A 71,186-nucleotide genomic window follows, 5' to 3' on the forward strand; every position below is an offset into this window, starting at 1 on the left:
CTCACGCTGCTCACTTACTGCGTTGGTAAGGGTGGAGGGTGGGGTTTCTCTGAATGGATCCCAAGACCAGGGGCTGATCACTAACTGGACTCTGGGTTGAAATGCCTGGGACTCGCTCTCTGATTTGGGAAGAACATTTCTCAGACAAGAGAGGCAGGTTGTGATTGGTTGGTTTCTGTTGCTCTCTCCAGGTTGGAGTTCCCAGAGTGCGCTGACTCAGACAAGCTCCACTATGGCAGTGAAACCAGGGGAGACGGCCGAGCTGCACTGCACGCTGCAAGGAGTGGATTTCATTAGTAAAAACCACCCATCCCGGTATCAGCAGAGACCGGGGAAGGCCCCTCGGTTACTGATCTATGACTCTAGGAGCAGAGCCTTCGGGATTCCCGAGCGTTTCTCTGGTGAGACATATGGTAACAGGGCGTCGTTAACCATCACTGGAGCCCAGGCCGAGGATGAGGCTGATTATTACTGTGCTGTGTGGACTGAGGGTGCTCCTCACAGTGACACAGTCAGATGGGGAACTGAGACGAAAACTCCCCTGTTGAACGAAGCCTTCCTTTTCGCTGCATAGCAGCTGCAGGCCAGGGTTTACTGTGCATGTCTCCCTCTGATCTGGGGGGATGACTTCCTGTAGCGCTAACGAGGCAGTGACAGCCGGAGGTATATGGGTTATGAGACAGCCTCCCCCATTTTCCCATCCCTGCACTGGCTTCCCTCATCTACCCCCATTCCTTTTCAGTTCCAGTCCCCTATTCCGTCCCTTCTCAGTTCCTGCCCCCTTCTCTAGTCCCCCTTCAACTCCTTCTCAGATACCCGTAGAGACACCCTTTGTGAGTCATCTGCCCTCAGCAGCTGCCGTTGCCTCTCTGAGGTGCCATGCGCAATAATGGTCTCTGGTGGCCACGAGAGAACTCCTGGCCACAGCCCAGCCAGACGTGTGAGATTCCGATCGACGGGCGGGCGTGGCAGGGCTGTCAAAGGCTGACAGACAAGTGAGGTGTGTGACACTTGGCAGCCCTGTCTTTCGCACTGGTGAGCAAATTCACAAAGGGCTTCCGTGGAGCTCTTCCTGATTTACACTGCAATGAGATCAGAGCCTGGCCAATCTGCCCTAACACTTCCCCAGCTAACGGGAAAGGGCTTCTTAGCTCTGCCTTACTGCTGAGAGACCTGCAAATGGTCATTGGAGAGAAAGACCCTGCACTGTTCTATGAACATTCAAACCTGTACTGGGCAACCCAGCCCAACCCATCCCTTCAAGGATTTAACCCAGGAGTTGAACTGTGAATTTCATCAGCACTGCAGATTCGAACCAACCCTCAGAGCTAAGCGTCTGGAGCTCATGGCCTGTGGAATGAAATTTGGTGTGACTGCAGAAGGACGCCGTCCCAGAACAGATCCCGACTAGAGCCCAGCATTGAGAACACCCTGGATCAGCACCAGGGAACGGGGGTTCGCTCAAGCGTGTGTGACGCAGGCCACGGCCATGAGCGTGCACTGAGGACCTACGTGAGCACAGCGGAAGGAGGAGCTACAGACAGGGTAGCTGAGGATTAGGAGGGCTCAGTTTTATTAATGTGGCTGTACAGAGGGGTGACTCGTAACTCCAGCCCTCCGTGCCGGTAACAGTCGGTCGCTGCCCCTGACGTAGCAGAAATGGGCTACCCTGTGGAGATGCACAGAGAAGCTGTGAGCTTGGCAGGAGCTCTGCTCTTGGGACCGTCGCCTAGAGCCTGTGGAGGTCACTGAAAAGACTCCCCTTGATTTCTGTGCGCGTTGGATCAGGTCTTTGGAGCAGAGGGTACCAGCAGCAGGAACAACAGTCTCAGCAGGGAAAGACACCAGTCATCAGAGTTATAAGGTTCTTGGGTCCCAAGGCCCCCCTCCATCCCCCACCGTCCATGCTCAAATCGTGACATGGACCATGAGCGATCCCTCCCGAGATGGCTCCTTCCCTGAGCTGCTCAGAGCTGTGCCCAGGGTGCGATTGGAACAGAGAGCGCAGGGCATCAGTCCCCTCCGCTGTGCAGACGCAGGGCCTGGCAGCACCCTGCTCTCCGAACATGCCCCCGGCCCACCTTAAGAGTCTCCAGCTCTTAATATCTCATTTCAACCTCCCCTGCTGCAGATTAAGCCGTTCACTCCTTGTCCTACCGTGAATGGACACGGAGAACAATTAATCACCATCCTCTTTTTCACACTCCTTAACATATTTGAAGGCTGTTATCAGGGTTCCCACCATAGTCATCTTTTTTCATGCCCATTTTATTTACCTTGCCTCACTGGTATGTTTCTCCAGCTTTAACATTTGTGTTGCTCTTCTCCGGTTTGTTTACATCTTTCTTAAAGTGAGGTGCCCAACACTGGATACAAGTGCCAAATGGAGCCAAACAATTCTCTCCTGTGTCTTCAATACAAGACTCCTGTTAATTCACCCCAGAACGATATTTGCCTTTTTTATAATTGCGTCATGTTGGCACATATTCAATTTGTGATGGACTAAAACCACCAGGTCCTTGTCAGCAGTAATCCTGCCGAGCCAGTTATTTCCCAGAGACAGTGGGCACAGCAGACCTGTGAAGAGAAAGAGGGATCAACTGTGATGGAGAATCCCCTGGGATAAATGTGTCTGTGACTGGCTGCATGCAGGGCTAGAGGAGAGGAATCCACATGGGCCGTCTGCAGATATTTTCATTAGTTGCACCTGCTGAATGAAAGTCTTTCCACTCTGAGAACTTAGGTGGCCAAGTCCTGAAGCTCTGGGAGAATAGTTGGAAGTCATGGCTACAGGAATGGCCAGATTCAACTTTTCCTCCAGCCAATGACGGGAAGTTTAATAAACTCCTTTTCCTTAGAACTGTAGGATGAGTTATTCCAGTAGCAGCCCCTCTCTCATCCTCACAGAGGCTTCCATGCACTCTAGGGCTGCCAGCTAATAAGCTTAGAACAGCTCCATCCATTACTCACTGCTTCTCTGTTGGGTAACAAGCCTCTGAGGGACACCCCAGAAGAAGGCTATTTGCATGGGCTGAACCATGTGTTAAAAGAGAGCCGGTCTCAGGGATACCTGCTGCCCATTCAGTCAAGTGGACCATGGTGACTTTCATTGGCAATCTCATGAGTTCCCTCTGGCAACACCACTTCATGGTGTTTACATGGGTGCCAGCAATGGGGAAGGATGGCACGTATTGTTAGTCTCTTTTAACACAGTTTAGCCGCTGGACGGTAGGGGAGGAACCAGCACCTGTGACCAGCCAGTTCTCTGCAGGACATGAGCAAGTGCTCCACAGAGCACAGGGTAGGACTCTGACTTAGAACCGCACAATCCCACATTCATTAGTGGGGAAGCCAGGATCCGACAGCCGGGGAAACATGACGGAACAATGGGCTAGACAGGAATCAGTATTACCGAGTACCTAGTGTTCCTAGAGCACTGTAGAGCTTCAGAGCACTTTGCAAACAGTGACTGATGAATTCTCACCACACCCCTAGGACACGGGTGGGTTTTATTGCCCTCATTCTGCAGCAGGAAGAAAAAAGGCAGAGGGGCTAAGTGACTTATCCAGTGTCCTAGAATGAGCCAATGCCAGAGATGGAAATAGAACTTGGGGCCTGTTCATTCACTCAGTGTTGTGAATCCCTGTGGCTTCCCCCAGCCCTGCGCTGATGGGTCAGTACGGCTGTGACCGTGGCAATTTTCAGCAATATCCTGGACGAAACTTATTGAATCAAGTTTAAGTATTTTAACAGCCCATTGTATTAAAAATGCAAATGTCTATGGACCATTGCGGGATGGTTTGGAACTTGGTTCGGAGGAAGACAGGCTTAACGCATTATCTGGGAAGTACTGTGACCTTCAGACGACCAAGCTGGACAATGTAGCAGGCAGGACTAATCTTCTGGGACAAGACATGTGAAGTGGAATTCCTAGGAAGTCATGGGGAGGAGGGGATTGCAACCCCCCCCTTTAGGGACACAGCCTCTGAATCTTGAACCTTTCGTCTGCTGATCACCTGTTCTGTTAGGACATTTCAGAGACATATAGTGGGTTCTTTGGGGACCAGCTGACAAAGAAAGGACTCGTAAATAAATAGCCTGACTTTAAGTGGACTCAGGACCTTTGTTCTGATCTAGGAAGTGGACAGGACTTCCAGCCCAGGGAGGGCCCTGGTCCTTAAGGAAGGGTAGGAAGGAGTGGCACGGCCCAGAGCTCTCATGGAGGTTGGGCTGGCAGGGAGCTCCTGTAAGCTGACTAGCAGGCGTGTAGGTTCTTTTATTGTTTTTCATGTTTTCTCTGGAATGCTTTTTCCTTAAGAATTAACTGGGTTTGCTTAGGAAGAACCGTGTGGTAAATTAGAAGTATGGGCAATTGCAATGTAATTAGTCTCTGAGGAGAAAGCAAGCAGGCCTGGAGAGGCAGACTGTCTTTTGCTGGGAATAGCACAGTGAAGGCAGGGAACTGTTCAGTCTGGAAATATCTTGGTCAGGAGGGGGAGAGAGGTGGGTCTCCGCTCAAGAAAGTTGATGACTAGGGAGCCAAAAGCCTGAGAGTGGGTGACTAGGGCCTCTGGATGCTGTTGTTTTACACATCATCATAATCCGACATATTGTCTTTCACCTCTGGGGAAGAGAGTTGAAATCCTGACCCAGGTCACCAGTGAAAATAAGTTTGGTGGTTCCACTGGTGTCCCCAGTTACGCCCAGTACAAATGACTGGAGATCTTGACGTGAGAGGCTCACGACAGGAAGAACTGAGCTGTTGCAGATATTCAGGTGGCTGGTGAAACTGGCCAAAGGCCTGTGGCTAGAATGACAGAGGCCTCAGGTCAGGATTGGAATGGAAGACACTGGTACGTTGCTCCGTTCTAGTGCATCTGCTCCGTTCTAGTGCATCTGGAGTGACCAGAGAGCACAGAGTTATCAGTGAGGCACAGAGCGGGGCTGCTCTGCCTCTCCTTTGGATTGTCTCTGCCCCTTTTTGACAGAACTGAAAAGACAGGAGCCATTAAGCGAGCAGCAGATTTGTATGAAGGGGCCGTTCTCCAGCTCTGGCACTTTAAGAGAGAATCGGAGGGTCCCAGCCAGGCACCTGTTTGCCTCAGCTAGCCAAGTTCATCTGGATCCCCCACCATGGCTTGGGCCCCTCTGCTCCTCACGCTGCTCACTTACTGCATTGGTAAGAGGTTGGGGGGTTATTTGCTGGATGAAACAAACTAAGAAATTATTATCTGTAGTGCTAAGAATCTGTGATGTGCTCCGTGCTAGGGGGAGTTCTGATCAGCTTGTTTCTCATGTTTCAGGTTTCAGTTCCCAGCAGCTCCAGTCGCTGAAGGCGTCTGAGTTAGTGTCTCCTGGAGGGACCGTGATGCTCTCCTGCAGCCTGAGTAGTGGGGCCCTCACTGATAATAATTACCTGCTCTGGGTTCAACAGAGACTGGGGAATGTTCCTTGGCTGATCATGCACAGCACGAGTACCAGGCCCTCGGGGATCCCAGCGCAATGCCTGTTGCTGTTATCAGTTGGTTCTTGCCCCCCGTCCACGTGCCTGCAAAACCCTCAGCCCTAAAATGAATCACCAAATAATGAAAATCCTAGTGATCTGCCTGTGTGACCCCCGAGATCCCATCCAGCCATTAAAAGGTACAAGCTCGAACCCCTTATGCTTCCCCTCCAGCCCCTCCTGTGACCTGGTGTGCCTGGGGCAGACCTCACTGAAAATACCAAGGTGAGGGCAGGCTGTAAAAGGGAGAGCAGATACTCCCAAAAGTGGTGGTTAACACTGAAGTTAGACTCACCAATCAGTCACAAACTGTGTTCCAGATCAATATGAGTTTGGATCCTACCCAAAATACTATGCTGCCTGCCAATCCTTTAGTGTCTAAACTAAAGGTTTATTATAAAGAAAAAAGAACAAGAAGAGAGTTGCTGAATGGTAAAGCAAACACATACATACAGAGACTTCAAAGTCCATCTATCAGATTCTTAGCAATACAGGTGAGTTTGCTGGCTTGAAATTCCCTCTGGAACTCATCCACAGCTTGGATGAGTCATTCAGTCCTTTGTTGAGAGCTTCGGTTTGTAGAAAAGTTACTGCAGAGGTAAGAAGCTAGAATGAAGACAAAATGGAGATGGGGCAGCTGCCTTTTCTATTCTTTTGCCATGTGGCTGGTACTTCCTGTGTCCCCAAACACAAGCTTTACAGCACATGGCATGGCATGCCCCTACATGTCTTGCTGACTCATAAGGTATATCCCCTGGCTCCTTTCAATGGGTTCATGGTGCAGCTGATAATACTTGATGGGGCATTGAACAGGCTAGGCAGTGCTGATCATAGAATCATAGAATATCAGGGTTGGAAGGGACCTCAGGAGGTCATCTAGTCCAACCCCCTGCTCAAAGCAGGACCAATCCCCAATTAAATCATCCCAGCCAGGGCTTTGTCAAACTGTTTGATGTCAAACTGTCTGGGGGCGTCACCCAGCAAGACAACACAAGTTTGGAAATACAGACATACCCGATGTATCTAGAACTCACAATACAAAGGTGATACAAACCTAAAAACCAGATTATCATACTTGGCAAATTATAACATTTTTGCAGATACCTTACACGGCATAGCTGGTCAGCTTCATTGCAGTTTTATAATTTTGGTATCAATACCATCACAGAGCATTCTGCATATTCCATACAGCGTCACAGCCCCCTCCCCAGAAGACTGGGGGAAAGCCCACAGCTGGGGCGTTGCTGTGTTGCTGGGAGACAATTCCCCTGTCAGAGGGGCTCCTCTGTTAGTAAATGTGAAGGGTCAAAGACTCCCTCTTGGGGAATGGAATGTGATAGACAGGAATTACTGTCTCATTGTTTCCTTGTGCTCCCCCATCAATCCATCTGTCTGTCAGTCTGTCTGTCTGTCTCTTCACCTGGTGTCTCTCATCTTCTGCGTAGACTGTGAGCTCTCTGGGGCAGGGACTGTCTTATTGTTCTGGGTTTGTACAGCGCCTGGCACAATGTGGTCCTGGTCCATAGCAGAGGTTCCCAGGTGCTACCCAAGGCAGGTCATAACCAATAATGTTAACGGGGGGAAGGGCCTCCCTCTTACAGCAGGTTCCTAAGGCGCTCTTCTCCACGGCCACTGACAGCCTGGGGAGTGCAGCCCCTGTGCTCCGGGGCTGAGCCTGTAACGTCCCCCTGGGAGGTATCTCGGGCAAAGGCAAAGTATTTGCCCAGGTCCCAGATCTGTCGCTTGGCCGGAAGAGGTCACTAGAGCTGCAGAAATCCCCTTGTGTCTGGTCGCTGTGGTGGTTAGTTCGCCACGGTCGGCTCCCCTCTCGCCGGATAGCAGGGTGGAGCGTGCAGTGGCTCTGGGTTGACTCTGGACACGGCTGGCTGACGTTCCTGCTAAGCCTCAGTTCCCTGGCTGGGGCAGGGAGGGTGAAAGCACAAGTGTGTGATAATGTTACAGTGGAGTTAGAGTAACCCAGCCTCATCCCAGCTGACTGGCACAATTAGAACAAGCAGACGGACAGAGAGAAAAGGGAAAAGGAAAGAGAAGAAATAAGGATCAGGAGCAACTAGTTGGAACTCCATTTCTGGGGGCAGCTTCAGCTTCTTCACTCTCTATCCCTTTCTCTCCTCTCCGCTTTCCTGTCCCCCTAGACAACAGCCCTCAGGGGTGAGCACTGGCTGGCAGAGTCCTGGTCCCCCCTGGGGTCCTTTAGAGCATAAGAACGGCCATACAGAGTCAGACCTGTGGTCCATCAAGCCCAGTGTCTTGTGTTCTGACAGTGGTCAATGCCAGGTGCTTTAGAGGGAATGAACAGAACAGGGAATCATCAAGTGTTCCATATCCTGTCACCCATTCCCAGCTTCTGGCAAACAGCAGCTAGGGACACTTCAGAGCATGGTTTTGCATCCTTGCCCATCGTCGCTAATAGCCATTGGTGGACCTATCCTCCGTGAACTTATCTAGTTCTTTTTTGAACTCAGTAATACTTTTGCCCTGCACAACATCCTCTGACAAGGAGTTCCACAGGTTGACTGTGCGTTGTGTGAAGAAATACTTCCTTTTGTTTGTTTTAAACTTACTGCCTATTAATATAATTGGGTGACCCCTAGTTCTTGTGTTGTGAGAAGGAGTAAATAACACGTCCTTATTTATTTGCTCCACACCATTCCTGATTTTATAGACCTCTATTATATCCCCCCAGTCGTCTCTTTTCCAAGCTGAAAAGTTCCAGTCTTATTAATCTCTCCTCATATGGAAGCCGTTCCACACCCCTCTACATTTTTGTTGCCCTTTTCTGTACCTTTTCCAATTCCAATATATCTTTTGTGAGCTGGGAGGACCAGATCTGCAGGCACTATTCTAGATATGGGCATACCATGGATTTCTTCCTTTAGTCCCAAGGCCAGGCAGGGTAAGGGATGAAACTCATGGTACATGGTGTAGATGGTGCCCTGCAGGTGAGGAGAGCCCTGCAGCTGTGACATGGGAACTCTCAGAACAGACCAGAGTGAGAGCAGGGCCAGTTACATGACACGGAGCCGGGAAGGTACAAAGGGACGTGATGGGGAGAGTGTCCAGATCTGCAAAGCCCTGCCAGGGAGAGACACTCCGCTGTCTTGTTCTCCGGAGCTGCTCCTCTGGCTCTGTAGGGATCTCACACAACAGCCAGGTCTGTCACAGCCCTGAACAATTATTTAGGGCTCAGATCCCCTCTGTAAATATATTTGAAGGCTATTGCTGTGTCACTGGTCTGTCTGTCTAAGCTTTTATCCTGTGCTTATCCTGATGGGACCAGAGCATGTGTGTGTGTTGCTGGGGGCGGGTTGTGAGCCTGGCCGATGCTGCACTCCCTGTTTGCCAGTCTAGGACTGTTACACTATTCAGACAGCCCCGTTTCTGTCTTCCCCCCAGTGACTGATCCCCCAGGATCCCCTCTGAGCTCTCTGTGCTTGGGGCTGGCTTTGTGACCCTGGCTGGCCCAGTGCCACTTGGAACTTGGCTTTTACTCTTTGAGGGGCTAATTCGTCCTTCTCCCCACACCCGCCGTGGGTGCACAAACTTCGAGACCGCAGAGCTGGAAAGGTCGTGCTGCACGGAGGCGGGAGGATGCAGGGAGCCTGCCCAGATTCATGCCCCACAGCCCCGTGTACCCTGCAGGGCTCCTCCAGCCCCACGTGCAGGGGAGTTTCAGCCAAAGCCTGTGGATCTGTGGCCATGTGGATCCAAACGCCCAGCAGGGGAGGTGCAGCAGCCCCACAGGGGGCTGTGGAGCTATTCTGCTGCTCTTCATTGGCATGTGGGGGCGGGCCGGGTTCCCTGCCTCTGCGGCACACGGGCTGTTTGCTCAGGCAGTGCCCAGGGACCAGGCATTTCCCAAAACGGGAGTGAGGGAGCGACTGGGCTGCAGGGGCCAGAGGGGAGACACTCTCAGGCAGGAGCCTTCTGTACTGGATGCTGAGCGATGGACACTTTACACCCCCAATGGCTTTTCTGCCAGCTATATTTACTCCTGCGCTGCAACCCGTACCCTGCCCATTGCGGTGCCGAGTACGGGTGCCCCAGGGAGTCTGTGTGTTCTGCCCCTCTCAGGCAGGGAGAGGAGCACGTGCAGACCCCCTGAAAGCTGAACTGCAGGAAGAAATCCTCAGCAACAGCAGAACTGGGGCATGCGTCTGATTAAACAAATGTGAAGTCCCTGCTTCACTGGGAAAGTTGGATGCCTTCCAGCCATGATTGAATTATGATAATTGGTTGGATCTTCTCTTTGGATAACTTTAAAGCAGAAAGTACTTGACTGAAGCAAGCCCCACAGCCTGAAATGGGTAACAAACAGCAGTCAAGCCCGGCTATTTTAATGAATCACTAAATATCCATATACAACGTTTTAAACAAGGATAGAGGCTTCTTATATTTCTGGGAAAGCAACCGTGGCCAATACCCCTGAACTGCGCTCCACAGGGCCGTAGCCAGCAATCTCCCTAGTACTGCCCATGCCTTACTCTGCTCGTGTGTGTTCCGGGGGTCTGGATTCAAATCCTTATTGCCTCTGGACTTGCAATAAGGAATCTAGGAGCTCTGCCATCGTCCGTTAGTTCTTCCTGGCTGGAAAAATGTTAGTAATTCAGCTGTGTTTCTTGCTCTTTCTGAGATTTGCTGTCTTCGTGCTGCCTTCTTCCTCTGACCTTTCTTGAGCCTCATCTTCATTTTTAAAAACGTATCTTCTCTAGAACATGCTCTGTGTGCAATGAGCAGGGGGCTGATTTGCATGAAGGGGCCGTTCTCCAGCTCTGGGGATTTAAGAGAGAATCAGAGGGTCCCAGCCACAGACCCATTTGCCTCAGGAAGCCGAGCTCGTCTGGATTCCCACCATGGCCTGGGCCCCTCTGCTCCTCACGCTGCTCACTTACTGCTCAGGTCAGCTGGGCAGGTTTATGTTCAGTGTGATTGTTATAGAGGAGGTGACTTTTCAGTGAATAAAGGAACTGAATTAATAATAATGTGTTTGTAATGTTGATTTCAGGGGTCAGTTCACAGGCTGTGGTGAATCAGGAGCCCTCAGTGTTCATTACTGAATCAGGAGCCCTCGATGTCGGTGGCCCCAGGAGGGGCTGTCACTCTGTCCTGCAGCCTGAGCACTGGAGCCGTCACCACCAGCAACTATCCCTCCTGGTACCAGCAGAAACCTGGCTCTGCTCCTCAGATGCTTATATATGAAACTAATAAGAGACCCTCCGGGATCCCTACCCAGTTCTCTGAGTCCATTTCCAGTAATGACGCTGCTCTGACCATCACCGGTGTCCAGGTAGAGGATGATGCTGACTATTACTGTGCTGTGTATACGGGTAGCAGCAGTGCACGATACACAGTGAGACAGCAAGATGGGGAACTGAGATAAAAACTTCCCCTTTTCTTCCCTTCTCTCTGCACTGGCTCCGCTGGGAACGGTGCAGGCTGCAGTCTGGCTTCTGCCGAGAAAAAGTCCGACTGCTGATTAGTTTCCAATTATAATTCCAGCCCATCTCTCCCGGGTGGTGTGGCTCTTTCCTGCCTCCTTCTGCCTCTCTTTGCACAGGGAACAGCTCTGCCCTGTCCTCTGATCGCTCTCTGCAGTCTGCAGATCAGCTCAGGCAAATCTCTGTATCCAGCAGAACGGGGCCTGTGGTTTAAAACCCTGGGCCCGTCTTTCCTCAACTGCACGAGTTGATGGTCTTCACCTACAAACCCTGACACTGACTCATGATACATTGGGGGCCAAGTCCAGAAGTGATGCAGAGGGGGGCGGGTATGAGCTAGACTCCCTTCAACACACACAGATGATTGAAATATAGGGCAGGTGCCTGTGTCATTGGAACAGGTACAATGCGGGATCTGTAGCCAAAGCAATATGGCTGTATCATTTATTTTCTGAGGGAAGATACTTTTGTTCCTTCCTCAGGCCTTACCTCTCCACATTACGGCAATGGACTAATTGAGCTAGCTCCATGTTTTGAACCTTGTGTGAGAACAGGCCAGAGTCTGGTGTCAGTTGAACTGGTGTAAACGCAAAAGAATTCCATTAAGGGCAATGAAGTTTACTCTGCGTCTACATTGGTGGTGTACATGAGATCAGAATTTGGCCCATTGGCTTTGGGGAAGGGCAATGCACTGGCCAGTGTATGTACGGACTGCAAATTCCATATAACTTTGGCTAACTGCTCCAAGGCCACACCCTGATCCCTTATAACCATAGTCCGGCTGCAGGCTGTGAAGTGGAAAACACATTTCCCTTCCACACTCACATCAGCAAACAGCCTCTGGCCGTGTCTGGGCTTCATTGACCATTTGGTCCCAGAGCTTCCAAGCACTGACCCTTCCTTCCCCGCACAGTGAAGTGGGAATGGACTACAGCTGCAGCTTGACTCTCTAGACCCCAAACAAAATCCAGGGCTACAAGTGGACTCTGTGCATTGCAGAAAATCACTTCTCGCAGCTGTGTAGGGTTCTCCTTTGTACGGTGATGGATGAATGAGCAGCCAGTGGTCTATACTCAGCAGTGCTGAGTGTCAGTTACTAAGACACTTATCCTTTATGGCCCTTCTCCCATCTCAGAGTGGGAGTCGGGCAGATCAGGGCAACAGCAGCAGCCAGTGAGCAGGGGGCTGATTTGCATGAAGGGGCCGTTCTCCAGCTCTGGGGGTTTAAGAGAGAATCAGATGGTTCCAGCCAGAGACCCGTTTGCCTCAGGAAGCCGAGCTCGTCTGTATTCCGCACCATGGCCTGGGCCCCTCTGCTCCTTGCCCTGCTCACTTACTGCTCTGGTATGGAGGAGTCTTTCAAAATTACTCATAATTTTCTGCATATTTAATTTCCTCTTACTCCTGTTGCAGTGCTGAAGCTCCTCTGACTCTGTCTTCTCTTTGTGATTGATTCTGTTCCAGGTTCTGATGCCCAGTTTGTGCTGACTCAGCCGCCCTCAGCATCCGCGTCTCTTGGGCAAACGGTTACGATCTCCTGTGCCAGGAGCAGCGGCAGCATCAGCGGTAGCTGGAATTCCTGGTACCAGCAGAGCCCTGGCTGAGCTCCGGTACTGATTATATATCAGGATGGCAAGCGGCCCTCAGGGATTCCAAGTCGATTCTCCGGTGCCATTGACAGTTCTGCCAATGCTGCTACTCTAAGCATCTCTGGGGTCCAGGCCGACGATGAGGCTGACTATTACTGCGCTTCGTATGACAGCAGCAGCAATCCCACAGTGCTGCAGACCCATGGGGAACTGAGACCAAAACCTCCCACGGCAGCTCAAGTGAAACTCCTCCACCCTGGTCTCACTGTGTCCTTGTGCTGCCTGAGGCCCTGCAGCGAAATGAACTGTCTCTCCCCCGTCACGGGTGTTACAATCCGAAATCAAGAGCAAATGGTGAGGTAGCTTCTGTGTGTCTTCTTTGGGGGGTGGACAGCCAGGGGGGAGCTGCCCTGTGGGGATGCGCTGAGGCATTGTACTGGTGTGGGGCGGGCATAGGAGAAGGCCTCACAGGACGCTGGGGAGGCAGGGGCCGGTGAAAGGAGCAGCCTGTGCTTTCCCCATCACTGCTGCCCAATGCTAGCGATCCACAGGGGCTCTGGCCCTGTCCACTGCCCACCTGGGCTGGCCATGCTGCCCTTAGAATGGTGGGATGACACCAGGTGGTTGCTGACCCCAAGCCAGCCCTCCAGACAAGCACCGTGTGTCTAGTGGGTCTGGCTCCTGTGCAGAGGCATTGAGATGGGAAGGGACTTGGGAGAGTTGTGATGTGTTTCCATGGGTGGGCTTCTTGAAACCCCTGCTGCGTGAATTCCCAAGCTGGACACACCCTGGGAAGGAAGGATTGGGCCGGCTCCACCTGGGATGGGCTGGGGGTATCTGTCATTGGGGATTATACCAAGTGGCATTATAGCCAATAATAGTGTTGAAGCCATGAACATGAATATAGATATTCCTGGTCACAGGATGCCTGAGTGTGAACGATACTTGATCAGACGGGTGCTATGCAACCAACGACGCATATTCTCTTAGGGAGAATAACTGGAATGAATTGCTATCGCGTATGCAACCGACATGACCCCAACTCTGGAAGGTGGCCAACATGTGGGAGGGCAGAATGACACTGCAAAGAGATGTGGGGAGATTAAACCATTGGAGACTGCAGGAAACCAGAGGAGACTTGGTATGAAGAAACATAAAGCCTTATCCCAGGGAAGGAAATGAACAGCACAGAGAGAAACTGGGGCAGGGCCACTACCAGGCAGGTCCACCCATCACACTGAAGTGAGTTTCTTTCTGTTTTGTATCACTAACACTGTCCTAGCAGTGACCCCGGGAAGGTGTGTGACTGGGCCTAGCAATTAGAAGGGGAGATCGCCCCAGTAAATCTCTTTGATAAGAAAGTGACCCACAGGCTGAAGCCATTGGAGAATATACCAGTGACTGCTAGGTGTCATTGTTGTCCCCCGGTTTTGCCAGCTGTAATGAGGCTCCTTGGGACAGATAATGTCTAGCACGGGGTGGGCACTTTTTGGCCCAAGGGCCAAGTCTGGGTATCGAACTTGTACGGCGAGCCATGAATGATGACAAAATTGGGGTTGGGGTGCGGGAGAAGGTGACTGCTCTGGTGCGGGGGGAGGGGTGTGTGTGCAGGCTCTGTGGGGGGGCCGGAAATGAGGAGTTTAGGGTGTGTTCAGGGGGGGAAAGGCTAAAGAGGATGACACAACCTTTCTCCTCTATCCCACCCGCTAGTTTTGAGCCCTAGCCCAAGCTGCAGCTTCACAGCGCTGTGGATAAAGCTGGTTTTAGAGCATGAGCGTGAGATCCTCTCTCCCGAGTCTGTCCAAATGCTCTGTAGATGTACTGAATGGGACTCAGTTTTGCTCAGAAGGGAAGTTTCTTGATGACCTGGAATTCCTCCATAATTTGGAGCTGTCTGCCTGGCCACAAGAAACTTTATATGGGTTGTAATCCTGGCACAACCCCCTGTGACCCCAAACATCCACATGGGGGAGGGGTGCTTTGCTAAAGCGAGCTCGATAGGTGTCAGGAGAACAGTGGAAAGACATGTTTCTTGGAATAAGAAATCGGGAATAAGGAACCAACTTTAGCCTCCTTGCGTATTTGAGGCGACACCTTCCGATTTTGTCCTTCACTCCCTTTAGAAGAGCTCTGGCTGCCCCTCAGCCCCTGACTCCCAGAACAACTGTCTGCTCCACTTCTCCACTTCTTTGCTTCCTGCCGCCCTGCCGCTGACACTGGGCACAGAGACCATTCAGCGTTCCTCTGCTCCTCACCCACAACCCCCATTCCCTGCCTCACCGCAGCGCCTGAGAGAAGGATGGAGGTTCTCACCAGGCAGGTCACAGAGGGAGAGACAGGCTGGAACCAGGGGGCTTGGAACTGGAATCACAGCCATATCCAAACTCTGCTAGCATGCTCTGTGGCAGGATCGGATCCGATCGGTGCTTATTGTGTGCCAGGCCTTGCAAGGGCTCAACCCCAGTGCCTCTGGGCTCGGCAGTTTGTAGCCCCGGCGCCTCTGGGCTTGCCAATTTTTTTTTTACCACGTCAGAAAAAAAATTGCTTGAGCCCCAGCACATCTTTCATTACAAATGAAGAACTGGATCTGACATTCTGGGTCAGGCTCAGGCCCATCTGCACAGGCAGCCTCACTATGGCCGAGAACCAGTCATGCCAGGGCTTCAAACAAGGGGTCCCACAGCGCACAGCTGGGCTACACACCACAGTCAGCTTCTCGCCAAGTGGGCTGCTGATAAATGTCCAAGTGCTCTTAGGGACTCCAGGAAATGAAACCTGTCCACCAATGTATGTCTTGAACCTGTGCGATGCTGAGGGCCTCCCGTCTCCCACTTGAAGCCGGTCAGAACTGGGGATGTTCCACACGTCACCGGGTCAGGCCCACAAGTCCTGCCGGTCTGAGCTGAGGGCTGGGGGGAGGGAGCAGCAGCCCATACTGGGGCAGAAGGACATACACTACAGCAGAGCAAGGCACAGAAGACGGATGCGACGCATGTGGCCGTGTAACTGAACACAGACGTCATCAGTCTGTTATCTGGGCTGTGCACCATTAAACATGGACTCCCTGCTCTTGCCATGGCAGCGGTGCATCAGCAGCCCTTTTGTGCTCCAGTTGTGGAGGGTAGCGATGTGTACGCTCGCTATCTCCCGAGTGCATGCGATTTCTCCCGGAGACTTGTCATTTGTTCTTTCTTTGCTATTTTCCTTGAAATAAGTCGTCTAGATGGCCAAATACATGTTTGGCTTTGTGTGTGTGTGGAAACGTCACAGCAGCCAGCTGACACTCAGTGAGGTTTGGAGGTGTCCTTAACTGGGGAAAGCCAGCGACAAAGCGCTGGATCAATTGTTGTGAGAGGCGGGGACCAATCACTTCTAAGGGAGCTCTTGGACAGCGTGAGCTCAGACCACCCTGTCTGTGCACTGACAGTCTTCATAGCTATTGACTTGTATCCAATCTGCCTTTTTAGGGGCAGTGGAGAGGCTTGTCGGGGGGAAGCGCTGGCCATACCTGGGGAGAGTTAAAACCCTCTCCCTCAGCAGGGAGTCTTCAGCAGGTGTCTGGCTTCACTGAAGTGATTGCTGGGGAGCCCAGTCAGGGGCTGGATTCAGCTGGAGCTAATTGCTCATTACTGGGGAAACCAGGCACTATGAGAAGGGGGAGCAGGGGAGAGTCACTCTGTTATGAGGTTATGAGAGTCACTCTGTTCCCTGTGCCAGAGCTTGGCTTACCTGACCTGTCAGGTGTGTATGAGATGATCCATTATACGGCACGGAAGGCTTGTGTAGTTGATTTGAAAAAGCTACACGATAAGGTAAAAGTGCTGAAATAGTCATATGTAAAGGTCAGTTACTAAACCCACAGAAGAGTACAGTAGATAACTGAATTAGTAGGTTTGTAAATTCACAGACAGGAACATTCAGACACCACAATGAGTGAAATATTTCAAGATGATGAGTTTACTCTGGTTCTGGTCTAGTCCCAGCTGCTAGAAGGTGCTCCCCAACTCTGTGTTTTATTTGTAAGTTGGTATTTTGGCTTCTTCACCAATAACTTTCCGGCAGGAGGACGGTGTCTCCCTATTACATGGAATTTCATCTTCTCTGCTCTTCCTTCGCTTGAAGGAAACCAGCACCAGGGCAACAACAACAAAAATTGGCTTGCAAAAGGATAAAGCAGAATCAGTGGTGAACAGCCAGCAAAACAATAAAGAAACAGGCTGTCTCGTTCCAAGTGCTCGGTGACATCAGGCTGAACTCTTTAGATGCTGAGGAGTTAGCCCAATGCCATGTGAGTCGCTGCCCTGCAGAGCGCCAGGATGTGTGAGAAGGATTAACAGAGTGTTCTCCAGGCATGGATTAGTGTGTTACTGGGAGTGAGTCTGTGCAGTGTAAAGCAGTTGGTCATGCTACAACTTTACACACACACACACACACACACACAGAGTTGATTTTCTTACCCATTTTCTTAAAAAGAATCCACATCTATTCTATTGTTTCAAGACAGCAGCGTTCCTGTTTGTGCAATTATCAGAAGAAGGGAACCTCCCCTGGACAGGAATTCTCCCAAAAACTATAAATCCAGAGGAGCCAGCTCAGATATCTGAGGATTTGCTTCCGAACTGCACAGACCTGATCTTAGTCTCAGCAGCAAAGGGCTTGTCTGATTTCCATCTCCACTGCTCAGTGTCAGCCAGGTGAGGCAGCAGCCTGCTAAGAAAGTAATGCTCCAGGAGGAAGAGAATTCAGAACAGTGACCTCTTCCATTCAGCTGATCCCAGCGTTTTCCTGGGCTTTAGCAACTTCTGTTTAAGATAAATGGGTTCACACCATCCATTCCATAGGGGTGTGTTAAAAACAAATCTATGTCCAAGCCCAGCACTCTCTTCTCCTGGAGGTGAACGGAGGGGAGAGAGAAGGTAAAACGATCTGCTGAGCTAAAGGAGCTTTGCTGCAACAGCCTCAGGGCAGAAGGAAAGGAGAATGGCATCAGTGGTCAGTCACCTAATTTACTGCCATCCCCATCCCCACTCTAATGGCAAACTTAGCAGAGCAGGTTACCCCCAGTGTTAACTTCCTTACTGTATGGGAAGCCCATGGGAGTAGGTGCTGTTCTCCTTGCATGCACCGTACACTCCACGCCCTTGCAGTTGGCTTACTCCTGGTTTCAAATCAAATTGCAGGATGCATATTGTCATGTGCTGGGATGGAGGCGCATAAACCTCGGGCTGAATGATTAGTTCATGGATCTAGTGTCATTGCTTATTTTCCAGATTCAGTGAGATGAGCCCCACGTTAACAATAAATAACATAGAAACAGTTTAATGAGGTTTTTTTTCAGACTGTCCTTAGGAATGCGGTAGGATTAGTCAAAGTATGTGATCATTTCCCATAGCTGAAGTGGTTCTTATCGGAAGCACTGCTGTGTTGAGGACTTTGATAAAAAAAAAACTTATCGGACACATTGTAGAGATGAAATAGAAACAAAGGAGTGAAACCGCCACAAAAAGCAACGAGATCAGTGTTGTCACCAACTCATGATTTTATTGCAAATCTCGTCATGTTTGGGGGTTTCCTTGAAGACCGAGCTTCCGGAGACACCTGATCAGAGGAGAATCTCAGCTTTTGCTTTTCAGAATAATCCTCAGTATTCTTTAAAACATTCCTTTTAGAAAGCCGTCCTTCCCCAGCAACCCTACAAGACCAAACCAGTGTGAGCATTAAGGGATTGGATTTCTGGTTTTGCCCTTTAATTGCCACGCAGGGCACGTGGTATCTGGGCTCATGGAGCTTGCGTGGATGGGATGCTGTGGAGCATGACCAAGGGGATCATTGCTATGGATTTTCCCTATGTGCCTGGGCCCTAAAGTGTGGGACCGTCTAACGGGGACCCATCCACACAAGGGATCACACTTTCCAAACCTGTGAAACGACACTTTTCAGTACAAATCAGGTCTCTGCAGAGTGCCGGGCCTCTGAGCTGTGACCGAAGCAATAACAGGAAGCGTGTCGGGGAGTCAGTGAGGCTGAGAGCACCGGGGCTGTTTAGAGACACAAGAGTTGGGGTTTGACTGAGGTCAACTGAGAGGCAGTCAGGACCTCACAAGATTTAAGCCCTGAGAGACTCTATACAGACCAGCAGGTGGCAGTCTAAGACCGCCCAATAGCATTAGCAACACACCCCTCTGTAACTTGCGTCCCAAGGGAAGGGCTTTGGGAAGTTGAAGGCCTTAGGGCCCTAGAACTTGAGATAATTGTAGATCTCGCTAGACTATCTGGAGGCAGGGCCGGTCCTGGACCAAATGGCGCCCCCAGCGAGGAGTCTTCGGTGCCCCCATCTCCCCATCTGTTAAAGTTTTGATTTCTGTATTTTTATTGCATTTGTAGCCCATTTTACGACTTTGATGCATGATTAGCGTGCATGATTTATCCCTGTCATAAAAGACGATAAATTTGAACGCTAGGATCTCTAAATCTGTATTTATTGATGCCATATAAAAGCAAATGGGTTCGAAAGAGATCTCTTGAATATGTCCTTGTTTAGTCACTACTTACACTCTTCAGGTATTAAAACACAAGTACGCTTTCACAATTACACAAGAAAACAAGGTTCACAATAGCGCAGTTGGGCTCCAACTTCACCTCACTATGTTCTTATGTCTCACTGACTGACTGGTGATGCCCCGCCCCTTATATACCCGGGAGGACATGGCTGACAACACTCTTAGTTCTCAGAAAGTCTGGAAGGTTCCATGAGATTCTACAAAGGTCCAGAACATTCTAGGAGGTCAGTGAAAAATGAATCCACAGACAGCACACCTGAAACGTTTTACTTCAAACATTCTATTTTCTCCTTTGTTGCTAACAACAAAACCAGCCCCCCGAGGCCGACGCTCCCCAAACTCGGCACCCCAGGCAGTTGCCTGCCCTTAAATCTGGCACTGTCGAGAGGCTCTTTCCTTAGTGACAGCCTTGGAAATCCCCAACCTTAGCCCTGCAGCTGAGTCTGCCAGGGACTGCCATCCCCAATGGCTTGTTGCCACTCCCTCACTGACTACAAGGTGCTTCCTATATCGGGGTCAGATGGCTGGTAGGCAGGATGGAGTTTTCCAGGCTTTGATTTTCCCATGATGCCCTACCACTGAGTCGGAGAGCCAATAACAGCTGTGCAGAATTGCATAAAGGCTCGGCATGGTTCTGCTGAGGGAAATTTAAGCCGGGAGCATGGAGCAGGTGCCAGGGTGACTGAAGAGCTTCTCCTGGGTGCTTGAAATCTCTGCACAATTCTCTGGGCTCCTGTGATTGTTCTCCTGGGGGCATGGTGCACAGGTGAGGACACCCCGCTAGACCAGGCTTTGGGCCCAAGGCTCTTCTCTGGGACGTAAAGGCCCATGAGAGCTGAGGCTAACATTTGTGGCAATTGTGTGCGTGGTCTTGTTGTTGTAGGCGCCAGCTCCCAGCTCGTGGTGACTCAGCCGCTCTCAGTGTCAGAACCTCCAGGAACTAGGGTAAAGCTCTCCTGTGCTCTGAGCAATGGGTACAGCATCGGCAATGACAGGGTGCGATGGTACCAGCAGAAGTCGGGCAGTGCCCCACGGTTTGTGTACCACTATTACACCAGCGGTGACCAGGGCAGAGGCAGAGGCAGAGGGATCCCAGAGCGATTCACCATCTCCCCTGACTCCTCCAACAACCTCTGGAATTTCGTCATCTCTGGGGTGCAGGCAGAGGATGAGGCTGACTATTACTGCTATAGATGGGACAGTAAGCAAAAGGCCTATCACAGTGAGACATCCACCAGGGGAACTGAGATGAAAACTGCCTGCCTCTTGCACTGTGCCCTGCTCCAGCAGTAGGGTTTGAAGGAAGAATGGAAGAAATAAATGCCAAAGAAGTTACAGAGGCAGAGCAGGAGGAAGGATTCTGCCAGGGAAGGGGGCTTGTAACCCTGTATGGCTCAGACGATTCTCTGGTTCTGTCCCAAACCTTTGGCAAAGCAGGGCAGGGGAAGGTCACTGCTTTTGCGATTGAGTTCACTTGTTCACTGCCAGGAAAAAGGCTGCTCCTGGAAAGAGGGGAAGGAAAGCGACTGTCAAAGAAATATCCATCTTCCTGCAGGGCCTTCTGGTGCTCCATGCTAACAGGGAAAAGCTGGAAACCTTCTGCCTTCCTACCACCTCGACAAGGCACCAGGAGGGCTTCTAGAGCTCCCAGCATGTGATGCATGGGACAGAGGCTTCCTAGGGTGTTTGGGAGCCTTATCAAGAGGGAAGAGGAAGAGTGGGGCGCAGTACCTGGCAGTGATCAGGAAAGCTCTGGGGCTTTGAGAGAGAATTGGAGGTTTCCAGCCACAGACCCGTTTACCTCAGGTAGCTGAGCTCATCTGGATTCCTCACCATGGCCTGGGCCCCTCTGCTCCTCACGCTGCTCGCTGCCAGAGCTGCTGGTGTCCCAGAGCGTTTCACTGCTTCCATGTCTAGTAACACAGTGTCCTTGACCATCACTGGGGCCCTAGCAGAGGATGATGCTGGTTATTACTGTGCTGCTGGAGTGGGGGTGCTGAACCCAATGACGAGATTGGATGAGGAACAGAGAAAAATGCCCCATAGGTTGTGACAGGCTGGCAAATGTGTCTTACATACGACACTCTTGTTAATTCACCCCAGAATATTTGCCTCCTTCACAATGGCTGATATTCAACTTGTGATCCACTAAAACCCCCAGATCCTTCTCAGCAGCACTACTGCCTAGCCCATTATTCTCTAGAGAGAGTGGGCACCGCAGGCTGTGAAGGGACAGAGGAATTAGTGGTGATGGAGAATCCTAATCAAGAAAGGCCCCAGGACTGGCTGCTTGCTGGGCTAGAGGATAGAATCCACATGGGGCCATCTTTGCAGATATTTTCATGTGTTGCATCTGCTGGATGAAAGTGTCTCCACTCTCAAAACTGAGGGGCCCTAAGCAAGCCCTGAAGCTCTGGGACAATATGTGGAAGTCAAGATGACAGGAATGGACAGATTCAGCCTCTCCTCTACCCAATTATCAGCAGTTTAATAAACCCCTTGTGACCGGGGTCCCACAGGAGCCACACTGAGGTTACTCAATTAGGGTAAACTGCAAAGACTGGGGCAGACAATCCCCAAAGTCGGTGGTTTTTCCAGTACTTAGATCCACCATGGACTTGGGACCATGCAGGTTTGGAACTCCCTTTGGTGTGTCTGGGACCTGTCCCCGTCACTGATGGGATAATCTGGTCCCAAGAGTTCCTGGCTCCCAAACCTGTGCTTACTCCTCCAGACCGTGCAATAATCAATTTGGGGATTTGTTCATGCCACTAGATAAAACTTGATGGCAAAGAGAGCTGAAGACAGGGGTGTGTAAAGCACCTGGCACAATGGAACCATGGTCCTGTCTAGGTGTCTGGGTTTCACTGTAACACGTATTAGAATAATCTGGCATAATTTCATTAACCTCTGGAGAACGGAGTTCAAAGTGTGACCGATGTCAAAGTGAAAATCCGTTTGGTGGTTCCACCAGTGTCCCCTGTTATGCCCAGTAAAAATGACTGGAAATCTTGACACAACAGAGGCTCAGGACTGGAAGAGCAAAGAGTTGCTGGTAAAACTGGGCAGAGGTTTGTGGCTAGAACAACAGAGGCCTGAGAGGACAGGATTGCAATGGGAGAAGCAGGTTCTGAACATCCCCACGATGTGTCTTTCTGCACTCAGAGTGATCAGAGAGCGCAGGGTTATCCGGAGAGCAGAGAGCGGGCCTCTGCCTGCTCTGTGCTCTTAGCCCATTGGAACAACCTCCCTTGGGTTGGCTCTGCCCCTTTATGACAGAGCTCGGCCTGGAGAGAGCCATAGATTTGCATGAAGGGGCTGTTCTCCAGCTCTGGGGGTTTAAGAGAGAATCGGTGGGTTCCAGCCAGAGACCCGTTTGCCTCAGGAAGCCGAGCTTGTCTGGATCCACCATGGCCTGGGCCCCTCTGCTCCTCACGCTGCTCACTTACTGCATTGGTAAGGGGGGGTTGATTTGGTGAATGAAGCAAAATAAGAATTTATAACCAGCTGTCGCGCTGCTCTCTCTGCAGGCAGCGCTGAGAACGGCGGTTCTGCTCCGTGCTAGGGGGAGTTCTGATCAGCTTGTTTCCTATGTTTCAGGTTTCAGTTCCCAGCAGCTCCAGTCGCTGAAGACGTCCGAGTTAGTGTCTCCTGGAGGGACGGTGACCCTCTCCTGCAGCCTGAGCAGTGGGGCCATCACTGATGGCAACTACCCGCTCTGGGTTCAACAGAGACTGGGGAATGTTCCTCGGCTGATCATGTACAGCACAAGTACCAGGCCTTCGGGGATCCCAGAGCGTTTCACTGGCTCCAGATCGGGTAACACCATGTCCTTGACCATCACAGGGGCCCTGGTGGAGGATGATGCTGATTATTACTGTGCTGTGTGGACAGGGAGTGCTCACCACAGTGACACTGTCAGATGGGGAAGTGATACAAAAACCTCCCTCCCCACCTGTGTCCTGCTGGAAGCTGTGCTGGCTGCAGAGCCCAGGGTATGAGTGAGGTCTACCAGAGAGCTGAGCATCGCTCCCTGTGAAATCCACCTCCTCCCCCTCTGGACAGGGACAACTCTCTCCCTGCTCTCTGGATACACAGCGCAGGGGGATGACTGGTGCCTCTTATACTGACCGTGGGTCTGCTCCTGCTAGAACAGGGCAAAGCTTGCTGGGCACGTCAGTGTCGCTGCTTCTGGTTCAGAACCTGAGAGGGCATTGGACACGTAGATGAAGAGGAGAAAGAGATTAACTCCCACCCCTGTAAGGCCAGCTCCAGCCTACACCCAGCGCAGTCACTGTGAGCCGTTCCCTTGACTGCACGGACACCGGATTGGGCCCTTCATCTGTGCACTGGGGGTCGTAGTGGCAAAGAGAAGTGTTCTGGGCACTGAGTGAGCGGCAGTTTCTCTCCTTACAAACATCTCCATGGCACACAAACACAGCCCGGGGACTGGGGCCTCCCTTCTGGGACTTACCAATCAGAGTGGGACATCTGTCTGAAAGGTTAAAAACATCTGGGATGAATTCCCAGGTGTGGACGTGTAGCTGCCCTGGTATCACTGGAACGAGGGTGCTTTCTCCAGCTGAGAACGGACCCAGAGTGCCCAGTGCTGTGAATGTTTTATTATTTAGTTGATTCTTTCCCCCCTATTGCAGGCACCTACAAAACCTAAACTCTCAGCCCTAAATTATCGTGATAATGAATGAAATACACAATGAGCTGTCCAGGTAACCCCTGAGACTCTGATCCCATCCATCCATAGACAGGCACCAGCATGACCCCTCCTCCTGCCTCTCCAGCCCCCCAGTCTCCTCCCCAGCAACCTGGGGAAAAACCTGTGGCTGGGGCTTCACAGCATTGCTGGGAGACAATTCTCCTTTCGGAGAGGCTCCCATGTTCACAGTGCAGGCGACAACTCTCTGTTGGAGAATGGAAATGTGTATAGACAAGGATTATTGCTTCCTTGTTTCCTTGTGCTCCCCTGGCATGGCCACCTGTCTATGTGTCTCCACCTGACATCTCTTGTCTGCTGCACAGAGCGTGCGTTCTTTGGGTCAGGGTCCGCCATGTTGTTCTGGGTTTGTACAGGGCCTGGCACAATGGGGTCCTGTTCATGCCAGAGGCTCTAAGGTGCTACCGCAATGCAGGTAATCAATAATACTGTTCATGGCGTGAAGAGTCTCTCTTTTACTGCATTTCCTGCATAGCTCTTCCACACGGCCACTGACAGAGCCCCGGCAGCACAGCCCCTGTGCTCTGGGCTGAGCCCATAACGGTTCCCCCTGGGAGGAATCTTAGGCAAAGGAAAAGGTTTTGCCTAGGTCACAGACCTGTCATTTGGCCAGAAGAGGTCACTAGAGCTGCAGAAATCCCCAGGTATCTGGCGGTTCTGGTGGTTAGTTTGCCAGGCCTGGCTCCCCTCTCAGCAGGGGCGCTGGAACCATATTTATAGTGGCGATGCTGAGAGCCATTGAACCAAACTGTAAATCCTGCATAGAATGGAAACCACTTCAAGCCAGGTGGTGCGGCAGCCCCCGCAATCCCCCTAGTTCCAGCACCTATGACTCTCAGTCCACAGAACAGCGCAGTATTCAGTGGCTTTCGGTTGACTCTGAACACAGCTGACGGCTCTGCCTAGCCCGCGGTTCCCGTCCTGGGGGAGGGAGACTGGACCCAGAGGCATGTGATAATATTATAGTGGAGTTACAGTTACCCAGCCTCATTCCAGCTGGTTACCACAAGCAGACGGACAGAGGGGAAAGAGAAACAGAAAAGGAAAGAGAAGAAATAAGGAACAGGAGCTAGAAACTCCATCTGGGGCAGCCTGAGCTTCTGTGCAGCTTGAGCTTCTGTGATCAGTGACTGATCCCGCGACTCCTCTCTGAGCTCTCTCTGGTTGGGGCTGGTTTTGTGACCCTCGGTGGCCTGGTCCCAGTTTGAACTTGGCTTTTACTCATTTAGGGGCAAATTCTTCCCCCAGTATCCCAGACAGGTGCAGAAACTGGTCAGGCAGCAGAGCCTGAGAGATCCTGCCACGTGGAGGTGGCAGGAGACAGTGACACTGCCCAGATGCATTCCCCATTTCCCCATGGGCCCTGCCTGGGCTCCTCCATGCTCACATGCAGGGGGAGTTTGAGGTAGGGGCTGAAGCCATTGGTTCCGTGGCTATGGAGATCCACATTCAATTGCCCCAGGCAGGGGAGGTGCAATAGCTAGACAGGGGATTATGGAGCAGTTCTGCCCTTCCGTGGCAGGTGGGGGTAGGGAAGCGTCCATGCCCTCCCTGCACATGGGCTGTTTGCTCAGGTTGTGCCCAGCAACTAGGGGTTTCCCATAACAGGAGCGAGGGAGCGACTGGGCTGCAGGGGCCTGTTCATGCCAGAGACACTCCTTGTAATGCACTTGTGGAAGGGGTCAGGCAGGAGCCGCCTGTCGTGGGTGCTGAGCGATGTGTGTTCTACACCCCCAACCGATTCTCTCACCTCTCTATTTTCCGTTGTCCTCCAACCCACCCCCTGCCCATTGTGGTGCCATGTACATGTGCCCAGGGAGCCCCAGAGCTCTTTGTCCTCTGCCCCGCTGAGAAAGGGAGTGGGAGAGGCACATGCAGACCCCGTGAAGGCCAAATTACAGGAAGGAATCCTCAGCAACACCAGAACTCGCACCCATGTCTGATTAAACAAACATGAAAGCACTGATTCATTGGGAAAACTTCCATCCCTTCCAGCCATCTTTGCAGTGTCTTTGTGGCCATCGGGTAGGTGCTGTAAAAATTTAAAGCAGAAAGTACTTTACACTGAAGGAACCTACACTGCCTGAAATGGATACCAAACACCTTCACTTCCTTAATGAATAACTAAATATCAGTCTGAAAGGTTTTAAAGAGCAATGCAAACTTCTTCTATTGCTGAGAAGACAAACGGGGCTGGTAGCCCGGGACTGCGCTGCAGAGAGCCGTAGCCGTCAGACTTTTTATTACATCACTGGGCTGTAGCACACAATGGCTTACTGTGCTAATGGGCGTTCTGGAGACCTGGATTCAAATCCTGGTTGCATTTGGACTTTCAATGGTACAACGAGGAGCACTACCATAATCAGTTACTTCTTGTACGTGGCTGGACAAATATTAGGAATTCAGGGGTCTTTTTCCTTCTCTTCCTTAGATTTCTCCTCTTCTTCATTCTGCCTTGTTCCTCTGCTGACTCTTGATCCTCAACTTCTTTTGAATTTTTTTTCTTCTTCTCTAGAACATGCTCTCTAGCTAATGAGGAGGGAGTAGATTTGCATGAAGGGGCTGTTCTCCATCTCTGGGGGTTTAAGAGAGAATCGGAGGGTTGCAGCCACAGACCCATTTGCCTCAGGAAGCCAAGCTCATCTGGATTCCCACCATGGCCTGGGCCCCTCTGCTCCTCACGCTGCTCACTTACTGCGTTGGTAAGGGTGGAGGGTGGGGTTTCTCTGAATGGATCCCAAGACCAGGGGCTGATCACTAACTGGACTTTGGGTTGAAATCCCTGGGACTCGCTCTCTGATTTGGGAAGAACATTTCTCAGACAAGAGAGGCAGGTTGTGATTGGTTGGTTTCTGTTGCTCTCTCCAGGTTGGAGTTCCCAGAGTGCGCTGACTCAGACAAGCTCCACCATGGCAGTGAAACCGGGGGAGACAGCCGAGCTGCACTGCACGCTGCAAGGGGTGGATTTCATTAGTAAAAACCACCCATCCTGGTATCAGCAGAGATCAGGGAAGGCCCCTCGGTTACTGATCTATGAGTCTAGGAGCAGAGCCTCCGGGATCCCCGAGCGTTTCTCTGGTGAGACATATGGTAACAGGGCATCGTTAACCATCACTGGAGCCCAGGCCGAGGATGAGGCTGATTATTACTGTGCTGTGTGGACTGGGAGTGCTCCTCACAGTGACACTGTCAGATGGGGAACTGAGACGAAAACTCCCCTGTTGAACGAAGCCTTCCTTTTCGCTGCATAGCAGCTGCAGGCCAGGGTTTACTGTGCATGTCTCACTCTGATCTGGGGGGATGACTTCCTGTAGCGCTAACGAGGCAGTGACAGCCAGAGGTATATGGGTTATGAGACAGCCTCCCCCATTTTCCCATCTCTGCACTGGCTTCCCTCATTTACCCCCCATTCCTTTTCAGTTCCAGATCCCTATTCCGTCCCTTCTTAGTTCCTGCCCCCTTCTCTAGTCCCCCTTCAACTCCTTCTCAGATACCCGTAGAGACACCCCTTGTGAGTCACCTGCCCTTAGCAGCTGCCGTTGCCTCTCTGAGGCACCATGCACAATAATGGTCTCTGGTGGCCACAAGAGAACTGGCCACAGCCCAGCCAGACGTGTGAGATTCCGGTCGACGGGCGGGCGTGGCAGGGCTGCCAAAGGCTGACAGACAAGTAGAGGTGACACTTGGCAGCCCTGTCTTTCGCACTGGTGAGCAAATTCACAAAGGGCTTCCGTGGAGCTCTTCCTGATTTACACTGCAATGAGATCAGAGCCTGGCCAATCCACCCTAACACTACCCCAGCTAACGGGAGAGGGCTTCTTAGCTCTGCCTCACTCCTGAGAGACCTGCAAATGGTCATTGGAGAGAAAGACCCTGCATTGTTCTATGAACATTCAAACCTGTACTGGGCAACCCAACCCAACCCATCCCTTGAAGGATTTAACTCAGGAGTTGAACTGTGAATTTCATCAGCACTGCAGATTCGAACCAACCCTCAGAGCTAAGCGTCTGGAGCTCGTGGCCTGTGGAATGAAATTTGGTGTGACTGCAGCAGGACGCCGTCCCAGAGCAGATCCCGACTAGAGCCCAGCATTGAGAACACCCTGGATCAGCACCAGGGAACAGGGGTTTGCTCAAGCGTGCGTGACGCAGGCCACGGCCATGAGCGTGCACTGAGGACCTACGTGAGCACAGCGGAAGGAGGAGCTACAGACAGGGTAGCTGAGGATTAGGAGGGCTCAGTTTTATTAATGTGGCTGTACAGAGGGGTGACTCGTAACTCCAGCCCTCCGTGCCGGTAACAGTCGGTCGCTCCCCCTGACGTAGCAGAAATGGGCTACTCTGTGGAGATGCACAGAGAAGCTGTGAGCTTGGCAGGAGCTCTGCTCTTGGGACCGGCGCCTAGAGCCTGTGGAGGTCACTGAAAAGACTCCCCTTGATTTCCGTGGGCGTTGGATGAGGTCTTTGGAGCAGAGGGTACCAGCAGCAGGAACAACAGTCTCACCAGGGAAAGACACCAGTCATCAGAGTTATAAGGTTCTTGGGTCCCAAGGCCTCCCTCCATCCCCCACCGTCCATGCTTAAATCGTGACATGGACCATGAGCGATCCCTCCCGAGATGGCTCCTTCCCTGAGCTGCTCAGAGCTGTGCCCAGGGTGCGATTGGAACAGAGAGCGCAGGGCATCAGTCCCCTCCGCTGTGCAGACGCAGGGCCTGGCAGCACCCTGCTCTCCGAACATGCCCCCGGCCCACCTTAAGAGTCGCCAGGTCTTAATATCTCATTTCAACCTCCCCTGCTGCAGATTAAGTCATTCACTCCTTGTCCTACCGTGAATGGACACGGAGAACAATTAATCACCATCCTCTTTATAACACCCCTTAACATATTTGAAGGCTGTTATCAGGGTTCCCACCATAGTCATCTTTTCTTGTGCCCATTTTATTTACCTTGCCTCATCGGTATGTTTCTCCAGCTTTTAACATTTGTGTTGCTCTTCTCCGGTTTGTTTGCATCTTTCTTAAAGTGAGGTGCCCAACACTGGATACAAGTGCCAAATGGAGCCGAACAATTCTCTCCTGTGTCTTCAATACAACACTCCTGTTAATTCACCCCAGAACGATATTTGCCTTTTTCATAATTGCATCATGTTGGCACATATTCAATTGGTGATGGACTATAACCACCAGGTCCTTGTGAGCAGGATTCCTGCCGAGCCAGTTATTTCCCAGAGACAGTGGGCACAGCAGACCTGTGAAGAGAAAGAGGGGTCAACTGTGATGGAGAATCCCCTGGGATAAATGTGTCTGTGACTGGCTACGTGCAGGGCTAGAGGAGAGGAATCCACATGGGCCGTCTGCAGATATTTTCATTTGTTGCATCTGCTGAATGAAAGTCTTTCCACTCTCAGAACTGAGGCAGCCAAGTCCTGAAGCTCTGGGAGAATAGTTGGAAGTCATGGCTACAGGAATGGCCGGATTCAACTTTTCCTCCAGCCAATGACGGGAAATTTAATAAACTCCTTTTCCTTAGAACTGTAGGATGAGTTATTCCAGCAGCAGCCCCTCTCTCCTCCTCACAGAGGCTTCCATGCACTCTAGGGCTGCCAGCTAAGAAGCTTAAAACAGCTCCATCCATTACTCACTGTTCCTCTCTTGCGTAACAAGCCTCTGAGGGACACCCCAGAAGAAGGCTATTTTGATTGTGTGAACCATGTGTTAACAGAGAGCTGGTCTCAGTGATACGTGCTGCCCATTCACAATTATACAGACCGTGGTGACTTTCCTTGGCAATCACATAAGATCCCTCTGGCAACGCCACTGCATGGTGTTTACATGGGTGCCAGCAATGGGAAAGGATGGCACGTATTGTTAGTCTCTTTTAATACAGTTTAGCCGCTGGACGATAGGGGAGGAAGCAGCACCTGTGACCAGCCAGTTCTCTGCAGGACATGAGCAAGTGCTCCACAGAGCACAGGGTAGGACTCTGACTTAGAACCGCACAATCCCACATTCATTAGTGGGGAAGCCATGATCCGACAGCAGGGGAAACATGATGGAACAATGGGCTAGACAGGAATCAGTATTACCGAGTAGCTAGTGTTCCTAGAGCACTGTACAGCTTCAGAGCACTTTGCAAACAGTGACTGATGAATTCTCACCACACCCCTAGGACACGGGTGGGTTTTATTGCCCTTATTCCGCAACAGGAAGAAAAAAGGCAGAGGGGCTAAGTGACTTATCCAGTGTCCTAGAATGAGCCAATGCCAGAGACGGAAATAGAACTTGGGGCCTGTTCATTCACTCAGTGTTGCGAATCCCTGTGGCTTCCACCAGCCCTGCACTGAGGGGTCAGTACGGCTGTGACCGTGGGAATTTCCAGCAATATCCTGGACAAAACTTGTTGAATCAAGTTTAAGTATTTTAACAGCCCATTGTATTAAAAATACAAATGTCTATGGACCATTGCGGGATGGTTTGGAACTTGGTTCAAAGAAAACAGGCTTAAAGCATTATCTGGGAAGTACTGTGACCTTCACACGACCAAGCTGGACAATGTAGCAGGCAGGACTAATTTTCTGGGACGAGACATGTCTGCTGATCACCTGTTCTGTTAGGACATTTCAGAGACCCAAAGTGGGTTCTTCGGGGACCAGCTGACAAAGAAAGGACTCGTAAATAAATAGCCTGACTTTAAGTGGACTCAGGACCTTTGTTCTGATCTAGGAAGTGGACAGGAATTCCAGTCCAGGGAGGGCCCCGGTCCTTAAGGAAGGGTCGGAAGGAGTGGCACGGCCCAGAGCTCTCGTGGAGGTTGGGCTGGCAGGGAGCTCCTGTAAGCTGACTAGCAGGCGTGTAGGTTCTTTTATTGTTTTTCATGTTTTCTCTGGCATGCTTTTTCCTTAAGAATTAACTAGGTTTGCTTAGGAAGAACCGTGTGGTAAATTAGAAGTATGGGCAATTGCAATGTAATTAGTCTCTCAGGAGAAAGCAAGCAGGCCTGGAGAGGCAGACTGTCTTTTGCTGGGAATAGCACAGTGAAGGCAGGGAACTGTTCAGCCTGGAAATATCTTGGTCAGGACGGGGAGAGAGGTGGGGAGTGTGAGGAGTGTGAGGTGAGGAGAGAGAGTGTCTCCACTCAAGATAGTTGATGACTAGGGAGCCAAAAGCCTGAGGTTGGGTGACTAGGGCCTCTGGGTGCTCTTGTTTTACACATCATCATAATCCGACATATTGTCTTTCACCTCTGGGGAAGAGAGTTGAAATCCTGACCCAGGTCACCAGTGAAAATAAGTTTGGTGGTTCCACTGGTGTCCCTAGTTACGCCCAGTACAAATGACTGGAGATCTTGACGTGAGAGGCTCACGACAGGAAGAACAGAGCTGTTGCAGATATTCAGGTGGCTGGTGAAACTGGCCAAAGGCCTGTGGCTAGAATGACAGAGGCCTCAGGTCAGGATTGGAATGGAAGACACTGGTACAGACCATTCCCATGCTCGGTCCTATTGCATTTGGAGTGACCAGAGAGCACAGAGTTATCAGTGAGGCACAGAGCAGGGCTGCTCTGCCTCTCCCTTGGGTTGTCTCTGCCCCTTTTTGACAGAATTGAAAAGACAGAAGCCATTGAGCTAGCAGCAGATTTGCATGAAGGGGCTGTTCTCCAGCTCTGGCGCTTTAAGAGAGAATCGGAGGGTCCTAGCCAGGCACCCGTTTGCCTCAGCTTGCCAAGTTCATCTGGATCCCCCACCATGGCCTGGGCCCCTCTGCTCCTCACACTGCTCACTTACTGCATAGGTAAGGGGTTGGGGGGGGTTGTCTGCTGGATGAAACAAACTAAGAATTTATTATCTATAGTGCTAAGAATCTGTGATGTGCTCCGTGCTAGGGGGATTTCTGATCAGCTTGTTTCTCATGTTTCAGGTTTCAGTTCCCAGCAGCTCCAGTCGCTGAAGGCGTCTGAGTTAGTGTCTCCTGGAGGGACTGTGACGCTCTCCTGCAGCCTGAGTAGTGGAGCCCTCACTGATAATAATTACCCGAAGTGGGTTCAACAGAGACTGGGTAATGTTCCTCGGCTGATCATGCACAGCACGAGTACCAGGCCCTCGGGGATCCCAGCGCGTTTCACTGGCTCCAGATCGGGTAACACCATGTCCTTGACCGTCACGGGGGCCCTAGTGGAGGATGATGCTGATTATTACTGCTCTGTGTGGACTGGGAGTGCTCACCACAGTGACACTGTCAGATGGGGAAGTGATACAAAAACCTCCCTCCCCAGCCTGTGCCCTGCTGGGAGCTCTTAAACTTTGCACCGGGGGTCACAGGGGCAAAGCCAACGTTATGGGCACAGACTGGGTGCCAGTTTCTCTGCTAACAAACTTCCCCATAACACAGCAATACAGCCCGGGAGAACTGGGGCTGCCCTTTGGGGGCCTACAGACGTAGCGGGAGATTAGTTTGAAAGGCTCCAAATATATTCTGAATTGTCTAGTGGCGTCCATCCGTGTAGCTCCACTGGCTGCTTGGGGGCTAGGGCGATTTACAGAGCTGGCAATCACAACCGCAATGCCTGTTGCTGTTATCAGTTGGTTCTCGCCCCCCTGTCCAAGTGCCTGCAAAACCCTCAGCCCTAAAATGAATCACCAAATAATGAAAATCCTAGTGATCTGCCCGTGTGACCCCCGAGATCCCATCCAGCCATTAAAAGATACAAGCACGAACCCCTTCTGCTCCCCATCCAGCCCCTCCTGTGACCTGGTGTGCCTGGGGCAGCCCTCACTGAAAATACCAAGGTGAGGGCAGGCTGTAAAAAGGGAGAGCAGATACTCCCAAAAGTGGTGGTTAACACTGAAGTTAGACTCACCAATCAGTCACAAACTGTATTCCTGATCCCCCACACACCCGTTATCAAGAAGCTGAAAAAGAAATCACACAGCCCGTTTTATTGCATTCCAGTTCTCTGGCTCCCAATCAACACCTAGGTCTAGTACAGTGAGAAGTTATTTAAAAACTCTGCTCACATATACAAAATGTTCTTCTGACCCTAAAGGGTTAGCCACGTTACCAGATCAATAGGAGTTTCGATCTTACCCAAAATACTATGCTGCCTGCCAATCCTTTAGTGTCTAAACTAAAGGTTTATTATAAAGAAAAAAGAACAAGAAGAGAATTGCTGAATGGTAAAGCAAACACATACATACAGAGACTTCAAAGTCCATCTATCAGATTCTTAGCAGTACAGGTGAGTTTTCTGGCTTGAAATTCCCTCTGGAACTCATCCACAGCTTGGATGGGTCAGTCAGTCCTTTGTTGAGAGCTTCGGTGTGTAGAAAAGTTACTCCAGAGGTAAGAAGCAAGAATGAAGACAAAATGGAGATGTGGCAGCTGCCTTTTCTATTCTTTTGCCATGTGGCTGGTACTTCCTATGTCCCCAAACACGAGCTTTACAGCACATGGCATGGCATGTCCCTACATGTCTTGCTGACTGATAAGGTGTATCCCCTGGCTGCTTTCAGTGGGTTCATGGTACAGCTGATGATACTTGATGGGTCATCGAACAGGCTAGGCAGTGCTGATGCCAATCTGTCTGGGGGCGTCACCCAGCAACAAAAGTTTGGAAATACAAATATACCCTACGTATCTAGAACTCACAAGACAAAGGTGATACAAACCTAAAAACCAGATTATCATACTTGGCAAATTATAACATTTTCGCAGATACCTTACACAGCATATCTGGTCAGATTTATTGCAATTTTATAATACTGGTATCAATACCATCACAGAGCATTCTACATATTCCATACAGCATCACAGCCCCTCCCAAGCAGACTGGGGGAAAGCCCACCACTGGGGCATTGCTGTGTTACTGGGAGACAATTACTGTCTCATTGTTTCCTTGTGCTCCCCCATCAGTCCGTCTGTGTGTCAGCCTGTCTGTCTGTCTCTCCACCTGGTGTCTCTCATCTTCTACGTAGACTGTGAGCTCTCTGGGGCAGGGACTGTCTTGTTGTTCTGGGTTTGTACAGTGCCTGGCACAATGTGGTCCTGGTCCATGGCAGAGCTCCCAGGTGCTACCCAAGGCAGGTCATAACCAATAATGTTAAGGGGGGAAGGGCCTCCCTCTTACAGCAGATTCCTAAGGAGCTCTGCTCCATGGCCACTGAGAGAGCCTGGGGAGCACAGCTGCTGTGCTCTGGGCTGAACCTGTAACGCCTCCCTGGGAGGTATCTCGGGCAAAGGCAAAGTATTTGCCCAGGTCCCAGATCTGTCACTTGGCCGGAAGAGGTCACTAGAGCTGCAGAAATCCCCTTGTGTCTGGTCGCTGTGGTGGTTAGTTCGCCACGGTCGGCTCCCCTCTCGCCGGATAGCAGGGTGGAGCATGCAGTGGCTCTGGGATGACTCTGGACACGGCTGGCTGACGTTCCTGCTAAGCCTCAGTTCCCCGGCTGGGGCAGGGAGGGTGAAAGCACAAGTGAGTGATAATGTTACAGTGGAATTAGAGTAACCCAGCCTCATCCCAGCTGACTGGCACAATTAGAACAAGCAGACGGACAGAGAGAAAAGGGAAAAGGAAAGAGAAGAAATAAGGATCAGGAGCAACTAGTTGGAACTCCATTTCTGGGGGCAGCTTCAGCTTCTTCTGGGGGCAGCTTCAGCTTCTTCACTCTCTATCCCTTTCTCTCCTCCTCCGCTTTCCTGTCCCCCTAGACAACAGCCCTCAGGGGTGGGCACTGGCTGGCAGAGTTCTGGTCCCCCCTGAGGTCCTTTAGAGCATAAGAACGGCCATACGGGGTCAGACCTGTGGTCCATCAAGCCCAGTGTCCTGTGTTCTGACAGTGGTCAATGCCAGGTGCTTTAGAGGGAATCAACAGAACAGGTAATCATCAAGTGATCAAGGCTCCTTTGGGCCAGACAATGTCTAGCACAACCCGCGAACCCTGCAGGGAGATTTCCCTGTAACTGATTATTCACCCCAAGCCAGGTACTGTATGGAATGGCCCATTTGTACCACACTTTTATAGCCACATCAGTGTCAAATGCAAAAAGAAGTTATATGAAATGCTGGAGGACTCTGTGTCTCCTTGTGAGCACCAGGCTGACATGGCTTGACCACTGGGCTAAAACTAAACTAAAACCTCTCCAGCGCCTCATCAAGGATCTACAACCTATCCTGAAGGACGACCCATCACTCTCACAGACCTTGGGAGTCAGGCCAGTCATTGCTTACAGACAGCCCCGCAACCTGAAGCAAATACTCACCAGCAACCACACACCACACAGCAAAAACACTAACCCAGGAACCTATCCTTGCAACAAAGCCCGTTGCCAATTGTGTCCACATATCTATTCAGGGGATACCATCATAGGACCTAATCACATCAGCCATTCTCTCAGAGGCTCGTTCACCTGCACATCTACCAATGTGATATATGCCATCATGTGCCAGCAATGCCCCTCTGCCATGTACATTGGTCAAATTGGACAGTCTCTGCATAAAAGAATAAATGGACACAAATCAGATGTCAAAAATTATAACATTCAAAAACCAGTTGGAGAACACTTCAATCTCTCTGGTCACTCAATTACAGACCTAAAAGTGGCAATATTACAAAAAAAAACCTTCAGAAACAGACTCCAATGAGAGACTGCTGAATTGGAATTAATTTGCAAACTGGACACCATTAAATTAGGCTTGAATAAAGACCGGGAGTGGATGTGTCATTACACAAAGTAAAACTATTTCCCCAGGTTTATTCCCCACCGCCACTGTTCCTCACACGTTCTTGTCAACTGCTGGAAATGGCCCACCTTGATTATCACTACAAAAGGCTTTTTTCTCTCCTGCTGGTAATAGCTCACCTTACCTGATCACTCTTGTTACAGTGTATATGGTAACACTCATTGTTTCATGTTCTCTGTGTATATAAAATCCCCCTACTGTATTTTCCACTGCATGCATCCGATGAAGTGAGCTGTAGCTCACAAAAGCTTATGCTCAAATAAATTTGTTCGTCTCTAAGGTGCCACAAGTCCTCCTTTTCTCTTTACACAAACCATGGTACGTGTTCTGTGCCATCAAACGTAGACATGATATCTACCCTCCCTGTCCATGCCGCCCATCTAGGTATTATCTAGTGTATTTCAAATGAGGAGAAAGAGCAGTTTACAGAGTTGCAGAGACGCAAGCTGAGAGCATTATCTGCTTTATTTAGTAACTGAAGGTGGGCTGTGAATGCTGCTGCCCAGCTGTGCAGATGACCTCCCTGGGGACTGAGGTCCCGCAGTAGGTGCATCAATGGAAAGAGCAGACCCCTGTGACTCTTTGCTATTTCCATCTTCAGGGCTTTGTTGTTCCAGTGAATGTACATCAGCTCACTGAGGCTAGAGCCTCACAGTCCATGCTTCTGGTCCTGGAGATGGGAAAGTCCCAGGTTGCTGGTTTTCTTTTCACTGCTCAGGGAAGCTTGGATGTGGGATGGAAACTGCTTAAATCCTGCTCTGTCCAGCAGCAGGACATGTGAACAAGGGCCAGTCTGGGTTCATTTGATGACAAAGGCTTAATAGATTAAAAGGGTCTTGTCATCTCTCAGTATGCACAATGGCCACTGAAGGTAGTAGGAGTTCAGGTATGTCTAGGAGTTCAGGATTTTTCCATCTACAGAAAGGAATGGGAGGATATTATGGAGACTCTGCTTCATGACTTCTAGAAGAGATTTTCTGGGGGATTTTCTGGGAATAAATACAGAATAAACTTCAGTTTGCATCCATCTAATTCTCCAGAAAGTAGCAGAAAACCAATATTAAAAACTTAACTGGCTCAGAGGAATTCAGGACTTGATGGAGAGATGGACCTGAACTAAAACCTGGGTGTGAACTTCCCTGAAGTCTGTAAATGGTGTAAAGATTTTATACCCTAGTTGTGTGTATCAGGCTTCATTTTGCAATGGTCAGTGGGATGGGGAAGAGGAAAGCTCTCTGAAAAGTAAGAGCAGGCAGTGCTTAATTTGTGCCAGGGTTGAGCCCCATCACTTTTGGCTTGCAGTTCATAGCCCCCGGCTCTGGCCACTCTGGGCTTGCTGCATCAATTATGAATGTAAAAAAATTGCTTGATCTCCAGTACCTCATTGCTTGAGCCTTGGCATCTCGTTCATTATGAATTAAGCACTGAGAGCAGGGAAGTCAATAAACTAGTGTTTCCCCTTCATTGAGTTCAACTCACTTACAAGAATGATCCGTCCTTTACTGACTCAGGGGCAGGGAGGTGCAGACATCAGCAGCCAGTGAGCAGGGGGCAGATTTGCATGAAGGGGCGGTTCTCCAGCTCTGGGGGTTTAAGAGCGAACTGGAGGGTCCCAGCCAAAGACCCATTTGCCTCAGGAAGACGAGCTTCTCTGGATTCCTCACCATGGCCTGGGCCCCTCTGCTCCTCACGCTGCTCACTTACTGCACTGGTAGGTGGAGGATTTTGCTAATAACAGTTGTCATCACCTTTAGCTCTTCTCTTTCTCTTATTCCAATAAATGGGGGAAATGGCTCATCTCACAACATTCTCTTTGCTACTGATTTTGTTTCAGGATCCTTGGCCCAGTTTGTGCTGACTCAGTCGCCCTCAGCATCCGCGTCTCCTGGGCAAACGGTTACGATCTCCTGTGCCAGGAGCAGCGGCAGCATCAGCGATAGCTGGAATTCCTGGTACCAACAGAGCCCTGGCCGAGCTCCGGTACTGATTATATATCAGGATAGCAAGCGGCCCTCAGGGATTCCAAGTCGATTCTCCGGTGCCATTGACAGCTCTGCCAATGCTGCCACTCTAACCATCTCTGGGGTCCAAGCCGACGATGAGGCTGATTATTACTGTTCTGCAGGGAGTCACAGTGATTCAGACACATGAGGAACTGAGACAAAAACCGCCCTTCCTCTGACCCATGCTGTGCTCTGTGCAGGCTGGTGGTGCCGAGCTCCTGAGTTCAGTCCACTTTCAGAAAGGGAAAACAGAACGGGAAACTCTGTTTTTGTTTCTTTTTGGAGAACGAACGTTGATTTGGTCCATGAACATCAACACCAGGAGATTCTAGATCTTGTGAAATATCCCGCTGGATGCTCAGTGCCTGAATCTGAGCAGGAGCCTGTGATCCGGACGGCAGCGGTGGCCTGGTTTTGTGTTTGCCAAAGGCCCTGGACAGAAACAGAAAAAACTGGACTCCGACTCCCCCACCCTTCCTGGCCCCGGCCTGTGGCAAGGGGAAGCACTTGCTGGCAGACCCCTTTCCATGGCATGGTTACAGTCATAGGCCCAGGTGCAGGGCTTTGGGGCTGACCAACCCCTGGGGGAAGGTGAAGCCAGCCCCACACCCCGCATCGCCATGGCAACGTCTCCCAAAGAAATCAGCCTCGAGCCCAGGCCGCTCTCCTGACGGCAAAGGGCAGCACCGCCAGGACTTCACTTTCCCCAACGCGCATGTGCAGACGCCCCACGCTCATAGGCTTGTTTCCGCCCTCCCCCGGGGCCGCGGTTTCACGTGTTTCACGCTCTGCCCTGTGATTGGCTGGGCGGGTCACTCTCTGTCTCTGCGCGCCGGCTCCCCCGGAAGCGGCGACTCGAGCGGAGCTGGGGGCAGGATGGTGAGCGGAGCGGGGCGGGGCCCGGCCGCGCTGTCTCTGAGGTGGCCCGGGCCGGGGGGGCGCAGCTGGAGAGGCGGCGCTGGGGGCTCGCGGCCAGAACCGGCCCCGGGCGGTGGCCCAGCAGGGGCTGGGCTGTGTGAGCTGGGCCGGGCCGGGGGGGCTGGGCCGTGTGAGCCGGGGGGCTGGGCTGTGTGAGCTGAGCTGGGCTGGGGGGGCTGGGCCGTGTGAGCCTGGGTGGGGGTTGGGGGCTGGGCTGTATGAGGCGGTGGGGCTGAAGTGTTTTCTTCTCCTGGCTCTTATCCCCCTCTTCTCATTCGCTGTAAACATGTAAATAAATATCCTGCTGTGATAGCCTGCATTCCTCATTGGCAGCTGCACAAACGCAAGTACAATAGTAGCCCTGCTGGCAGAATCTGAGTTTGAGAAGCTGCAGGGTTTCTAGGGGTCTGACTCTATTTTGTATGCTGGAGCGGCCTCTTGTGCTTCAGTAATCTTCAAACTGCTGTCAGTGGCTTATGTGTTCGGAGTCTTTTTGTCAAATGGTCAGATCATCCAGAGTAGAAATGAATTTTGTTTTTAATCCCTCCTGGAATCTTCTTACTAATGGACAGTCAGTAAGAACAGGACAAACAGCTGTTGAATGTCTCTCACTCCTTTTTTGTTGATGTAGTAATTTTAAATACTTTTCATGATCCCTGACCTCGAATAAGCTGGTGTTAGTATTAGGAGACCTTCACATCCCACATCGATGCAATAGCCTGCCAGCTAAATTCAAAAAACTGCTGGTCCCAGGCAAGATCCAGCACATCCTCTGCACCGGAAACCTCTGCACCAAGGAGAGCTATGACTACCTCAAGACACTGGCTGGGGATGTTCACGTTGTCCGAGGGGACTTTGATGAGGTAACGACCTCTCTCTAAACAGTGTCTCTGTGTGTGTGTCTAGCATGCAGGGGTAACATTTGAATGACTTTCTCTAAACCGCTTCACTTCAGTGTCATTAAGATGGCGTTAGTCATTCTTGCTTTGGGTAACATGCTGGGGACAAGAAACAGAGTATTATGTGATTATGAGATCAATGACTTTTAAAAGTGTAGTTTCTTCCCTCTCCCTCCTCCCCATACACAACAAGACTAAAGCCACCTCTTGGATTTGTGCATGTTTGTGTAATGCAGTTCATATCATTGTATTTGAGTCATATCTGTATAAAAATAGCTAGTCTTCTGGCTCTGTTTTCCCTCACTATTGCCAGATTGAAGACCCTCTGATCTGATTTGCTGCTTTTGCAGAGATTGTGTGATTTTTTTTTTTTTGGTAACGCTATGATTCAGGCTAAGTTTTTGTCACGGATATTTTTAGTAAAAGTGGGGGACAGGTCACGGGGAAATAAACAAAAATTCATGACAGCCAGTGACCTGTCCCTGACTTTCACTAAAAATATCCCTGACAAAGGCGTAGGTGGGTTGAGCACCTACTGCTGCTGGGGCTCCTGGGTCCCCCACTGTTGCGGTGGGCGGGATCTCCGCGGTCCCCCTGCCCCTGGGGCTGGGCTGCTGCAGGGTCCTCTGACTGCGGCTGGGGGCTGGGCTGGGAGCTGTGCCGGGTCCCGGCGGTTGGGAGCTCCAGCCCCAGGACGGAAAATGTCACGGCGTCAATGGAAGTCAGGGACTCCATGACATAATCGTAGCCTTAAGTCTCATTAAGCTTGGAAAGTTCAGATTTTTGTCGGTAAATGTTAAACATCAATTTCACCATATACACAAAATAAGCAAAAAATATTTCCATTGATGATCATCAAAATTTCCAGCTAGGCAAAATAAGAAAAATGCTGCTTGAGAACTTATTAGAGTTTGATTTTCAAGATATTTATTTTGTATATGTTGATGTGATGATGGCAGCTTGTGTTTTAACTGGTATAAAGCTTTAACTTCTGGAATTTCAACATACACTGTAATTAAATAATTGTCTGACCCCTCCCCCCCAAAACTTCGTGCTACTGTAAAAATAAACATTGATATCCACCAAAATGATAAAAAATATTGAATTCTGCCAAGCCTATCTGTATTTAACACTATTTTGGAACAGTAGGGTAATACCATGTTAAGTGTTTCTGTAAGTTTAGCCCATTCCCACCAACTTCGAGTCTGTTCCTTGCAAAAGAATGCAGTTGACTCCTGCCTGGATATGGAGCCAATGTTGAGTGGATTCTGCATGATGAAGCTGGGAAAAACATAGTTGCCCGTAAAGGCATTACCCCGTCATTTGCCCAGAATGAATAAATGCAAATGGACTTTCTACTGGTGAAGGAGTATATGTAACCTGCTCTGTGTGTTTATTTTTAGAACCTGAATTACCCAGAACAGAAAGTTGTAACTGTTGGGCAGTTTAAAATTGGGCTGATCCATGGCCATCAGGTTATTCCATGGGGTGACACGGCCAGCCTGGCACTGCTGCAAAGGCAGTTGGATGTGGACATTCTGATTTCAGGGCATACACATAAATTTGAGGCATTCGAACATGAAAACAAGTTCTACATCAATCCAGGATCGGCCACGGGAGCCTATAATGCCTTGGAGATGTGAGTTAAATAAGTTTGGGGATCTTTATACTGCACGCATAATATCTGAGCACTTATTTTATATATGTATAGTTCTGATGCGCCCATGACGACGATACTTAGGTGTCTATATTAACTGTTTGTGGTTACAAGAAGCTTTGGATACCAGAACAATACTTTACCTCTTCTCTTTAGAAAGCTTAATATATGTAGTGCATTCTTGAATCATTTCTCAAGGATGGCTTAGGTCTAGTGAAGGAAATGCTGAAAATGGCTGCTCAGCATTTACACATGTGTTTGTTATTGTCTATTCCTTTTGAATCCTAGGACTGGAAAGTTCTGAAAAACTAAAGCCCTATATTAGTCTATATCAAATGGAATAGAGACGACGGTGGTCTGATTTTTCTGACATTCCCGTTTAGTGATATATTCCAGAGATGGGTCAGCTTCAGTGGGAAAGATATTTTTGGGACGGTTCCATGTTAACATAATGTCACTGCACTGAAATTCCCAAAAAAGTTTTGCTGTTGATTTCAAGGATTATTCTAGTGTAACTTCAAAATCCTTCTGCCTGGGATGAATTGTAGCTGCAGTTTCTCCAAGTGTTGTATTTCCCACTCTTCTGCAGTAGACCATACTCGCAATGCAATTTCTAAATCCGATTCCTTGGGACAGTTCACACTTTGTCAAAGTGAAGGTCTGTTAAAATCTAACTGCAATGCTGTTGCTTCTCTAATTGTCAGATACATGAACCAAAATGATTTTTCTTTCCAGAAACATCATTCCTTCGTTTGTACTGATGGATATCCAGGCATCCACCGTTGTGACTTATGTGTATCAGCTCATTGGAGATGATGTGAAAGTAGAAAGAATTGAATACAAAAAGCCCTAAAGCAAAACGTCCATGTCCACTGGTGCTTTTTTTTCCCGTTTCTCGTTCTTTTTTCCTGTCAAATCAACTAACTAAACAGTCATGATCCACAGACTTTAGTGCAACACTTTATTGGACAGTTTACACACTAACACAATCAGTTTTCACTAACTGCTGCTTGTAAACTTATTGTAAAGCATAACAGCATAAATAGTTTACAGTACATAATTTCCAAGCACACGTGTCACAGACTGAACTATCTTCTATGTATAAAATGGCTAAGCTTGTAAATATCCAGTGTTACCGCAGCTGTTAAAACGGACTGATCTCATATGCATGACTAGATTGTAGTCGTTTGAGACCGAACTTGTTACATAAATTATTCTAACCCTTAATATTTAAATAAACACTTATCTCCTCTATTTGTGTAGTTTGCCTGCCATGAATATATTTTTATAAGGAAATGCGTTGGGCTGGAATTAGAGCATAACTTCTCAAAGTGCTTAAAGACTATCGGAGCCATTAAGTACTCTTAATTTTTTTTAATAGCATTTATTCAACCTGCCTTTCTAATAGAGGTGACTGTGTAACAATTGACGTGGCCAGAGCAGATGAATAAGATACAGACCCCATGGTTAAAGTAAAAGGCGACGACTTTTCCTGTATTAGAAGATAGTTGCTGAACAGCTTCCTACCCAAGCTAAACTGCAGCTAATAGTCTGATTTATGTCCTTGCGTTAGCAATATAGGGCAAGTCAGTTCTGTAAAGAGGAAGCTTCCTGTTGCTTCTCCCCTGCTCCCATAAGCCAAACAAAGAATTTTTTCCATCTTTCTCCCTCTGTAATTCCTCTTGTAAGGGTTAAATGTGCCGGCTAGCACTATTTCAGTCTGTGCAAGGCACTGAAGTCCATTCCTTCCCTGCACTGCATGTCTAGTCTCTGCTACCATAGAGCTTTTAGCGTGGACACTACCCCTCCCCCACCCCGCTGTGCAGAGAAAAAGCTGCAAAGGCATCCCCTGAAATCATCCATAAACATGTTCGACTTGACCTCAGAGATCTATAGGCCATCTTCTCTGAACACCTAGGGGAAGCTTGTGAAATCTTTGGTTTCAGAGTAGCAGCTGTGTTAGTCTGTATTTGCAAAAAGAAAAGGAGTACTAGTGGCACCTTAGAGACTAGCCAATCTTGTACTGAATCACCACCAAAGTTTGGAGGTACTTCGCCATCTCACTGTTTCACATACTCCTGATCAGTCCAGTGGTTCTCTGCTTTATCTGCCTCCAAATGATCTGACCAGAGAATCCTCACATTGTCTAAGCAGAGCGAAATCCCTCTTTTTCCTGATGACTAGTGTGACAAAGTTGTTTTCTACCCAACGGGCCATGCTGATGAGCAATGGGTAAGAATGAAGAGTGCAGGAGCAGCAGTAGTGTGAGGCCCCAGTGAGTGATGCTGTGTCACTTAATACCAGAGCCATAGAGAAGAAGTTACTTTAATCACTGCCTCCTTGTCCTTTGCGTAATGTTTTCCCCTGTGCCTTGTTGTTGATAGCATTTGTGATGCCCAGTAAGTGAAATGAGATGCAGCAAACCACAGACTGCTGAAGTATCTTTGCATTAAGTGCTGTTGGTATTGTTCATGTTTCTTTTTCTTGAAGATTAATTTGAACAGAGTTTACATGGTTGACCCTCTTCTCCTGCACCTGTACAGAAAATAGATCTGCTATTATATTAATCTGAAATCACTAGGTGCCACACTCTCTCCTCAAATCCTTGTTCTTTGCTCTGCAGAAGGCTGCCTGTTCTGATTCATTCTCTGGTATAGGACACCTTTATCTCCCATCTCTCCCAAATCCATTGTAGTGATTTATTATGTGTATTACCATAGCACCTAGGAGCCCTAGGCATAGACCCCATTTTGAGAGCTGCTGTGCTAGCCTGTAATAGGGCTGTTGTTACAGGGAAAGCAGTGCCCAGTGGACACTTCACGTAAAGGTGGTTTCTAAAAGCTTTTTTGCTTTTTCTATGGTGGGGTAAGTGGAACTGGAAGTCTGTTAATCCCACCCAGTGAGGATTTCTAGACTCAAGCAAGTGAGCTGAGCATGAGATACGAACCTAATTCACAACAGAGACACCGAAGGATTTGTGCATTTTCTTCACGCCTCAGTTTAAAGGTGCAACTTCTTTCTCAGCTCCACTGAGAGGGTCTAATAATTTATCTGCTTTTCCTCCCAGGTCCAAATTATTCTCTTATTCTCCTCCTTCCTCCAGGGCATCGGGTCACTTTCCGTAGGCAAAGAGAGCTGGGGATGGCTTTCTCTGGGACCCATCAACACTGCCCCTTAGGCTAGGGCTGTGTGATCTGGAGGAATGAGCACAGGGCTGGGAGGCAACAGGGCCTGCGGTTCTGACCCTGGATTTGTCAATTACGTTGTGTGTAATTGGCCAGTCAATTCACTCCCTGTGCTGTGTGGGGGAATAATACTTCCCTAAGCACCCTGGAGGAGGGTTGGGACAAGTAATTACCTACCACTTCTATGGTGCTTTGAACGAGTAAATAATGATAAATATGTGCCAAGTGTTATCAATATGAGATGGGCAGAGGAATCACTAGTGCCAGAGGACAATGCTCCACTATTCGATTCCTGTTTTCTTGTATCTGAGCCTGTTAAAAAAACGATTCATTGTTACAAATGCCAGTTATTCCAAACTCTTGTTGTATGATGAAAACAAAGCCTTCTAAAGGCTTTATATATGGAGGTGGGGCAGAATTTGATATAAGGGAGACAGATTCATTTGTAGTTTTTCTTTGAAGCTGGCTGGGGAGTTCTCTGCAATGTTACAGGCAAAAAGGAAGGCAATTAGTTTGAAGATAAATGAATATCAGTTAACCCCTCTTTTTACCTGTCCTCTCTTCCCTCCCAACTGTAACTTGTAAAGTGTTTCCTGTTGTTTGATATTGGCCCATTATGCTTTGTCTGAGCTGGAGTTTATAATGAGCAAGTTTCTCATCGTGATTGAATTAGATTAATATGGGGTGACTCTTGTGCATTCTGCATTTCTAGTGTGAAATGAAGCTGGAGAATGCGCAGAGGAATTTTTGCTCCTGTGCACTTGGCAGGCACAAATATCTTTCCCTGGCCCTGTGTGTGTGTAATGGTGAGATCACTGGCAATTTTCCAGTGCAGCTACTGGGGTCAGTATTTTCTCAGCAGAGAGGATGTTTAGAATTCAGAGTGTGTATCACATAATGAAAAAGGAGCCTAATACATCCCAGGGGCCCTGAGGGAATTAAACTCCCCTCTTTCTCCAGTTCAAACATGCAGCTGATTTCTCAGGCCTCTTTCTTTACACTTTATATTTCCCAATTGTTTTCTTTCCCTATGACATTTTCCTCACCCAGAACCCTGCGTCAGCTGGGGCGCGTCTGCTCTCTGGGAGCAGGAGTTGTTAGTGGCAGAACCTTGATGCCAAAATAAGAGCCTGCCAGAAGCACGTCTAAGCCTGGCCACTCAGATGCTGATCCTGCCAGGCCTGGGTGGCTTCTGGAGAGCACAGCCCCCTCCGCTCCAATGGCAGTCACCAGGAATGGTGGAACTGGGCCACTCTAGAGTACTGCATTTTTTTGGGCCTACTTTTGAGTACAGAGTTACTGCTATTCTGCATACAAATTGGGTATCTACACACACAGATGACGAGTTGGGTGCCTAACCCACTGCATACACAACAAACATTTGGTGAGTACACAACTGTCGTTATTACACACGTAAGGAAAGGTGCACAAAATGCACAGGCAAAAATGAAAGCAGACTTCAGGGCTCAAATTCCTGAAAGTCAGTCCCCAGTTCGACTGGGCCTCAGGGAGTTGGGTCAGTTGCTGAGGATGATAATGAAGTAGAAGTTCAATATTGGGGGAACCTGACGTTTGGTACAATTTCAGGCAGTATAAGGGACACTCAGATACACAGTACAGTGTCTTATCAATAAAGGCAGTAATAAGGATAATGGAAACCTGGATCCTGCTCATCTGTCGTGGGTTCTTTCCTGAATTAGGATGTCCCTGGACACTGAGCATTTATATATATATATATAAGGGGAGAGTGACGCTATTTATCTGTCATGCTGATAAGTCAATATCCTCCAAAGGAAAAATTATGAACAGAGTCAAATTCTGTTCCCACTTGACATCAGTGGGGTTTCCTGGGTGTTATTAAGGGCAGGATTCTGCCACTCTGCTTAGCTGTACATTATAGTGGCTATAGGAGGGGAAGAAATGAAAGTTTACCAAGACCTTCCCTGCAAGGGACTTTTGTGTGAAGCTAGGAAATTTAGTCACCCCAGTATTAGAGAGTAGAAATCATGCTGCCCTTTTCTGTGTAATGGCCACGGTATTCCTGCAGGTTTCTATCAGGAAAAGTGAATGACCTCCCCTTTCTGTCCCACTGGGTTTGAATCCCTCAATAAAGAGAGCTTCCATTTAACTGCAGCTGCATTGAGGGGGGGGATGGAGGCTGTGAAATGCTACTGCAGCCACTGAACAGCGAACAGATTTGCATGAGCAGATTCTCCAGCTCTGGGGATTTAAGAGAGAATCGGAGGGTTCCAGCCAGAGACCCGTTTGCCTCAGGAAGCCGAGCGCATCTGGATTCCCACCATGGCCTGGGCCCCTCTGCTCCTCACACTGCTCACTTACTGCTCAGGTGTAATGGGGGGGAGGGTTTACACACAATCTGCTTTGATTACTTCCTTTATAACTCTCATTTGTTTTCAGTTTCTTTCTCCTTGATTCTATTTCAGTATGCAGCCAAAATAGAGGGTTAATTGTGATAGATTAGTTCCTGTCCTCCTTGCTTCAAGGGCCAGCTTGCAGCCCACGCTGACCCAGCCACCTTTAAATTCAGTGTCCCCAGGCAATGCTGCGAAACTCTCTTGCACTCTGAGTAGTCAGCACGATGGCTATGTCATCTCCTGGTACCAACAAAGGGACGGCCAGGTCCCTCCGTTTCTTTGATACAATGCTAGCACCAAAGGAGATAGTGTCCCAGATCGATTCACTGTTTCCAGCTCCGAAGCCGTTCGCTATTTAACCATCACCAAGGTCCAGCCAGAGGATGAGGCCACTTATTACTGTGGTGTACATCACGGCAGTGGTAGCAGCTATGGGTAACCCACAGTGATACAGTCAAAGGGGAACTGAGACCAAATCCTCCCTACACTCAGCCTGTGCTCTGCTGGGAACTGTGCACCATACATGGCTTGGGTTACTCATAAGCCTTTATGTTGTAAGCCCAAAGAAAAGGAGAACAGTGGTGGGCGGGGGAAGGGATTTGCTGGAATCAGCTGTGTTTGTGCACAAGAGCAGAGCAGATGACACCCTGTAAGTGCCCAGAAAAAAGAATACAGAAAAGAGGGTGTTGGTAGTTACTGCGCATAGTCAATAGCTATGGGTGGCCCATCGCTGAGTGACAGTTCTAAATGTCTCAACACGGTAGAGCCAATTGGAGATGGAGAAGCAAAGTAGCATGTATCTCTCTGTGTGTTTATATGTGAGCTGGTCGGAGTTCCTGTGGCTGGATGATGGGAGATGGCATATAACTGCCTCAAGGGATGGGTCTCAGAATCTGTAACGTTGTGGCTGTACTTGCGTGTTACGCCAGTCTCTAAGTATTAGGGAAGCCCTTCATAGAAATCGGGTATGGTCCACCATGAACCCAGAGGGAGTGCTAGAGGGGAGCTTTTGTTATCCAAGAGGCTACAGATTGTGTGGAAGCCATGCTTAGTTCTGAGCTAGTTACTTTAAATTGGGATTCTATCTCAGTTATTCAGCTATAGAAACAAGGCAGAACTCAATTAGATGAGAGTTAATAAATCAAAGTTTAAATAGTCTGACCCGAGGTTTGACTCTGCATAGGGCTTTCTGAAAGTCGTGCAACGACAGAGCTCTGCCCTGTACTCCAGCAAAGAATTGAGCTGAAGTGGAGAAAGGGATTATATTAGTAGCTGTACATAATTTATCCCAATATCCCAGTTACACCTGGGTTTCTGCTTCCAACAGATCAGCTGATTGTTCACTGAGAATTCCACTTCCTCCTCGCTATTTAACAGGGAACTTCTCTTCCTGCTCCCCCTCCACCCTCTGCAGAAGGACAAACAGCTGTTGCCTGTTTCCTCCCTGCACTTGCTCTGAAGGGTTTTGTGGACAGCTCTCCCCGCTCAGTAACCGGGAAAGGCGAGTTATGAATTACACACATGAGGTCTCGTTCACCTCTCCGATCGAGAATTAATATCTTTGTGGTGTCAGTTCAGCCAATATAGTTCATGGCATCTTCTCTGCTTTGATTTTCCTGGTTTGATATTGCCCCTGGATGTTTGTTCCTTTCTATGTGAAGTTTCTGGATCTCGCAAACCACCTGGGTCCCAGAGGCCCATCAATGACAAAGAGGAGTAATCTGTCAGTTCCCACAACCCCACTTCCCAGATCTCTCATCAGGTTCCATTCAAATGGTTAGTTTGCAAATTAATGAATATCAGTTCACAACCTTTCTCCTGCCCCCCTTTACCCTGCCTCCCCACCCAAATGTAAACGTTTAGGCCGGGATATTCAAAGCTGTCTAAAGGAGTTTGCCACCCAACCCCACTGAAATCCTCCATGACTTGGAATCCTAACTTCTTTAGACTTACAGCTGGTCAGAACATGGAATTTTTTCCACTGACCATTCCAACTTTTTGTCAAAATCCCCCCAAATTTCCAGTTTTCAGCCGCAAATTTTCTTTTTTCCAACCAAAATAATCAGCATTGTTTTGAGGAAAGAAGACACCACCCGTGAAAAGTTTTGTTTATTTGAAAACCCCATTTTCCATCACTAGAACGTTTTTGAGCTGTCCTACTTAGGCTCCTTTGGACGCGCCAGCCGTATACAATGAACTGTAACCTTACACTGTGTGACCTGATCTGGTTTTAAGCTCCTGGGGCAGATGTCAGCGCCCTGTATGGTGTGTAGCAGGCATTCTGAGTATGTGTGCCAGCACGATAGAAAGTAATCAGCACCATAAAGGGAGGCTGTGCAATGTTCGGTAGCAAGCCAAAGAAATAACTCTTCAATCAAACACAAACAAATGCCAGAGTGCACTGAACGAGATCCGTTATGATGGATGCATACCCAGTTCAGCTGGACCCGAGGCAACTGTACCTGTGGAAAGAGCCCCAAACGGGGAAGCCTTATAGAAATCCCTAGGCATGTTAACCTTGGAGCCAGTGTTGCTCAATGGCCAACAGGAAAACACAGAATCATATTGGGCCTGTTGAGATGACATTGCTGTGGATGGTGTGAATCTGTATGACAGCATGACGTGATCTCACACAGCATGGGGCGGGCAATGCTATGAAAAATCCACCTCAGTGATTGAACGGATCACTGCAGAAGCAATTGCTATGAGAACAAGAGGCCTGTGATGCAAAGCTCAGACAGCAGAGAGCATTGGTCTGTGGTTATTACTATTATTATTAGGAACATGTAAGAACACCCACTGGGATCAGTAAATACCTACCTCTGTCATGTGGCCAGGTATTGACCTTGCCACCTGGACCAAGAATCTGGCACGGGAGAAAGAAAATCAAGTCGTCCGGTATATTGCCACCATGCCAGGGGTCCTTGTTACGGCTCTGAATTTCTGGGATACACGGAAGGAGGCAGTCGTGCAGAGCAAGGCATTTGTCTCCTGTGCATGTGGTAGCTTTGATCAGGTTCGTTAGCTCCAGGCCACTCTGTGCATTATGCACAGAGAATATACACACCCCAAGATCTTTCCTTGCCCAATAGTGATGTGCATAGGACACTGTTAGTGAAATCTCTAGCAATTCTCCAATGCAGTTAGCTGATGGAGAGGGGTGTAAACACTTTCCCAGCTTAGAAAGGGTAGTTAGGATCCAGGGTGTGAAACCCATAATTAAAAATGAGCCTAATTCACCCCAGGGGCCCTGAGAGAATTAAACTTCTCCTTGTGTCCAGTCTGAGTGTGCAGCCTATTTTTCAGGTTCTCGTTCTTTACATATTTTCTAAAGTTGTGCTTTCTATGTTGTGTCCCCCTCACCACCATCCCTGCCATTGACCGGAGCACATCAGCTCCCTGGGATCAGGGCATTGGCAGGGATGGAACTGTGCCTCTGGAATTTGGTTCTGCCAGGAACACATCTGAACCCAGCCAGTGAGCGCCTGATCCTGCAGGGGGCTGAGCAGCTCCTGGGAGGTGCCAAAGCCCAGAGCTCCCACTGCAGGCCCTGGAAGTGAAGGGCAGGCAGTGCCTTGCTGAATCAGGCCCACGTGGAGTACTACAGAAGATGCATCTCTCTGTCCACACTTCCCACTGTCCACAGATTTCCAAACCCCAACCATTTAGCCTCTCATTATAAAAAGCAGGGGCCCTTTAAAGGGCTTGTTTATTGCCTGGATTAGTGCATGTCATCCACTTCAAACTGGTAACAATGGTCCAAATTCTGCTCTTGCTTACAGCCCTGGTTCAGTGGCCTTCCATGTGGGTAATCAAGTGCTGAATTTAGCCACTGCTTCCAGCTGCAGCTGTATATTATAGCCTTATATTGTAAGAAGACTGCATAGTCTAGGGACTACAGGAGAGGAAGACATGAAACCTTCCCTGCACAGGACTTTCTTGTGGCACTAGGAAGTTATTTATTCTCCCCAGTACAGCAGAATTCATGCTGCCCTTTCCTGTGTGGTAGCTAGGATACCTCCGCAGGTTTCCATCAGGAAAAACAAATGATTCCCCTTTCTGTCCTCTCTGGGTTTGAGTGCCCCCGAGAGCTGAGCTCCCATTTAAGAGTTTTTGCGTTTCTCAGGGGGACTGCAGCCAGTGTGCAGGGGGCAGATTTTCATGAAGGGGCCATTCTCCAGCGCTGGGGGTTTAAAAGAGAATCGGAGGGTCTCGGCCACAGACCCTGTTTACCTCAGGAAGCCAAGCTTGTCTGGATTCCCCACCATGGCCTGGGCCCCTCTGCTCCTCACGCTGCTCACTTACTGCTCAGGTCAGCTAGGAGGGTTGACTTGTCCCAAAACTTTGACCAAGTACTGTGATTATTTTGTTGTAAATTCAGACCAATCAAATGGTTTTTTGGACCATCTCTGCTGTTGAAATGTAAAAGCAGCAGATCAGTGGTCTGAGATTTTCAAAACATTCCTGGGGATTAATCTTGGCTTGTGCAGCCAAATTTCTTGCTGTCCTTTGAACATCCCTACCATGAGACTTCGTAACAGATAATGGGATGTGGGGATACTCGTCATTTATATAGTCCTGTTTTTATTCTTGTTTAGGTTCCAGTTCACAGCCGGTGCTGACTCTCAGCTCTCCTCAGAGTCTGTGTCGCCAGGACAAACAGCCAAACTGTCATGTGCCACGAGCAGTGGGTACAGCCTTAGCAGTTACAATCTGTATTGGTACCAACAGAGACTTGGCCAAGCCCCTCGTTTTGTGCTGTCCGGTACCAGCAGCAGAGGTGATGGGATCCCAGACCGGTTCACTGGTTCCTGCTCTGGCAATGTTGGTTATTTAACCATCACCAATATCCAAGCAGAGGATGAGGCTGATTATTATTGTGCCATGTGGTATGGCAGTGGGGGAGTGTCCCACCATGATAAAGTCATATGGGGAACTGAGACAAAAACCTCCACTGCCCTTCTTCATTGTGCATCCTGTTTTGAGTCCACTGGATAGGGAGTTTGGTCTAAGAGGGAGGCGGAGTCAAACTATTCCTCCAAAGAGATATTTTCAAAACGATTCGTTCAGATTATTCAGCAAAATTTTAATGAACGGAAACATTCAAAAAAACTGGTGCCTTGAACCGTTCTCAGCCAGAACAAGGAGCTAAATAGGAAGCAAAATTTGTCATGAATGAATCGTCCAGCTCTGCTGAATGGGAGTGGTTGATGGGAGTCACAAAGCTGAAATTACAAGCTCGAATTAATGTGCATCGTTATCAATAACTAGGAGATTGGGTTGAAGTGAGCCTGTGACCGGAGCTGGCGAAGAGACCACCCCCTGCGACTCCCAGAAGTGAATCCAAGAAAAGGTTCCATGTGGGAGAAATGTCTTTGAAAAGCTCTTGTCCATTACCCAGTTGTAGACATTTTGAGGAAGTGAGGAGCAACTGTGTGAATCAGAGCAGGCCAGTGGCTGGCAAAGATTGACGTCGTGATAGTAGGTGATGGAAGGTGTTTAACAGAGGGTGAACCCTGGAATCATTATGTCTGGGAAGGACTTTTGTGAGATCTGGCTGGAACAGTAAAAAGTGTTGTTCTTAAGTGCTGTTCTGCTATTTCCCAGCCATGCTATTTTGCACCCATCATTTTAATCACACTGCGTTACACACACTGTTAGTCTCATCACCAGCTTGCCATAATCATTTAATTGGTTGAAATCACTGATAAAACTAAGAACATCTGGCAACTTTTGGCTGCCAGCTGTGAAGCTTGTGACACTGCAGAAATAGACTGGCAGATGCCTTTTCAAAAGCGGCTTGAGGGATGTATATTGTCAAATGAGGCTGTTAGGGGCATGGGAGGCATTCCAGCAAGAACTGCAAGCCAGAATACAGAAGTCCATTCCCAGAGCATTCTTTGTGTCCTGCAGGTTTCACACTTCAGTTCTGAGGGCTCCTTGTTTGGTGTAATCTAGACAAAGGTTCTCCAACTTTGTCACGGGGGGACCACATCTGAATGGAGAGATTGTCTTGTGGGATATTTTGCCTCCCATTCATGATTGTGATGACCACCTCCCCTCCGATTTGTGATCAATAGTGTCCCTGTGGCAACCACACGATGATGGTTGACATGGAAATGCAAAAGAACTGAATGTATTTATAGCAATTTTGATGCAATTTAGCACCTAGAAACCAGGAGGAGGAGTCAGCACCATGTGGCCAGCCAGCGCTCCTCTCACCACCAGTGAGCATTCCAGGCACCGCAGTTTGAGAGCTGCTGATCTAGACTGTGCTTGTCATTTTCCTAAGCTCCTCCCTGTCCCGGAAGATTTAGCGATCCCTGGTTGTTTTTCAAGATTGGCGCTGGAAATGGTGCCCCATGTCTCGTGAGTGCCCCCATGTGTCAGGGCCCAATGTTGCAGACATCTTTGTCTCCAGTGCCTGTCCCAAAGTCTCAGTGATCAGCCCTCCAATCTCCTTTCTCGTCTCGCCCAGCTCTGGTATAGAGCGCTGGCCCCTCAGGCTGCTCCCTGAGGTCGCTGCTCTCCTGTGGACTCTGGCTCAGGCCCCTGTGCTGAAGCCCCTTTGCCCTCAGTGGCTCCAGACTGATCTCTCTCCTTTCTATCAGGCCCTGGTGTCCAATAAGTTATTACCTGGTGCACCCCCAGCCCTCTGGCAGAGAAGTAACTAATTAGGTACATCTGTTGCACCTGTGCCATAATTCATTGACTATTAATCCCTTTCCAGCCCTTGAGGGGGTTTCACCTCATCACAGAGGCATATTAAGCTGTATTCTCAAAATTCCTTCAGCCAGGAGTGACTGGCTGGCCCTGTCTATCACAGCTATTGCAACGGATGTTGCAACAAAGCTGGTTTATTCTAGCATCAAGATAAAGCGCTAGGAGAAAGGTGCTCCAGTGAACTGGATAAGAGCAAACAGCTATCTTCACTTGGTGGTTTATTCTGAATATATGCAATTGCAGAATGTCCTTTCCTGAGGCTCATTCTTATCAAGAATAAATGACGTCCTAATGACACGGAGGGCTCCATGCACTCTGCGAAGCTTCATTCCCGCAATGGGTGGTGCTCTGTCTCCCTGCCAGGTACTGAATAGCAGCCGGCATAGCCAAACTGTTCTAACTAGCCCAGGCTTTGGGACACAATTCATGGCCCAGGGGTTAATCCCATCATTGGTGGGCTTTGCTCTCCTGTCCAGTGCTGGGAATTGTCACACACACATATGTATGAGGTTTCTGTACAGACCACATCACTCAGCCAGCTGCATCTTTCCACTCCCTCAAGCAGCTCAGGGAGGGGATGGCGTTGGAAGAACCCAGCAGAAACCAGATTCCTCAGCATGCCCTGCCTGCACTGAGGAATGCTCAGTTTATTGTGACACCAAGTTCCGGCAAAACCCCTGGGGTCTGTCACTCCGTGCAATCAGTATGCATGGTCGGGAGCTAATACACTTCAGTGACTCCCTGCCACAGTGCAGTCAGGCTGGGTACTAATTATCATTTAACTTCTATACTGTGGCCTCGTGGCCAAGCAGCTTGGGGCTCCATTGGGCCAGGTGTTGCATGAACAGAGAGTAAATGACAGCCCGTGCTCCAAAAAGCTTGCGGTCTAAAAGCCAACACACAGCAGGTGGGATGAGACAAACAAGTGGCCCGGGGTGGGGGAGACCAGGTCAGAAATCTAACAGGCTGTGTGCGCCATCCTTAGCCGGTCAGGAGCAGTGATCACATCACCGGTGAAATCAATGCCATGTAGGGGGCATGCTGGGAGGGGTCAGCGTTGGCCATTTGAAATGGTGGTGGGAGTGCAGAGATTAATCTGGTCACAGCAAAGAGGGCCAAGTGAGCTTGTGGTTTTGATTTACCAGCAATCTGAATTGCCCGTGCAACTGGGATCCTGATTCCGTGGAGGGAGCAGGAACAAGGGGAGGGCTGCACCAGGGCTGCAATCCCCTAATTCTCCTATTGGTAATGCCAGGTTACTGCAATGCAGAGAGGAGGGAAACACAAGTCCCGAGTGGCTAGGATTTTTCACAGGGATTGCTCAGTGGCTGTACTCAAACTAGGCTGTATGCTCTTTGGGGCGTGGTGTGTGTGTGTCTTTTTGTCCTGTATTTGTACAGTGCCTAGGACAATTGGGGCCTGGGCTCTGACTAGGGTACCAATTCAGATGATAAACAATAATAATAATAATTACTCAGGTGGGGACGTGAGCTCAATTTATTGTCCCTCCCACTGGCAAAGAGGCAACAGAGGCAAAGCCAAGGCTCATAGATTCTAAGTCCAGAAGGAACCACTGTGACCATCTCGTCTGGGCTCCTGTAGAACTCAGGCCATAGAACTTCCCCACACTAATTCCTAGAGCCGAGTTTTTAGAAAAACATCCAGCGATAATATAACAAGAGACGAGCTTTTAAGCCACACATACCTCCTCTTCAGTCCTGTGTAAGCTCAAAAGCTTGTCTCCCTCCCCTACAGAAGTTGGTCCAATAAAAGATATTACCTCGCCCACCTTGACTCTCTAATAGCCTGGGTCCAACATGGCGACAGCAACACTGCGTCTAATAAGGTATGTCCTTTTTGGTTCTGGCCTCTAGGATGCAATGTCTGCCCATTATACTGTGTGTGGCTGGTACTGATGAGCACGTCCCTGGTGTGTGATGGAATTAGATCAGTGCAGGGCAGTTCGGTGCTCTCTGTGCATCTTCTGCGAACAGAAGCAGGCGAATGTGCAGAGGAGGAAGTTTTGCTCCTGCATGCATGGCAGGTTTGATCATGAAGGTATTCGCTTGCTCATCATGCACAGAGAACACTCGCATATGCATATCCTACCCCGCACAGCAGTGCTGTTTGTGTAATACTGTTAGTGAGATCACTGGCAATTCTCCAGTGCAGTTAGTCATTGGGAGAGGGGTATGTGCCCAGTACAGAGAAGATTTTTAACATCCAAGGTGTGAATCCTGTAATGAAAAATGGGCCTAATTCTCTGCAAGAAAACAAAGAGAATTAAACTCCCCTCTCTCTCCAGTTTAAATGTGCAATGTATTTCTCAGGTCCTCATGCTTTAAACATATTTCCCAAATTAGTTGTTTTACTCTCATTGCTCCATCACTGTGGCCCCTGCAATGGGCTGGGGGTGCCTCTGCTCAGTGGGGGCTGGACATTGTCTGGGGTGGGACTTTGACTCTGCAATTAGGTCCTCCAGGAATAAGTCTGAGCCTGGACACTGAGGCCCTGATCCTGCTGGGGGCTGACCAGCTCGTGGGAGGTGCACAGCACTCTCAGCTCCCACTGCAGGCATCGGGAATGGAGAGTGCTCTGCACCTGGTGGAATTGGACCAGTCTGGAGCACAACATAGTCTCTGCTCTTATGTGTGTTTGTTGGGTGCGCTTGTCCACACAGACACTGCAGTTGTACATGAATCCGTATCTGTGCACACAAATGACTAGACTGGGGCCTGACTATCCATCTCCTTCCATAGCAGGGATGTGTGTGTGCAGCGTTGGGAATTACGTATGCAAAGCAGGTGCACAAATACAAGGGCAAGTGTAAATGCCGGCCGAGTTCAGGTTTCAGCTTTTGGAAAGTCAGGCCCCAGGAGTATAGACTGTTCCTCTTTTCTGGTCCCCTCGGGGCAATTGGCTCAGGTGCTAAGGGGGGGTCATGAAGTAAATGCTCTTCATTGTAGGGAAGTTGCTATTTGGTGTCACGCCAACCTGTATAAAAGGCCCCCAGTCAAACTGTGGGGGGCCTTATTAATACATGGCATCATAATAAGTGTAACAGAAACCTGGGATGTCTCCTGCTCAGCTCCAGGGGCTTCTTGCCAGATCCAGGAGCTCCCCACACGCATTGAGCATCTATTTGTGTGAGGGGAAAGAGACACTCCAGGGCTCCAGCTACATTCCTCCGTCAGGGCAATCAGTCACCATCCTCCACTGAAACAACTGCCAGCCAGGCCGAATTCTTCTCTCAGGAGACTTCATTCGGGCTCTGTCCAGGGTAGCTGGTCCCTGGGGGTAGACTCAGCCCAGCGCCCTGGAGCAGAGCAGGTAGGGCCAACCCAGTCAGTTAGAGGGCTGGGCTACAGCTGGGCCTATTAAGGGCTGATAGCAGGTAATGAGCTGAGCCAGGCTGTGCTGGGGGGAGGGAAAGTCGCTGTGGAGAAGAGCTAGTGTCTGTGGTGGGCCCCTGGGGCAAGGGGCCTGGGCTCAGAGAAGCAGCCCTGGGGCGGCTGCTCCTGGAAGGGAGCAGAACGGACTGAAATGAGGAAGCTGCTCGGAACAAGAGAGCCAGAGACCCTGGGAGGGGTGGCCCTGAGGCTAAGGGATGAGTTAAAAGACTGTTTGTTTGCTAACTTCCGCTATGGAAAATAACCCTCCTTGCCAAGGGCTGGGTGTGGCAGCCCTGCTTTGGAGTTTGGGGAGTAGCCTGGCCTGATGACAGGTTCCCAGGGGGTAAAGGAGAGAATTGTGGCCCTGGGGCTACTGTATTTGACAGGGATTCTAAAGGAGAAGCAAATGAAAGTTTCCCAAGAACTTCCCTGGGAGCCCAGGTGCTAGGTGGTGCCTCAGCACTAGGGTGTGGAATTCCTGCTGCACTTTTCTGTGCAAGGGCTGGAGTCTGACAAATAGCTTCTAAGGCAAGACAAGCAGAAGCTGAAATACCCCCACTCTGCATGGCTAGTCTGGAAGGGGGAGAAGGCCTTTGACAGCAAGGAGACTGGGCTTTTTTTGAGCTAGTCAGACAGTTCTTTTCAGTTTCACTGAAGAAGAATCTCTGTGTTTATTGGGCTCTCACCACGATATAACAGTTCCTTCTCACACTCACGAACCCTGTGTAACAGGCTGCTGGGGACACCCAGAGCGGTGAGCCACTGTGTTAGCCAAGAGCGAGCTCTGCTGGAGATTAGACTGTGCATCTACCTGCCACCCCAGTCTGTCTTCCTCACCAGCAAACTCCTCACGGCTCTCCCAGCCCAAACCTCACCCAGCAGATAACAGACAGTGAATGGCAGCCCTGGGCCTCCTCAGAGACCTTTCTCTGCAATGCAGAGCTCCTGCCACTGTACGCTCACAGAAGATATCAAGTTTGGTGCTCTTTTAAAGAGTCAGTACATCCCAGCTTATTAATTTAACTGGGATAAATACACTCTTCCCTTCAAATGCAGCCCTGAATTGTTTTATAGTAAAAGTAACCAAGTTTATTAAACAAATGCAAAGTAGAAGGAATAAATGCAAAAAGGGTTACAAACAAATGTAAAAATACTTTCTCATGGCTTAGACCTCACTTAATAAGCCCCTGTCTTTGTTCAAAGTAGTTTCCTCACCAGTCTTCCCTTCCCCAGCAATAGCTGGCTAGCTCTCAGCTAGGATCCCAATGGAGCCGAGGCGCTGGTTTTCCTTGTCTCCTCAGCGGAAGGATAACTGAGGCATTTGCTTCCCCTCTCTGTATTGTCCAATAAACCTTTGAATGTATCCTTCTGACATATATCCCAGATAAAGTTCCTGTTCCCTGCTGGGTATGGACACTGCGCCATCTGGTGTAGGCTGCATGTTGCCTCCCCCACACCCTACCACTAGTGACTTTTACAATGCAGTGTCTCCTCCTGCAAACCTGATAGAGGTTTGATACAAATGGATAGACCCTTGAATCTGGCCACACCTGGTTCGAGGTGTTGGCCTCTTTCCTTTGGAGAAACCCTATTCATCAACTGCTCCTGCCATATCTGGTTTAAACACCACAGGCTTTAAAGCACAATATCCATGAGTATCTATAATACATAAGTCTTTGTCCCACTGAACTGAACAGTGGTTTTATCATTTCTTTCAATGGGACCAGGATTTGAGCCCTGCAATGCAGTGTTCCTGCAGCAATGAAATTCAGTTATAATCCTAAAGGAAACATTCCTAAATCCAGTTCCCAGATACATGCTGTGAGAGGAGGTAGTTTGAGTCTATTAAATACCAGCTCATTCTTCAGTGAAAACCCAGTGGAACTCAGAGCCTGCACAGCTGGGTGTTAGATCCCAGAATTCAGGCGTTTCACACACAGGCAGAGTCAGGGTAGGAAAGGGACGGATCTGGCCACGATACGAACAGCCCTGGTAGGAAGGGCTGAGCCTGCAAAATGACCTGGTGAAACAAAACACAGAATCCTCATTGAGAGTAACTGATTCGTAAAGACCTCACCACTCGCCCCAGTCCTGTTGTACGTGTATCTGAGGAGTCACAGGGGTTCCCAAGTCCTAGCTATTCCTACATGTAAATATTGGCCCAGGAGGTGAGTTGTAGGGACAAAATAGCACACCGCCACACTCACAAATGGCAAACTGGGCTGTGTGTAGCTGGGCCCTGTAATGAATCTCTCAAACTCCAGAGATTGGAGAGAATTCAGTGGGATGTGAGAAGCAGCTGGATTTTCCCCAGGTGCTGTAGGGCAGTGTAGCAACATGGTTCAGCTATGACTCTGGACACAAGAGAGCGCGGTCTCCCTGCACTTGTGAACTGTTGGTAGTGAAATACAGTCAGTGTTTAATACACATTTACCTTCAAGGGTCTGTGCAGCAGGCTGTGGTGTTCAGAGAGCTGCATCTGTTCAAACCCCTCCTGCAGACACACTGGGTGGCGGAGGGATGAGACAGAGGGTTGACGGAACGCAGATGTATTGACTTATGTTGTAGATTTATGAACCACTTCTCAGTGTAACGACTGGATTTATATACACACATAAACCCGGACAAGTCTGGACACAACTGGTCCATCAGAATGTGAAGAATTGGCCCATTAGGAAAGGGTGAGCCTGTTGAATGAGCAAATTAAACAAGGCATCAGGGGGTTAACTTCATCCCTCAGCCAATACAGAGCTCCTAAGTGTGGGGGTATGAACCATACAGGCCAGAGTTCAGATTGCCTTAGATCCCATGGGAAAAAGCCCCTTATAAATATCAAAGGCAGAGGAAGGCCAGCAAGTGGTGTCTGGGGCTGAGAAGAGCCTTTCACACATGAAGGAAACATGGTTCAGTTTCCAGGCCATGTTAGGAAAGTGTGAGCCTGTGTTAACGGAGACCAAAGCCTCACCGAGACCCACTGAGTAGAAAGAACCTTCCTCTGCACACCCCCTTCCCCTTCCAGACCCTGCCTTGTATTTGTCTGATGAGTTACAGGGGGTGCCAGGGCCTTTGAAGTCCCTTGATGTAAAATATTAGAACTCACAAGGAGGCTGAAGGCAGCCATATTCATAAGGCCAAAGCTGGGCTGCATGGAGCTGGGAACTGGAATGAATCTCTCCTTAAACTCCAGAGACTGGAGGGGATAAAATGGGATTTGAGATACACCTGGATTTTCCCCATCTATACTTCTGCATGTGGTTCAGTTCTGACTGTGCACCAGGGGGTGCTGTCACGCTGCACTTGTGTTCTGAATAGTTTCTGGGGAATAAAGTAAGGATATAACACACATTTGTCTTCAAGAGTCTGAAGCACAGACTGTGATGTTTGAACAGCTGTGTCCTCTCAGATCCCTCATTCAGACCGAGTGGTGGGGGAGGAAGAGAGACAGAAGGTTTGAGGCACCCAAATGTACTGATTTAGGTTGCAGAATTATGAACTACTTCTCAATGGAATTGCTAGGTATTTCTTTCCAAAGTATGTTTTTCATTACATGTAATTTAACAGACATTCCATTTAATGCTGAACACCTCTGCAAAATGTTGCCCAGGTATGTCCTTCAGAGATGGCTGCATAACTGTGATTGTTACGTATCTGTATTACTGTAGCCCCTGGGAGGACAGGTCATGGCCCAGGTCTCTGTTGTGCTGGGCGCTGTACAAACACAGAACACAAAGACAGTCCCTTCTATGGAGCGAACAATCTCAGTATGAGACAAGGGACAACAGGGGGCGACAGACCGGGCTGTGGGTGGCAGAAGGCAGCAATGAGACAATCCTGGCAGCGGGATGGGAAGGGACCCAGCACACCCGTGGCCTCACTGCTGCCAATTTGTTTGTAGGCATCATAGCAAAGGAGAACTGGAGGGAGGGTAGAAGGAGGGGAATGAGATAGTTCTGGGGGTGTTTCCAGGGGGCGCGTCCATGCGTGAGGGGTCGTGTGGGGGAAGCTGGCCTGGCTGCACTGCAGTGGTGGTGGCAGTGACCCCTCCCCATGGGCATGTGATAGAAAATATCTGTGTGCCCAGCGATGCAAAGCTCGTCCATTGTTCTCCACACGTCAGACGTGCTGCACTAACGTGACGCTAACGACTCCTCCCAGCAGCCAGTAACGGCCGTTAATAGAGTAATGGCCAAATTCAAAGCTGAGCGCCCCTAGCTGTACCCACATGGAACTGACATCCCCTTCCACCTGCCCGCTGGATTTGTCCCAGTGAGTCTGACTCGGCGGGAACAATCCAAGTTTGTTTCTCTCTCATGTGAGGGGCAAGGGGGACAGGGGAGTAGCTAGAAAAGCCAGGGACAAGAGGCCACACGGTGGTGTTGTAGCATCTCCCTCCATTCAGTGGGGATCACACATCCCCATCTGTCCAGAACATAGCGCAGATACCAAGCAGAGGACTTAGGACCTGGTTTGTAATGGGATTTAGGTGCATAAAGATGTAGCTTGGCACCTTTAAAAATCTGCCCCTTAGTCCTTTGGCTCAGGATATAGAGGCTCCTGCTTTAGCTCTGGAATTCTTCTGTTCCATTCTGGGGATAACCTAGCTGATGGTCGTTACAGAGTGTTTGGTACCAAGTGATATTTATGTTTGGATCCATGCAGATAGTCTGTAGGCAGCAGCTGCAACTAAGAAATTATTCGGTCAGAAAGACAAAGAAGAGACCAGATTTACTCTGCTACATGCGCAGCTTGTCAAACTGATTCCCCACCACTAAAAATAAACATTTCTCCTTGGTCCAGCTCCCCACACAGGCAGTTAGAGAGAACTTGTCAGTCTGCCAGAATTTGGCATCGTCTGCTTGTGTTAAATGTTATTCGAGGAGTAGGTTAAAGTAAGGACCCCTTATAATACATAATACTAGCAAAAACTGGTTTCAATTTGAATGTAAAATTTGATGAGGAATAACTTTTTTTTTAAATAAAAAATCTTATTAAAAAAAAGGCTAAATTTGAGGCTAAATTTGATGTGTGAACATCTCTGTACTTCTTAAAAGTCAGGAGTTAGATTTTCAGAGAACCTGCAGCCAATGAACAGGGAGCGGATTTGCATGAAGGGGCCATTCTCGGGCTCTGGGGGTTTAAGAGAGAATTGGAGGGTCCCAGCCAGAGACCCGTTTGCCTCAGGAAGCCAAGCTCATCTGGATTCCCCACCATGGCCTGGGCCCTTCTGCTCCTCGCGCTGCTCACTTACTGCTCAGGTGAGGGGATTATTTGCTTCAGTGACAAAAATATGAAGGTTTCAGAGTAACAGCCGTGTTAGTCTGTATTCGCAAAAAGAAAAGGAGTACTTATGGCACCTTAGAGACTAACCAATTTATTTGAGCATGAGCTTTCGTGAGCTACAGCTCACTTCATCGGATGCATGAAGTGAGCTGTAGCTCACGAAAGCTCATGCTCAGATAAATTGGTTAGTCTCTAAGGTGCCACAAGTACTCTTTTTCTTTTTAAAAATATGAAGGACACTTGCAGAGGAGGAGGTTTGTCTGTGAGGATCCAGAGTCCTTGTGCTGAGTGTGTTTGTACTGTTGATTTCAGGGGTCAGTTCGCAGCCCGTGGTGACTCAGGAGCCCTCGATGTCGGTGGCCCCAGGAGGGGCTGTCACTCTGTCCTGCAGCCTGAGCACTGGAGCCGTCACCACCAGCAACTATCCCTCCTGGTACCAGCAGAAACCTGGCTCTGCTCCGAAGCTGCTTATATACAGCACCAATAGCCGACCCTCCGGGATCCCTGCCCGGTTCTCTGGGTCCATATCCGGTAACAATGCTGCCCTGACCATCACTGGTGTCCAGGCAGAGGATGAGGCTGACTATTACTGTATTGTATGGACTGGTAGCACGAATCACAGTGATCCAGCCAAATGGGGAACTGAGACAAAAACCTCCCCTCTCTTCCCCCCATCATCTCCTCCAGCCTGGGCTCTGCACTGGCTGCACAGTTTGGTTTCTACCTGCAGGACATGAGACCCTGATTGCTCCTTCTTAGGAATTTCAGCCTCTTACTGTCAGCAGGGGGTGCTGCTCCACCCACTCCCCATTCACTCTGTCTGCGGGAGATGGCCGCCACTCATGTTCTTTGCTGGGTCTCTGCAAAGGGAGCAGTTTTCCTGTCTTATAGATCCCTGGGTTACAGACCCATCACAGCCTGGTTCCAACTGAGAGCAGACGGCCACATACTCCTTGGGTAAAGAGACACATCTCCCCTAACAGAGTTTTCCTGTGTTACCCCACCAACTGGACAACACCCTGAATGACCTGCAAGTTAGGGGAAACATAAGAAAGACCGATCAGATCCCTTAGTCAATTGCAGTTGAAAGTGCTGGATGAAGTGTCCAGATACAGGGTGTAGTAGATAATAGATGATATCAAAATCCCTCCTCCCTAGAACCTCCTCTCTGGCCCCATCCCAGCTGCTTTGCAGTTTCCCCGGTCCCCTCCAGAAGTTCATTAGTGCCTCCATGGCCCTGCTCCTCCTGGCCCCTGCCATCCAGCAAGCCACTGGCCAGCACAATATTTCTGAGCTCTGGTAACACGATGGCTGGAACCTGACACAAACTCTTTAGACAAGACTGTGACTCTCTGTGCCCCAAAGCAACACCCTGGCACCCCCACATTCACCCTGGTGATATAATTATCATGTGTTTTATATAAAGTATGCCAAGTGAGGCATCGTTCTAAACATCTTAATCTATTGAACATGAATATCCTGTTAAGTTTTATGTGCTATCAATAGGGTTGCCAGGAGACCGGTTTTCGACAGGAACGCCCAGTCGAACAGGGATCGTGATGGCTCTGGTCAGCACCACTGACCAAGCCATTAAATGTCCAGTTGGCAGCGTAGGCAGGCTACCTACCTGGCTCAGTGCAGCTTCTGGGCAGAGGGATGGCCAGAAGGACTCTGTGTGCTGCTCCCGCCCCAAGCACGAGCTCAACAGCTCCCATTGGCCAATGTGAATTGAGGGGGCAGTGCCTGCAGGCATGGGCAGCACACAGAGCCACGTGGTTGCCCCTCTGTCTAGGAGCCGGAGGGAGATGTCGCTGCTTCCCAGGAGCTGCCTGAGGTAAGTGCCATCTGGAGCCCACTCCCCATACCCCCTCCCATGCCCCTGCCCCAGCCCTGAGCCCCCTCCTGCACTCCAAACCCCAGCCCCACCCCTGAGCCCACACCCCCAGCCGGAGCTCTCACCCTCCTCTCACAACACAAGCCCCTGCCCCAGCCCAAAAATGAGCGAGTGAATGACAGTGGGTGAGAGTGAGTGATGGCGGGATGGGGGATGGAGTTAGCTGGGGGCAGGCCCTTGGAGACGGGGCCGGTCAGTGGGTGGGGTAAGGGTGTTTGGTTTTCTGCAAATAGAAAGTTGCCCCCCCAGCTATCATTGTATGTGAAGTTATGAAGTTTTGCTGTGTATGTGCTACTGAAACATGTTGTGAGGCTGAGAACACCCACAGGCAGCCTTTCAGGTACAACACTAAGGAGGTCAAACAATATTGATGGCCTATTGAGGAAATATGCACACTCACAAGGTTTACTCCAGGAACTGGGTGCAAGAGAAACCTCTCAGAGACATCACAACTATACAAGGGGGACTGTTTGACCCAGGTCACAGCAAAAGAAATTTCCAGCAAGTTGGAAGAAGATATAAAAGGGGGAAGTGACATCATGACTGGACTCTCTCTCCCCACAACAAAGCACCTGGAAACACCTTAGGAACAAAGATTGAAATGGGGAAGGGGGGTCCCATGCAGGGAAGAAGGAAACTTGAGGGACTGTTTATATTATCAGTGAGACACTGCTTGATACAAATCCTATCTGGTCGATAAAACTTAGATTGGGATTTTGTTTATTTGCTAGGTAATCTACTTTGGTTGGTTTGCTATTACTTGTAATCACTTAAAATCTATCTATTGTAGTTAATACATCTATTTTATATTTTACTTCTAAAACACTGCGGTTTGAGGGAAGTGTTTGGGAAAAATTTCAGCTTAGTTAAAAATTTGTGCATATTCCTCTTCACATGGAGGGAGGGGCGAACTGGGTAATTGTAATAAATTCATACTGGTCGGGTTTTTGACAGCTCTGGGGTCTTAGGCTGGGGAACTGAGAGTATTTTGGCTGGAGCCGCTCTGTGCTGGTTCATGCAGTGGCTGGCCAGGATATTCATGAATACACCTGTGTGTGATCCCTGCCTGTGGATGCTGGTGTGAGTGCAAGCTTGGAGGGCTTTGCAGCTGATCACACTGTGACAGTGTGAAAGGGTACCTAGATTGGTGAGACAGAGGGCTTAGCTGCACCCCAGTTCTAGGTGGCACCTGGGGGGAAACCCGTCACAAAGGCGGTGGACCTTGTAATCTTAGAACCATTCCTATGGGTCTTGCCTACTGGAGCCCAAAGTTGGGTCTGGAGGTTTTGACCAACTTCTACTGATGAGGCCGTGGCAAGGGTGGAGGCCTACATGGAAGCTGATAAGGCTGAACCACCCGACCAAAGGTTTAGTTCAAGGGGACTGTTCTGAGGGAAGCAAGGTGACAGAGACCCCGATGGTAGAATGGTGAGGGGGACATCTGGGGAGACAAATTCTGAGACAATCTGGTACCTAACAGACCGGAGGAGGTAGCAGCACCTGAATTATCATGGGACAAACCCAGGAATCAGTCAGGAGAACACAATGGTATGTTTCCAGTGTGGCCAAACAGGTCAGCTAAGAAAGGACTGTCCACTCATGGAGTGCGGGTATTTGCATTACTACCACAGCCAGGTCTGTGGCTTGGGATGGTCCCTCAGTAGGGGGCGCACTCCACTGCTAACATGGCTGGCCATGAAATGAGAGGACTGATCAACTCCTGGTGTGGACAGGCGCTAGTTCGTGGGTGCAGACTCCCATCCGTCAGACTAGATTGCCAGTTGCTGGTGCACATTTCGTGTGCACATAGTGAAACAGGAGTGTACCCAGCAATGGAACAAGACATAGAAATATAAGCTGAGATGAACAAGCTGAGGGTCAGCCTAGTAAGAGACCTCCCCTGGCCTGTAATTGTCGGCAGAGATTGGCCTCGTGTCCCAGCCCTGTTACAAGACGGGTACTGTTTGGACGAGCTGACCATAGGACGATCCTCAGTTGGACATGGGCTCTTGGGCCAGGGGCCCAGGGGAAGACTGAGGTGTGTGATCTGGACAGCCCAGGGCAGTGGCTCCAGAGAGTTGAGGAAGAGATGCTAAGTCAACTACAGGCCCTGGAAACACAGTTACAGACTGCAAACCAAGCACTGGGGCAGGTGAAAGCCTCATGATAGACAATGATAGAGGAGGCTGCAAAACCAAAGCGAGTACTGATTTGGCCAAGACCAGACCTGGTACAAAAAGAATTGTTGGCAGCGACTTGAGCGGGAACTAGCTGCACTGTTCAACTCTCCTGCACCCTCAGCAGTGGGTATCTGATTACACATGCCACCTGGCACCAGCCGAAAATTGGAAATACTCCAGAATATCTTCTGTGGTACAAATGCAATGCCGCCAAGCACCAGGGCACTGGGGTCCCCTGTCGCTTCTCTGGTTCTAAAGATGTGGCTAATACAACCATCAACCTAACTGTCACTGATGTCCAAGAGGAAAATGAGGCTGATTATTACTGTGGAACAGGGAGTGGGATGCTGCACAGTGATGCGACCAGATGGGAAACTTAGACAAAACCCTTGTGTTCGATCAGCCTGTATGGCTCATGACTCCAATGTATGTGTGTCTGGGTGCAACGATCTTCCTTGCTGATGTGTTGGGGTTTAACTAGGCACATTCCAATCATCAGTGAGGGGCACTACGAAGGATTATCAGGGTCTGGACATTTAAGGCCAAATCTTGGGCTCTTGACCCAATGGGAATGTTGCCATTTATTGTCCATGGGATGAGGATGAGTCACTTTATGGAACCTCACTGTGCTACCCAGATCGAGATAATAACGCCAAAGAAAACACTCCAGTGTCCCGTTCCCAAGTACATGCTGTGAGAGGAGGGAGTCCGGTCCCTTAATTACCAGCTCACACTTCAGTGCCAACCCAGCGAGATTCAGAGCCCGAACATCTGGGTGTTAGGTCCCAGAGCCCAGGTGTTTCACACAAACTAAGCCAGGGCAGGAAAAGAACAGCCCCTGGCCCTGATAAGAACAGCCCCAGGACCTAAGGCCAAGCCTGCAAACTGATCACGCTGCAAAACACACAGAAGCCACATTGAGAGCAACTGAGTTGTAAAGACCCCACAGCACTTTCACTCCCCAGTCCTGCTGTCCACGTATCTGACAAGTCACCGGGTCTTCCCAAGTCCGGGCTCCTCTGCATGTGAACTAGCAGCACAGAAGGGGAGTTGAAGGGATGTATTAACACAGAGCCTCATTCATAAGACAAACTGAGCTGTCTGTAGCTGGGAACGACAGTGAATCGCTCCTTAAACTCCAGAGATGGAAAGAAAATACAAATGAGATTTGGGAGGTACTTGGATTTTCCCCATCTACTCTTCTGCAGCTCAGTGATGAGGATCAGTTACGACGGGGCATCAGAGGGCGATGTCTCCCGGCATTTGCACTGTGAACTGTCTACACGGGAATTAAGTAACTGATACATATTTATCTTCACCTGTGTGTGCACTGGACTGTGGTGTTCAAACAGCTGCATCCTTTCCAATCCCTTGTGCAGACACATTGGGTGGGGTAGAGGTGAGACAGAGCATTGAAGGAACTCAAATGCATTGAGTTAGGTTGGAGATTTATACATATCTGCTCTGGTAGCTGCTGGAGACTGATTTATAAAGATTTTTTTAACACATACACTGAATGTCAAACTGTGCAACCAAAAGTTGCCCAGGAATGTTCTGCAGAGGTGGCTGCACTGCAGGGGTGGGTGACGTAATCCTTGCCCATGTATATCTCTTATAAAATGTCTCTCTGTGTAGTAATGCTGAGCTCTTCTGTCTTGCTCCAGGGAAGCTAAGAAGTGAACAGATTGTTTCTGGTATTTGATCAGCTGCTACAAAAGGACCGTGCCAAGATCTCACAGTCAGTTCAAGAGAACTTGTACCACTCGCTGAGACAGGCCCATCTGGTGACTCTAATAACACCACCACTGTTGTAAGTGAAATGGCCGTGAAAAGGGAACTCCCCTGTCACCCAGAGCGAACCCAGGGGAGTCTGATGGCTGAGGAGCAGGTCCTGCTGGTCACTCTCTGTGGGTAAATAGCGTGTACTTGTCGCCCCCTGCTGAGGTGGCTGGAGCACTGTGAGACACCAACCTTTTTCCTGGGACAGTAGATGGGAGCCAGGTGGACCACGACACAGAGACAGGCGCCGAGTGTCAGCTACTAGGTCTTGTGGATTCTAGCATCTGGTGGGTCCCTAGAACCGCTCTGAAATCCACCTCCAGTGTCACACTCCTCCCAGCCCCAGTGCGTCACACTTCACAAACCACCTGCCCATCTACCGTGGAACCTCCCTCCCTTCCGCTGGGCCACGCGGCTGCTCAGCGGACTCATCGCCCTGGGCTTTGTTCTCCCAGCTGGCAGACTACAGCACTGAATTCAGAACAAACCCCAACTGTCCCAGGACCTTTCACCCCTAACTGTTAACAAATAAAAGTTCTCTCTCTCTTCCCTAGCCGGTGGAGGCTACAATCACTGTCCCACCGCTGGTGAGGGGCTGGGGAAACAAGGAATCCACACCCGTGGCAACTTATAGAAAAAAGGCCAGGCTGGCTTGATAGAGACCTGATACAAACCTGAGCAAATTAGCAACAGGACTCGTCCCTTTAGAGATTGTCCGTCAGTCATTGTGTTTGGGCCCCATCTTATTGGGGTCTACAAAATATTAGCCCAAAACACAAAAGGGAGAAGGCTGAGAAGAACACAGGACTCAAGGTGCTGAACAGAAAGTAATAACCAGCAGTGACCAATACGAGGTAAGCACACACTCAGATCAGGAGCTGCTTGGAGTTGGCGGGCGGGGGGAGGAGGGACAAAGAACTCTAATGAGAACCCCCCTGGTGTACACTAACTCTACAGCAGCAGCCAGTGAGCAGGCAGAGGATTTGCATGAGAGGGCCATTCTCCAGCACTGGGGGTTTAAGAGAGAATCAGAGGGTCCCCGCCAGAGACCTGTTTGTTGCAGGGAGTCAAGTTCGTTTGGATCCACCATGGCCTGGGCCCCTCTGCTCCTCACGCTGCTCACTTACTGCCCTGGTAAGGGGGAGGGTTTCTGATCTCAGATTTGTTTTAAAGGACTTTTCGCTGAATTCCTCCGTATTCCTGATTCCCAGACTCCTGGCTCAGCAGGAAACGTGCAGGCGTTAACTCCAGGCCATGATGATCTTGCAGCATTTTCTATTTCTTTCCAGGTTCCCTCTCCCAGTTTACTCTGACTCAGCCACCCTCAGTGTCAGTGTCCACTGGCAACACAGTTAAACTCTCCTGCGCCCTTAGCAGTGGATACACATTTAGAAGTGTCACCTGGTACCAACAGAAAGATGGGAACAGCCCAAGATACCTTCTGATGTACAACACTGACTCGGACAAGCACCAGGGCTCTGGGGTCCCCAGTCGCTTCTCTGGTTCCAAAGACGCCTCGAAGACAACTGGCTACTTAACCATCACCAGCTTCCAGGCAGAGGATGAAGCTGACTATTACTGTGGTGCAGGGACCAGTGATGGTGTTGCACAGTGACACAGCCAGATGGGGAACTCAGACAAAATCCTGTTCTTCTCTCCTCCAACGCTGCATGAGCCCATCATGTCAGCGTTAAGATATGATCATTCAGCCAATCTGAAATTACTGAGGTGTCCCCATGCGCTGTCCCACTCCCCTGTGATGGCAGCTGACTAACTTGATCAACCTCTGAAAATTTAAGGCAAAGTCTTTGTCCCACTGCACTGGATGGCAGTGTTATCATTTCCTTCAGTGGGACCAGGATTTGACCCCACCCCCTCTACAGCCTGGCAGCAGCAGTAAGATTCAGTTATAATCCTAAAGGAAACATTCCAAACTCCAGTTCCCAGATTCATGCCCTGAGAGGAGGCAGTATCTGTCTGTTAAATGCCAGCTCATTCTTCAGTGAAACTCAGAGCCCGCACAGCTGGGTGTCAGATCCCAGAGCCCAGACATTTCACACAAAAGCAGAGCCAAGGTAGATAAGAAACTGATCCTTGCCATGATAAGAACAGTCCTGTTAGTTAAGGCTGAGCTTGCAAAATGGCCTGGTTAAACAAAACACAGAAGCCACCATGTAGTAAAGACCCCACCACCAATGTTCCCTCTAATTTTTGCCGTGTGCCCCAAATGGTTCTTCTGTGCAAATTTTTGAAGCAGAGTTCAAATTTGTATACCAGGAGGCAAATGCGCCCAAGTGAGTAAAATGCTTATACGTTTAAAAAGTTTTAATTTGCAACTTGTGATTATAATAGTTTTACACCACGTTATTTTATAAATGTCATTTTTAAATACTTAGGAAAAGGAAATGTAACCATTCTTCATGAAGCAGAAGTTAGTTTTAAGCACTACGCTTTATGATCTTTTTTATAGACAATCATGAGCATATATCAAGCACATATTAATCATGATCATTATCAGTCCATAGGCTTCTGCCCGTTGGTGTCCACTTTCACCTTTCATTCTATACACATGTCTGAAAAGATTTTGATAAACATATAATAAAGACAATTTAATAAGTATGCCATTATGTCAATTTATGTGGGTTTTCAAATAGAGACATCATAAGTAAAAAAAGAAAAACAAGAGTTTGTGTTTTAAATTTAAAATTTTCCTAAAAAAACCCAATAAATGATTATCAGCCAAGAATAAGATATGTAATTACAAATGCATTTTAATTTCCTTATTGGTCAAAATGTCAAAGACTGCTAAACTAACCTGACTGTTTTTTCCTGCGATCTTTTTCATTTGCCCATTCAATGTAAACTCTGTCCAGATCCATCAGTCCTCCATCCAGCTGGTAACTCTGAATACACATCAGCATGTCCAAATGAGCTACTTGTAAACGATTCCGTAGTTTGTTTTTTAGAGTGTTCATTAAGCTAAAGCCACGCTCACATTCTGCATTTGATGCTAGGAATGTTCCTCCAATATCCATCAACTTTGCAAGATCCTGAAACTGTTCATTCTGGTGAGCAAATGTCACCATATCTGGGAAACTTAAAACCAATTGGCTTTTGATTCTTTCAGCTACTGCAAACTTGAAGTCATTGTACTGACTGACTATAACAATCTCTTCAGCAAAAAAGTCTTTGTATTTTGAACATAGGGATTTGACAGATGACGCTTTAAGAAATCCAACGTCCATACATCGTTCCACATTCTTCCTGTTGAAAATTCTCCCGAAGCTCTGGCATCTCGACAATATACACAAACCACTCTGT

At 49.3% G+C, this 71,186-nt stretch overlaps 1 protein-coding gene, 1 long non-coding RNA gene and 2 pseudogenes across 2 annotated transcripts; all 4 read left to right on the top strand.

Annotated features, from left to right (window-relative positions):
- The first annotated feature begins 232 nt into the window (after positions 1 to 232).
- LOC140898877 (immunoglobulin lambda variable 8-61 pseudogene) lies at positions 233 to 574 on the top strand (annotated as a pseudogene).
- Positions 575 to 31,484: 30,910 nt separating this feature from the next.
- LOC140898551 (immunoglobulin lambda variable 8-61-like) lies at positions 31,485 to 35,857 on the top strand (annotated as a pseudogene).
- A 2,503-nt stretch (positions 35,858 to 38,360) lies between these two features.
- LOC140898550 (vacuolar protein sorting-associated protein 29) lies at positions 38,361 to 42,311 on the top strand. Its single transcript, XM_073312501.1, has 4 exons — positions 38,361 to 38,462; positions 39,173 to 39,364; positions 40,804 to 41,039; positions 41,793 to 42,311. The coding sequence occupies exons 1-4, from the start codon at positions 38,460 to 38,462 to the stop codon at positions 41,908 to 41,910; spliced, it is 549 nt and encodes a 182-aa protein (XP_073168602.1). The 5' UTR covers positions 38,361 to 38,459; the 3' UTR covers positions 41,911 to 42,311.
- Positions 42,312 to 63,376: 21,065 nt separating this feature from the next.
- On the top strand, positions 63,377 to 69,242 carry LOC140898628 (uncharacterized). The gene is made up of 3 exons (XR_013634724.1): positions 63,377 to 63,846; positions 67,751 to 68,719; positions 69,155 to 69,242. It is a non-coding gene; the product is annotated as an uncharacterized LOC140898628 (long non-coding RNA).
- Positions 69,243 to 71,186: the final 1,944 nt, after the last annotated feature.

The sequence above is a fragment of the Lepidochelys kempii genome, chromosome 15 (genome assembly GCF_965140285.1).
Source record: "Lepidochelys kempii isolate rLepKem1 chromosome 15, rLepKem1.hap1, whole genome shotgun sequence".
Classification (NCBI taxonomy): Eukaryota; Metazoa; Chordata; order Testudines; family Cheloniidae; genus Lepidochelys; species Lepidochelys kempii.

Bases quoted from the DNA above. Each gene is read 5' to 3' on its own strand.
- LOC140898550 (XM_073312501.1), top strand. The intron at 39,365-40,803 runs GTAACGACCTCT...GTTTATTTTTAG, and splicing joins TCCGAGGGGACTTTGATGAG to AACCTGAATTACCCAGAACA. The intron at 41,040-41,792 runs GTGAGTTAAATA...TTTTCTTTCCAG, and splicing joins GCCTATAATGCCTTGGAGAT to AAACATCATTCCTTCGTTTG.